Source organism: Engystomops pustulosus, chromosome 7, assembly GCF_040894005.1.
Source record: "Engystomops pustulosus chromosome 7, aEngPut4.maternal, whole genome shotgun sequence".
NCBI lineage: Eukaryota > Metazoa > Chordata > Amphibia > Anura > Leptodactylidae > Engystomops > Engystomops pustulosus.
The window spans coordinates 101,364,453-101,436,541 of record NC_092417.1 but is presented as its reverse complement, the minus strand read 5'-3'; the positions used below and the strand labels follow the sequence as shown (position 1 = coordinate 101,436,541).

At 40.2% G+C, this 72,089-nt stretch overlaps 1 protein-coding gene and 2 long non-coding RNA genes across 6 annotated transcripts; 2 read left to right on the top strand and 1 right to left on the bottom strand.

The window, feature by feature from the left end:
- The first annotated feature begins 14,435 nt into the window (after positions 1-14,435).
- On the top strand, positions 14,436-16,059 carry LOC140068913 (uncharacterized). Its single transcript, XR_011848623.1, has 5 exons — positions 14,436-14,768; positions 14,873-15,223; positions 15,328-15,676; positions 15,772-15,858; positions 15,989-16,059. It is a non-coding gene; the product is annotated as an uncharacterized lncRNA (long non-coding RNA).
- A 7,991-nt stretch (positions 16,060-24,050) lies between these two features.
- LOC140068912 (uncharacterized) lies at positions 24,051-25,082 on the top strand. The gene is made up of 4 exons (XR_011848622.1): positions 24,051-24,244; positions 24,349-24,697; positions 24,795-24,881; positions 25,012-25,082. It is a non-coding gene; the product is annotated as an uncharacterized lncRNA (long non-coding RNA).
- Positions 25,083-38,180: 13,098 nt separating this feature from the next.
- GALNS (galactosamine (N-acetyl)-6-sulfatase) lies at positions 38,181-63,907 on the bottom strand. 4 transcript variants are annotated; one of them, XM_072117461.1, is made up of 15 exons: positions 63,676-63,745; positions 58,114-58,270; positions 57,272-57,395; positions 55,523-55,597; positions 55,249-55,351; positions 53,484-53,627; positions 52,819-52,885; positions 51,786-51,913; positions 48,324-48,463; positions 48,127-48,230; positions 46,186-46,322; positions 45,254-45,356; positions 45,059-45,177; positions 43,405-43,522; positions 38,181-39,606 (listed from the first exon to the last, which is right to left on the bottom strand). In XM_072117461.1, exons 3-15 carry the CDS (start codon positions 57,393-57,395, stop codon positions 39,520-39,522), a joined length of 1,449 nt encoding a protein of 482 aa, XP_071973562.1. In that variant the 5' UTR covers positions 58,114-58,270; positions 63,676-63,745; the 3' UTR covers positions 38,181-39,519. The 4 variants fall into 4 exon arrangements, with proteins under 4 accessions (XP_071973562.1, XP_071973560.1, XP_071973561.1 ...); XM_072117459.1 differs by lacking the exon at positions 58,114-58,270 and having other exon boundaries at positions 63,676-63,907; XM_072117460.1 differs by lacking the exons at positions 58,114-58,270; positions 63,676-63,745 and adding an exon at positions 57,796-57,953.
- Between the last annotated feature and the right edge of the window lie 8,182 nt (positions 63,908-72,089).

The window sequence follows — 72,089 nt, the reverse complement described above, 5'->3', positions numbered from 1 at the left end:
AGACAGTGGCAAAAAAAATCTTGGCAGAAGTGGTGTGTCGATATGGGGTGCCTGAAGTTATTGAGAGTGATAGAGGGACCCATTTCACCTCTGAAATCTTACAGGAAATATTACAATCTCTGGGAATTGAGCAAGCTTTCCATACCCCTTACCATCCCCAGAGCAGTGGGAAGGTGGAAAGATTAAATGGTACATTGAAGTTAAAAATCCAGAAAGCCATGGCTGAAACGGGTAAACCTTGGACAGAATGTTTGCCATTAGCTTTACATACGGTCAGGACAACGCCAACTAGAAAAGCCCAATTAAGTCCCTATGAAATCTTATTTGGGGCTGCTCCAAGGACAGGTTTTTATTTTCCTCAACAGCTCCAGGCATTACATTCAGACATGACACAATATGTAAGTGCAGTACATAAGAATTTGCAACAAATTCACAATCGTGTTTTTAGTTCCATTCCAGATCCTTCCTCCATTGAAGGCACCCATCCACTGAAGCCCGGAGACTGGGTTACGGTTAAAAGACACGTGAGAAAGGCATTGGATCCACGTTTTGATGGTCCATTCCAAGTCCAGTTGACTACTCCCACATCAGTAAAACTGGAGGGGAAACCAACCTGGATTCACGCTTCCCATTGCAAAAAGTTGCTTAAATCATGAAATTAGGGAAGTATATCGTGTCTTATTTTCTTTATTTCCAAATTATTGTTTTAACTAAGGGAGAGATAAGTATGACGGAAAATAAGTTCATCAAGTATCATAAAATTGTGGCTGAAATGAGAAATCTCTCAGATTGCTGGATTTGCAGTCACTCACCTGTTTCTGCTAATTCTATGCCATATGCCGCCAACCCTTTACCGATAGAAGAGTTGTTACAAGTCCCCTGTCATGACTTGTTCCCCTTATGGTTAGATTCTCCACAACGGGATACCGCTATATCCTTACCTGTAATCGGGTGGGTAAAACAACCCTGGTGGCAAGTTAATATATCATCTAGAATTGGTACTTGGTACAAGTATGACCATAGGGAAGATGGGTGGAAAGGGAGGCCACAGGCATCCATAGAGGTTGGAGAAGTCCCTAACAGAAATCTCAAAATAAGTTTTGCTGGTGAAGAAAGGGATTATGCTAATGCTCAGAAGTACTATTTGACTAGAGTATTACATGATTTGCACTGGAATTACACCACACTTTTTCCCTCAGGTGACAAGGCTGAGTGTTTTAAATCAGGTGCCTTCTTTAGACCAAATTATCTAGGAGAAAATATTGATGAAGAAGTGGAAGGCATTAAGGGGGATGGAGCAGATGACATGAGTATTGATCCTAGGAAACGGGTACCTAGTCATCCAAAATGTGGCCCTCTTATGTTTTATCAAATTGTTACAAGTGATGACAACCCCGAACCGTGGTGTCTGTATGATGAAACTGTCATGTTAATCTCTATAGTAGATGCTTTGGTTCGAAGGTGGCAGTTTAAGTTACCCAATGATGTATATATAGTCTGTGAAAATCAGGCATTTAAATGGCTACCCCAGGGAGCAGGGGGGACTTGTACTCTAGCTAGGCTGGAGCCAGCTACTTGGGTTTGGGATTCTAAGGATATTCCCTTTGAACATTTACCAGCACATATGTTGTCAAAAAGGGAGACACCCCATTTTCCCAAAATGCCTGAAACACCACAATTCAACCATCCTACTAAGTTAATACATGCAAAACCTACTTGGGCTGAGAGAGTTGGTATGTATGCCCCAGTAATTAACAGTTACTTCTTATCAGAAGGAATTCTCAGAAATGCCAAGGAAATTGAGGATTTGGGGGAGCTGTTTGATAACATCACAGATTATCTTTTTGATGCAGTGGCTGTAACATCTATATATTTGAAACAGTTAATTATTGTTACTAATCAGCATGCAGTAGTATTGGATTATCTTACCGCAGCCCAGGGTGGTTTGTGTCAGATAGTAGGTTCGGCATGTTGTCATTTTATTGATCCCAATGGCACCTTTCAGATCACTCATGATTTGAATCGAGCAAACCAACTTAAAGAGGGGTTTAGGGGTACTCATCTAGCGCCACCCGAATTCACCTGGCCAGATTGGCTATCATGGCTTAACCCATTCAATTGGTTTAAAGGAATTGGAGGGTGGATATCGGGAATTTTCCATATGTTGATACAAGGTTGTTTCCTAATACTGATAATTTTTATTCTAGTGAAGATTTTCCTTTTAATATTGAAAAAGATCCTAAAGTCCAATTGTTTTGCAGGACAATCGAAATCAGCTAATTTGACTATCATCAAAGACTCCACATCCCCAGTAATGATGATGACCATACCTGCTCCACTCCCTCAAGTAGAGATACAGACTTCAGATATGGATGCATCAACCACAACAGCTCCAAGCCCAGCTTCACAGTTTAAGTGCACCTATTGTGGAAAACAAGCCGTGGAGAATCTCGCCAATTGCATTTATTGTGGAGTAGTGTTATAATGCTACTCCTATACATTCTTATTAATGGACTTATCTAATGGAAACATTATGACGACTCCTATTAATGGACTTATCTAGTGGAAACATTATGAAACATATTTCCTCTTCTTTTACTAGTTTATGTGAACTAAGAAAAGTTGAGATAGGGGAAGCAGTGGGGTTTTCTGGATGGATGCTGGACGTCCCATAATTTGTGAGGACTAGTGCTCTCACACATTGTGTAGGAAGGATGACCTTATGCACTGTTTCCCATGGAAATTGAGGCTAGGTAGAGAGGGATAGTTCATGTATCTAGTAAAGAATTGATAAAAAGGAGGGAATGTTAGAGTAGTTTAACTTGCTTGGTTAACTAATTTAGTTATCTGCTTCTTTACTTATGTTATCATGAACTTTGTACACACTAAGAATCTGGAATACAGAAATATAGTTTGTTTATGCACAACGGTTGCACAATAGTTGGCCTCTGACTTGGATGTTGGACGGATGCGGAGGACCACAAGGATATGTAGGGGTATAATCGGATTTTGATAAACAATGTTGTGAAATCTGTATAAATGTTAAATGGGAAACACATGTCTGTTTTTATCCTTTTTCCACATTTTTCTATATTTCATTAATCATGCTGTCATGAGTTACTTACGTAAATGATATAAAACACTCCTATTTTGAAAAGGTATAAAATAAACTGCGTGGGGATAATTTTTCAGATCTCCATGATACAGATATATCGTTGTCTGTGTCTATGTTATTTCGGCCGTTTTATTATTTTAATTAATTACTCTCTGCCTGATTGATATTGAACTCTTTATTACTTCAACAAACGTCTTCTGATAGAGATTGCATTTTTACTACTAACCATTTTTCAAAGTTTTTTTTTACTAAAGATCACACAAGAAGAGACAGAACACAGTTCTGGACCATCGCTTATTCTAGACTCTCCATCGTTGAAAATTCCAACCTATAGTCGATTCATTCGGACACAATGTTTGGACAGAGACAAAGTAAGTAGAAATCTATCTTTGTTTTTATTCACATTACTTTTTTCAATTGTGTGCCTATGAAAAATACTTGAACCAAAAAAAGTCTCTCTTTTCTTTTCTGAAGCACAGACAAGTCCACTTCATCAAGTACTGATTTGAGCTGTTGTCGAGGTAGAAGGTCGAAGTATACAGATGCCTTCCCTACAGCTGGTAAGAATGGTCCACCATTCTGTAAAATTGTGACCAATCTTTTAAGTAAGTTGAATGCAATCATCAAGTATCAGAGAGATGAACGTCTTTTGATAGAGATTGCATTTTTACTACTAACAATTTTTCTAAGTTTTTTTTACTTAAGTTCACACAAGAAGAGACAGAACACATTCCTGGACCATCACTTATCCTAGAATCTCCATCGTTGAAGATTCCAACTTATGGGCGATTCATTCGGACACAATGTTTGGACAGAGACAAAGTAAGTAGAAATCTATCTTTGTTTTTATTCACATTACCTTTTTCAATTGTGTGCCTATGAAAAAAACTTGAACTAACAAAACGTCTCTCTTTTCTTTTCTGAACCACATCAAGTCCACTTTATCAAGTACTGATTTGAGCTGTTGTTTAGATAGAAGGTCCAAGTATACCAATGCCGACCGTATGGCTGGTAAAAAAGGTCCACCATTCTGTAAAATTGTGACCAATTTTTTAAGTAAGTTTTATGCAATCATCAAGTATCAGAGAGATGAACGTCTTCTGATAGAGATTGCATTTTTACTACTAACCATTTTTCAAAGTTTTGTTTTACCTAAAGATCACACAAGAAGAGACAGAGCACAGTCCTGGTCCATCGCTTATCCTAGAATGTCCATAGTTGAAGATACCAACTTATGAGCGATTCATTCGGACACAATGTTTGGACAGAGACAAAGTAAGTATAAATCTATCTTTGTTTTTATTCACATTACTTTTTTCAATGGTGTGTCTATGAAAAAAACTTGAACTAACAAAATGTCTCTCTTTTCTTTTCTGAAGCACAGACAAGTCCACTTCATCAAGTACTGATTTGAGCTGCTGTCGAGGTAAAAGGTCGAAGTATAGAGATGCCGACTCTACGGCTGGTAAGAATGGTCCACCATACTGTAAAATTGTTACCAATCATTTCAGTAAGTTGAATGCAATCATCAAGTATCAGAGAGATGAACGTCTTCTGATAGAGATTGCATTTTTACTACTAACCGTTTTTCAAAGTTTTGTTTTACTAAGGATAACACAAGAAGAGACAGAACACAGTCCTGGACCATCGCTTATCCTAGAATCTCTGTCATTGAAGATGCTAACCTATGGCCACTTCATTCAAACAGATTGTTTGGACAGAGATAAAGTAAGTAGAAATGCATCTTTGGTTTTAATCATATAACATTTTTCAATTGTGTTCCTATTAATATTGAACTAACAAAACTCTCTTTTATTTTCTGTAGCTCGGACAAGTCCACTTCATCAAGTACCGATTTGATCTGTTGGCAAGCTAGAAGGTCCAAGTTTCAAGATGCGGACCCCTATGGCTGGTAAGAATGGTCCACCATTTTGTAAAATTGTAACCAATCTTTTAAGTAAGTTGAATGCAATCATCAATTACCAGAGAGATGAACGTCTTCTGATCGAGATTGCATTTTTACTACTAACCATTTTTCAAAGTTTTTTTTACTAAAGATCACACAAGAAGAGAGAGAACACAGTCATTGACCATCACTTATTCTAAAATCTCCATCGTTGAAGATTCCAACTTATGGCCGATTCATTCGGACACAATGTTTGGACAGAGACAAAGTAAGTAGAAATCTATCTTTGTTTTTAATCACATTACTTTTTTCAATTGTGTGCCTATGAAAAATACTTGAACTAACAAAACGTTTCGCTTTTCTTTTCTGAAGCACAGACAAGTCCATTCCATCACATACTGATTTGAGCTGTTGTTGAGGTAAAAGGTCGAAGTATACAGATGCCGACCCTACGGCTGGTAAGAATGGTCCACCATTCTGCCAAAAATTGTGACCAAACTTTTAAGTAAGTTGAATGCAATCATCAAGTATCAGAGATGAACTTCTTCTGATAGAGATTGCATTTTTACTACTAACCATTTTTCAAAGTTTTTTTTTACTAAAGATCACACAAGAAGAGACAGAACACAGTCCTGGACCATCGCTTATCCTAGAATCTCCATCGTTGAAAATTCCAACCTATAGTCGATTCATTCGGACAGAATGTTTGGACAGTGACAAAGTAAGTAGAAACGTATTTTTGCATTTAATCATATTACTTTTTTCAACTGTATGCCCATGAAAATACTTGAACTAACAAAACTTCTCTCTTTTGTTTTCCGCAGCTCGGACAAGTCCACTTCATCAAGTACCGATTTGAGCTGTTGATGAGATAGAAGGTCCAAGTATCAAGATGCCAACCTATGGTTGGTAAGAAAGGTTTACCATTCTGTAAAATTGTTACCAATCTTTTAAGTAAGTTGAATGCAATCATCAAGTATCAGAGAGATGAAAGTCTTCTGTTAGAGATTGCATTTTTACTACTAACCATTTTTCATAGTTTTGTTTTACCTAAAGATCACACAAGAAGAGACAGAACACAGTCCTGGTCCATCGCTTATCCTAGAATGTCCATAGTTGAAGATTCCAACTTATGGCCTATTCATTTGGACACAATGTTTGGACAGAGACAAAGTAAGTAGAAATCTATCTTTGTTTTTATTCACATTACTTTTTTCAATTGTGTGCCTATGAAAAAAACTTGAACTAACAAAACGTCTCTCTTTTCTTTTCTGAACCACATCAAGTCCACTTTATCAAGTACTGATTTGAGCTGTTGTTGAGATATAAGGTCCAAGTATACCAATGCCGACCGTATGGCTGGTAAAAAAGGTCCACCATTCTGTAAAATTGTGACCAATCTTTTAAGTAAGTTTTATGCAATCATCAAGTATCAGAGAGATGAAAGTCTTCTGATAGAGATTGCATTTTTACTACTAACCATTTTTCAAAGTTTTGTTTTACCTAAAGATCACACAATAAGAGAAAGAACACAGTCCTGGTCCATCGCTTATCCTAGAATGTCCATAGTTGAAGATTCCAACTTATGGGCGATTCATTCGGACACAATGTTTGGACAGAGACAAAGTAAGTATAAATCTATCTTTGTTTTTATTCACATTACTTTTTTCAATTGTGTCCCTATGAAAAATACTTGAACTAACAAAATGTCTCTCTTTTCTTTTCTGAAGCACAGACAAGTCCACTTCATCAAGTAATGATTTGAGCTGTTGTCAAGGTAAAAGGTCGAAGTATACAGATGCCGACCCTACGGCTGGTAAGAATGGTCCACCATTCTGTAAAATTGTGACCAATCTTTTAAGTAAGTTGAATGCAATCATCAAGTATCAGAGAGATGAACGTCTTCTGATAGAGATTGCATTTTTACTACTAACCATTTTTCAAAGTTTTGTTTTACTAAGGATGACACAAGAAGAGACAGAACACAGTGCTGGACCATCGCTTATCCTAGAATCTCCATCGTTGAAAATTCCAACCTATAGTCGATTCATTCGGAAACAATGTTTGGACAGAGACAAAGTAAGTAGAAATCTATCTTTGTTTTTATTCACATTACTTTTTTCACTTGTGTGCCTATGAAAATAACTTGAACTAACAAAACGTCTCTCTTTTCTTTTCTGAAGCACAGACAAGTCCACTTCATCAAGTACTGATTTGAGCGTTTGTCGAGGTAAAAGGTCGAAGTATACAGATGCCGACCCAATGGCTGGTAAAAAAGGTCCACCATTCTGTAAAATTGTTACTAATCATTTCAGTAAGTTGAATGCAATCATCAAGTATCAGAGAGATGAACGTCTTCTGATAGAGATTGCATTTTTACTACTAACCATTTTTCAAAGTTTCGTTTTACTAAAGATCACACAAGAAGAGAAAGAACACAGTCCTGGTCCATCGCTTATTGTAGAGTCTCCAACATTGAAAATTCCAACCTATGGCCGCTTCATTCCAACAGAATGTTTGGACAGAGACAAAGTAAGTAGAAATCTATCTTTGTTTTTATTCACATTACTTTTTTCAATTGTGTGCCTATGAAAATAACTTGAACTAACAAAACGTCTCTCTTTTCTTTTCTGAAGCACAGACAAGTCCACTTCATCAAGTACTGATTTGAGCTGTTGTCAAGGTAAAAGGTTGAAGTGTACAGATGCCGACCCTACGGCTGGTAAGAATGGTCCACCATTCTGCACAAAATTGTGACCAATCTTTTAAGTAAGTTGAATGCAATCATCAAGTATCAGAGAGATGAACGTCTTCTGATAGAGATTGCATTTTTACTACTAACCATTTTTCAAAGTTTTGTTTTACTAAAGATCACACAAGAAGAGAAAGAACACAGTCCTGGTCCATCGCTTATCCTAGAATCTCCATCATTGAAGATTCCAACTTATGGCCGATTTATTCGGAAACAATGTTTGGACAGAGACAAAGTAAGTAGAAATCTATCTTTGTTTTTATTCACATTACTTTTTTCAATTGTGTGCCTATGAAAAATACTTGAACTAACAAAACGTCTCTCTTTTCTTTTCTGAAGCACAGACAAGTCCACTTCATCAAGTACTGATTTGTTCTGTTGTCGAGGTAAAAGGTTGAGGTATACAGATGCCGACCCTACGGCTGGTAAGAATGGTTCACCATTCTGTAAAATTGTGACCAATCTTTTAAGTAAGTTGAATGCAATCATCAAGTATCAGAGATGAACGTCTTCTGATAGAGATTGCATTTTTACTACTAACCGTTTTTCAAAGTTTTGTTTTACTAAGGATAACACAAGAAGAGACAGAACACAGTACTGGACCATCGCTTATCCTAGAATCTCTGTCATTGAAGATGCTAACCTATGGCTACTTCATTCAAACAGATTGTTTGGACAGAGATAAAGTAAGTAGAAATGCATCTTTGGTTTTAATCATATAACATTTTTCAATTGTGTACCTATTAATATTGAACTAACAAAACTCTCTTTTATTTTCTGTAGCTCGGACAAGTCCACTTCATCAAGTACCGATTTGATCTGTTGGCAAGCTAGAAGGTCCAAGTTTCAAGATGCGGACCCCTATGGCTGGTAAGAATGGTCCACCATTCTGTAAATTTGTAACCAATCTTTTAAGTAAGTTGAATGCAATCATCAATTACCAGAGAGATGAAAGTCTTCTGATCGAGATTGCATTTTTACTATTAACTATTTTTCAAAGTTTTTTTTACTAAAGATCACACAAGAAGAGAGAGAACACAGTCATTGACCATCACTTATTCTAAAATCTCCATCGTTGAAGATTCCAACTTATGGCCGATTCATTCGGACACAATGTTTGGACAGAGACAAAGTAAGTAGAAATCTATCTTTGTTTTTATTCACATTACTTTTTTCAATTGTGTGCCTATGAAAAAAACTTGAACTAACAAAACGTCTCTCTTTTCTTTTCTGAACCACATCAAGTCCACTTTATCAAGTACTGATTTGAGCTGTTGTTGAGATAGAAGGTCCAAGTATACCAATGCCGACCGTATGGCTGGTAAAAAAGGTCCACCATTCTGTAAAATTGTGACCAATCTTTTAAGTAAGTTTTATGCAATCATCAAGTATCAGAGAGATGAAAGTCTTCTGATAGAGATTGCATTTTTACTACTAACCATTTTTCAAAGTTTTGTTTTACCTAAAGATCACACAATAAGAGAAAGAACACAGTCCTGGTCCATCGTTTATCCTAGAATGTCCATAGTTGAAGATTCCAACTTATGGGCGATTCATTCGGACACAATGTTTGGACAGAGACAAAGTAAGTATAAATCTATCTTTGTTTTTATTCACATTACTTTTTTCAATGGTGTGTCTATGAAAAAAACTTGAACTAACAAAATGTCTCTCTTTTCTTTTCTGAAGCACAGACAAGTCCACTTCATCAAGTACTGATTTGAGCTGCTGTCGAGGTAAAAGGTCGAAGTATAGAGATGCCGACTCTACGGCTGGTAAGAATGGTTCACCATTCTGTAAAATTGTTACCAATCATTTCAGTAAGTTGAATGCAATCATCAAGTATCAGAGAGATGAACGTCTTCTGATAGAGATTGCATTTTTACTACCAACCGTTTTTCAAAGTTTTGTTTTACTAAGGATAACACAAGAAGAGACAGAACACAGTCCTGGACCATCGCTTATCCTAGAATCTCTGTCATTGAAGATGCTAACCTATGGCCACTTCATTCAAACAGATTGTTTGGACAGAGATAAAGTAAGTAGAAATGCATCTTTGGTTTTAATCATATAACATTTTTCAATTGTGTACCTATTAATATTGAACTAACAAAACTCTCTTTTATTTTCTGTAGCTCGGACAAGTCCACTTCATCAAGTACCGATTTGATCTGTTGGCAAGCTAGAAGGTCCAAGTTTCAAGATGCGGACCCCTATGGCTGGTAAGAATGGTCCACCATTTTGTAAAATTGTAACCAATCTTTTAAGTAAGTTGAATGCAATCATCAATTACCAGAGAGATGAACGTCTTCTGATCGAGATTGCATTTTTACTACTAACCATTTTTCAAAGTTTTTTTTCACTAAAGATCACACAAGAAGAGAGAGAACACAGTCATTGACCATCACTTATTCTAAAATCTCCATCGTTGAAGATTCCAACTTATGGCCGATTCATTCGGACACAATGTTTGGACAGAGACAAAGTAAGTAGAAATCTATCTTTGTTTTTATTCACATTACTTTTTTCAATTGTGTGCCTATGAAAAATACTTGAACTAACAAAACGTTTCGCTTTTCTTTTCTGAAGCACAGACAAGTCCATTCCATCACATACTGATTTGAGCTGTTGTTGAGGTAAAAGGTCGAAGTGTACAGATGCCGACCCTACGGCTGGTAAGAATGGTCCACCATTCTGCCAAAAATTGTGACCAAACTTTTAAGTAAGTTGAATGCAATCATCAAGTATCAGAGATGAACTTCTTCTGATAGAGATTGCATTTTTACTACTAACCATTTTTCAAAGTTTTTTTTTACTAAAGATCACACAAGAAGAGACAGAACACAGTCCTGGACCATCGCTTATCCTAGAATCTCCATCGTTGAAAATTCCAACCTATAGTCGATTCATTCGGACAGAATGTTTGGACAGTGACAAAGTAAGTAGAAACGTATTTTTGCATTTAATCATATTACTTTTTTCAACTGTATGCCCATGAAAATACTTGAACTAACAAAACTTCTCTCTTTTGTTTTCCGCAGCTCGGACAAGTCCACTTCATCAAGTACCAATTTGAGCTGTTGATGAGATAGAAGGTCCAAGTATCAAGATGCCAACCTATGGTTGGTAAGAAAGGTTTACCATTCTGTAAAATTGTTACCAATCTTTTAAGTAAGTTGAATGCAATCATCAAGTATTAGAGAGATGAAAGTCTTCTGTTAGAGATTGCATTTTTACTACTAACCATTTTTCATAGTTTTGTTTTACCTAAAGATCACACAAGAAGAGACAGAACACAGTCCTGGTCCATCGCTTATCCTAGAATGTCCATAGTTGAAGATTCCAACTTATGGCCTATTCATTTGGACACAATGTTTGGACAGAGACAAAGTAAGTAGAAATCTATCTTTGTTTTCAATTGTGTGTCTATGAAAAAAACTTGAACTAACAAAATGTCTCTCTTTTCTTTTCTGAAGCACAGACAAGTCCACTTCATCAAGTAATGATTTGAGCTGTTGTCGAGGTAAAAGGTCGAAGTATACAGATGCCAACCCTACGGCTGGTAAGAATGGTCCACCATTCTGCAAAAAATTGTGACCAATCTTTTAAGTAAGTTGAATGCAATCATCAAGTATCAGAGAGATGAACGTCTTCTGATAGAGATTGCATTTTTACTACTAACCATTTTTCAAAGTTTTTTTTTACTAAAGATCACACAAGAAGAGACAGAACACAGTTCTGGACCATCGCTTATTCTAGACTCTCCATCGCTGAAAATTCCAACCTATAGTCGATTCATTCGGACACAATGTTTGGACAGAGACAAAGTAAGTATAAATCTATCTTTGTTTTTATTCACATTACTTTTTTCAATTGTGTGCCTATGAAAAATACTTGAACCAAAAAAAGTCTCTCTTTTCTTTTCTGAAGCACAGACAAGTCCACTTCATCAAGTACTGATTTGAGCTGTTGTCGAGGTAGAAGGTCGAAGTATACAGATGCCTTCCCTACAGCTGGTAAGAATGGTCGACCATTCTGTAAAATTGTGACCAATCTTTTAAGTAAGTTGAATGCAATCATCAAGTATGAGAGAGATGAACGTCTTTTGATAGAGATTGCATTTTTACTACTAACAATTTTTCTAAGTTTTTTTTACTTAAGATCAAACAAGAAGAGACAGAACACAGTCCTGGACCATCACTTATCCTAGAATCTCCATCGTTGAAGATTCCAACTTATGGGCGATTCATTCGGACACAATGTTTGGACAGAGACAAAGTAAGTAGAAATCTATCTTTGTTTTTATTCACATTACTTTTTTCAATTGTGTGCCTATGAAAAATACTTGAACCAAAAAAAGTCTCTCTTTTCTTTTCTGAAGCACAGACAAGTCCACTTCATCAAGTACTGATTTGAGCTGTTGTCGAGGTAGAAGGTCGAAGTATACAGATGCCTTCCCTACAGCTGGTAAGAATGGTCGACCATTCTGTAAAATTGTGACCAATCTTTTAAGTAAGTTGAATGCAATCATCAAGTATGAGAGAGATGAACGTCTTTTGATAGAGATTGCATTTTTACTACTAACAATTTTTCTAAGTTTTTTTTACTTAAGATCAAACAAGAAGAGACAGAACACAGTCCTGGACCATCACTTATCCTAGAATCTCCATCGTTGAAGATTCCAACTTATGGGCGATTCATTCGGACACAATGTTTGGACAGAGACAAAGTAAGTAGAAATCTATCTTTGTTTTTATTCACATTACCTTTTTTAATTGTGTGCATATGAAAAAAACTTGAACTAACAAAACGTCTCTCTTTTCTTTTCTGAACCACAGCAAGTCCACTTTATCAAGTACTGATTTGAGCTGTTGTCGAGATAGAAGGTCCAAGTATACCAATGCCGACCGTATGGCTGGTAAAAAAGGTCCACCATTGTGTAAAATTGTGACCAATCTTTTAAGTAAGTTGAATGCAATCATCAAGTATCAGAGAGATGAAAGTCTTCTGATAGAGATTGCATTTTTACTACTAACCATCTTTTAAAGTTTTGTTTTACCTAAAGATCACACAAGAAGAGACAGAACACAGTCCTGGTCCATCGCTTATCCTAGAATGTCCATCATTGAAGATTCCAACTTATGGCCAATTCATTCGGACACAATGTTTGGACAGAGACAAAGTAAGTAGAAATCTATCTTTGTTTTTATTCACATTACTTTTTTCAATGGTGTGTCTATGAAAAAAACTTGAACTAACAAAATGTCTCTCTTTTCTTTTCTGAAGCACAGACAAGTCCACTTCATCAAGTACTGATTTGAGCTGTTGTTGAGGTAAAAGGTCGAAGTATACAGATGCCGACCCTACGACTGGTAAGAATGGTCCACCATTCTGCAAAAAATTGTGACCAAACTTTTAAGTAAGTTGAATGCAATCATCAAGTATCAGAGAGATGAACGTCTTCTGATAGAGATTGCATTTTTACTACTAACCATTTTTCAAAGTTTTGTTTTACTAAGGATGACACAAGAAGAGACAGAACACAGTCCTGGACCATCGCTTATCCTAGAATCTCCATCGTTGAAAATTCCAACCTATAGTCGATTCATTTGGACACAATGTTTGGACAGTGACAAAGTAGGTAGAAACGTATTTTTGCATTTAATCATGTTACTTTTTTCAACTGTATGCCCATGGAAATACTTGAACTAACAAAACTTCTCTCTTTTGTTTTCTGCAGCTCGGACAAGTCCACTTCATCAAGTACCGATTTGAGCTGTTGATGAGATAGAAGGTCCAAGTATCAAGATGTCAACCTATGGTTGGTAAGAAAGGTTTACCATTCTGTAAAATTGTTACCAATCTTTTAAGTAAGTTGAATGCAATCATCAAGTATCAGAGAGATGAAAGTCTTCTGTTAGAGATTGCATTTTTACTACTAACCATTTTTCATAGTTTTGTTTTACCTAAAGATCACACAAGAAGAGACAGAACACAGTCCTGGACCATCGCTTATCCTATAATCTCTATCGTTGAAGAGTCCAACTTATGGCCGATTCATTCGGACAGAATGTTTGGACAGAGACAAAGTAAGTAGAAACGTATTTTTTGCATTTAATCATATTACTTTTTTCAATTGTATGCCCATGAAAATACTTGAACTAACAAAACTTCTCTCTTTTGTTTTCTGCAGCTCGGACAAGTCCACTTCATCAAGTACCGTTTTGAGCTGTTGATGAGATAGAAGGTCCAAGTATCAAGATGCCAACCTATGGTTGGTAAGAAAGGTCCACCATTCTGTAAAATTGTTACCAATCATTTCAGTAAGTTGAATGCAATCATCAAGTATCAGAGAGATGAACGTCTTCTGATAGAGATTGCATTTTTACTACTAACCATTTTTCAAAGTTTTGTTTTACCTAAAGATCACACAAGAAGAGACAGAACACAGTCCTGGTCCATCGCTTATCCTAGAATCTCCATCGTTGAAGATTCCAACTTATAGCCGATTCATTCGGACACAATGTTTGGACAGAGACAAAGTAAGTAGAAATCTATCTTTGTTTTTATTCACATTACTTTTTTCAATTGTGTGTCTATGAAAAATACTTGAACCAAAAAAAGTCTCTTTTTTCTTTTCTGAAGCACAGACAAGTCCACTTCATCAAGTACTGATTTGAGCTGTTGTCGAGGTAAAAGGTCGAAGAATACAGATGCTGATCCTACGGCTGGTAAGAATGGTCCACCATTCTGCACAAAATTGTGACCAATCTTTTAAGTAAGTTGAATGCAATCATCAAGTATCAGAGAGATGAAAGTCTTCTGATAGAGATTGCATTTTTACTACTAACCATTCTTCAAAGTTTTTTTCACTAAAGATCACACAAGAAGAGAGAGAACACAGTCCTGGACCATCGCTTATCCTAGAATCTCCATCATTGAAGATTCCAACTTATGGCCGATTCATTCGGACACAATGATTGGAAAGAGACAAAGTAAGTAGAAATCTATCTTTGTTTTTATTCACATTACTTTTTTCAATTGTGTGCCTATGAAAAATACTTGAACTAACAAAACGTCTCGCTTTTCTTTTCTGAAGCACAGACAAGTCCATTCCATCACATACTGATTTGAGCTGTTATTGAGGTAAAAGGTCGAAGTATACAGATGCCGACCCTACGGCTGGTAAGAACGGTCCACCATTCTGCAAAAAATTGTGACCAAACTTTTAAGTAAGTCTAATGCAATCATCAAGTATCGGAGAGATGAACGTCTTCTGATAGAGATTGCATTTTTACTACTAACCATTTTTCAAAGTTTTGTTTTACTAAGGATAACACAAGAAGAGACAGAACACAGTCCTGGACCATCGCCTATCCTAGAATCTTCATAGTTGAAGATTCCAACTTATGGCTGATTCGTTCGGCCACAATGTTTAGACAGAAACAAAGTAAGTAGAACTCTATCTTTGTTTTTATTCACATTACTTTTTTCAATTGTGTGCATATGAAAAAACCTTGAACTAACAAAACGTCTCTCTTTTCTTTTCTGAAGCACAAGCAAGTCCACTTCATCAAGTACTGATTTGAGCTGTTGTCGAGGTAAAAGGTCGAAGTATACAGATGCCGACTCTACGGCTGGTAAGAATGGTCCACCATACTGTAAAATTGTTACCAATCATTTCAGTAAGTTGAATGCAATCATCAAGTATCAGAGAGATGAACGTCTTCTGATAGAGATTGCATTTTTACTACTAACCGTTTTTCAAAGTTTTGTTTTACTAAGGATAACACAAGAAGAGACAGAACACAGTCCTGGACCATCGCTTATCCTAGAATCTCTGTCATTGAAGATGCTAACCTATGGCCACTTCATTCAAACAGATTGTTTGGACAGAGATAAAGTAAGTAGAAATGCATCTTTGGTTTTAATCATATAACATTTTTCAATTGTGTACCTATTAATATTGAACTAACAAAACTCTTTTATTTTCTGTAGCTCGGACAAGTCCACTTCATCAAGTACCGATTTGATCTGTTGGCAAGCTAGAAGGTCCAAGGTTCAAGATGCGGACCCCTATGGCTGGTAAGAATGGTCTACCATTCTGTAAAATTGTGACCAATCTTTTAAGTAAGTTGAATGCAATCATCAATTACCAGAGAGATGAAAGTCTTCTGATCGAGATTGCATTTTTACTATTAACTATTTTTCAAAGTTTTTTTTACTAAAGATCACACAAGAAGAGAGAGAACACAGTCATTGACCATCACTTATTCTAAAATCTCCATCGTTGAAGATTCCAACTTATGGCCGATTCATTCGGACACAATGTTTGGACAGAGACAAAGTAAGTAGAAATCTATCTTTGTTTTTATTCACATTACTTTTTTCAATTGTGTCCCTATGAAAAATACTTGAACTAACAAAATGTCTCTCTTTTCTTTTCTGAAGCACAGACAAGTCCACTTCATCAAGTAATGATTTGAGCTGTTGTCAAGGTAAAAGGTCGAAGTATACAGATGCCGACCCTACGGCTGGTAAGAATGGTCCACCATTCTGTAAAATTGTGACCAATCTTTTAAGTAAGTTGAATGCAATCATCAAGTATCAGAGAGATGAACGTCTTCTGATAGAGATTGCATTTTTACTACTAACCATTTTTCAAAGTTTTGTTTTACTAAGGATGACACAAGAAGAGACAGAACACAGTGCTGGACCATCGCTTATCCTAGAATCTCCATCGTTGAAAATTCCAACCTATAGTCGATTCATTCGGAAACAATGTTTGGACAGAGACAAAGTAAGTAGAAATCTATCTTTGTTTTTATTCACATTACTTTTTTCACTTGTGTGCCTATGAAAATAACTTGAACTAACAAAACGTCTCTCTTTTCTTTTCTGAAGCACAGACAAGTCCACTTCATCAAGTACTGATTTGAGCGTTTGTCGAGGTAAAAGGTCGAAGTATACAGATGCCGACCCAATGGCTGGTAAAAAAGGTCCACCATTCTGTAAAATTGTTACTAATCATTTCAGTAAGTTGAATGCAATCATCAAGTATCAGAGAGATGAACGTCTTCTGATAGAGATTGCATTTTTACTACTAACCATTTTTCAAAGTTTCGTTTTACTAAAGATCACACAAGAAGAGAAAGAACACAGTCCTGGTCCATCGCTTATTGTAGAGTCTCCAACATTGAAAATTCCAACCTATGGCCGCTTCATTCCAACAGAATGTTTGGACAGAGACAAAGTAAGTAGAAATCTATCTTTGTTTTTATTCACATTACTTTTTTCAATTGTGTGCCTATGAAAATAACTTGAACTAACAAAACGTCTCTCTTTTCTTTTCTGAAGCACAGACAAGTCCACTTCATCAAGTACTGATTTGAGCTGTTGTCAAGGTAAAAGGTTGAAGTGTACAGATGCCGACCCTACGGCTGGTAAGAATGGTCCACCATTCTGCACAAAATTGTGACCAATCTTTTAAGTAAGTTGAATGCAATCATCAAGTATCAGAGAGATGAACGTCTTCTGATAGAGATTGCATTTTTACTACTAACCATTTTTCAAAGTTTTGTTTTACTAAAGATCACACAAGAAGAGAAAGAACACAGTCCTGGTCCATCGCTTATCCTAGAATCTCCATCATTGAAGATTCCAACTTATGGCCGATTTATTCGGAAACAATGTTTGGACAGAGACAAAGTAAGTAGAAATCTATCTTTGTTTTTATTCACATTACTTTTTTCAATTGTGTGCCTATGAAAAATACTTGAACTAACAAAACGTCTCTCTTTTCTTTTCTGAAGCACAGACAAGTCCACTTCATCAAGTACTGATTTGTTCTGTTGTCGAGGTAAAAGGTTGAGGTATACAGATGCCGACCCTACGGCTGGTAAGAATGGTTCACCATTCTGTAAAATTGTGACCAATCTTTTAAGTAAGTTGAATGCAATCATCAAGTATCAGAGATGAACGTCTTCTGATAGAGATTGCATTTTTACTACTAACCGTTTTTCAAAGTTTTGTTTTACTAAGGATAACACAAGAAGAGACAGAACACAGTACTGGACCATCGCTTATCCTAGAATCTCTGTCATTGAAGATGCTAACCTATGGCTACTTCATTCAAACAGATTGTTTGGACAGAGATAAAGTAAGTAGAAATGCATCTTTGGTTTTAATCATATAACATTTTTCAATTGTGTACCTATTAATATTGAACTAACAAAACTCTCTTTTATTTTCTGTAGCTCGGACAAGTCCACTTCATCAAGTACCGATTTGATCTGTTGGCAAGCTAGAAGGTCCAAGTTTCAAGATGCGGACCCCTATGGCTGGTAAGAATGGTCCACCATTCTGTAAATTTGTAACCAATCTTTTAAGTAAGTTGAATGCAATCATCAATTACCAGAGAGATGAAAGTCTTCTGATCGAGATTGCATTTTTACTATTAACTATTTTTCAAAGTTTTTTTTACTAAAGATCACACAAGAAGAGAGAGAACACAGTCATTGACCATCACTTATTCTAAAATCTCCATCGTTGAAGATTCCAACTTATGGCCGATTCATTCGGACACAATGTTTGGACAGAGACAAAGTAAGTAGAAATCTATCTTTGTTTTTATTCACATTACTTTTTTCAATTGTGTGCCTATGAAAAAAACTTGAACTAACAAAACGTCTCTTTTTTCTTTTCTGAACCACATCAAGTCCACTTTATCAAGTACTGATTTGAGCTGTTGTTGAGATAGAAGGTCCAAGTATACCAATGCCGACCGTATGGCTGGTAAAAAAGGTCCACCATTCTGTAAAATTGTGACCAATCTTTTAAGTAAGTTTTATGCAATCATCAAGTATCAGAGAGATGAAAGTCTTCTGATAGAGATTGCATTTTTACTACTAACCATTTTTCAAAGTTTTGTTTTACCTAAAGATCACACAATAAGAGAAAGAACACAGTCCTGGTCCATCGCTTATCCTAGAATGTCCATAGTTGAAGATTCCAACTTATGGGCGATTCATTCGGACACAATGTTTGGACAGAGACAAAGTAAGTATAAATCTATCTTTGTTTTTATTCACATTACTTTTTTCAATGGTGTGTCTATGAAAAAACTTGAACTAACAAAATGTCTCTCTTTTCTTTTCTGAAGCACAGACAAGTCCACTTCATCAAGTACTGATTTGAGCTGCTGTCGAGGTAAAAGGTCGAAGTATAGAGATGCCGACTCTACGGCTGGTAAGAATGGTTCACCATTCTGTAAAATTGTTACCAATCATTTCAGTAAGTTGAATGCAATCATCAAGTATCAGAGAGATGAACGTCTTCTGATAGAGATTGCATTTTTACTACTAACCGTTTTTCAAAGTTTTGTTTTACTAAGGATAACACAAGAAGAGACAGAACACAGTCCTGGACCATCGCTTATCCTAGAATCTCTGTCATTGAAGATGCTAACCTATGGCCACTTCATTCAAACAGATTGTTTGGACAGAGATAAAGTAAGTAGAAATGCATCTTTGGTTTTAATCATATAACATTTTTCAATTGTGTACCTATTAATATTGAACTAACAAAACTCTCTTTTATTTTCTGTAGCTCGGACAAGTCCACTTCATCAAGTACCGATTTGATCTGTTGGCAAGCTAGAAGGTCCAAGTTTCAAGATGCGGACCCCTATGGCTGGTAAGAATGGTCCACCATTTTGTAAAATTGTAACCAATCTTTTAAGTAAGTTGAATGCAATCATCAATTACCAGAGAGATGAACGTCTTCTGATCGAGATTGCATTTTTACTACTAACCATTTTTCAAAGTTTTTTTTCACTAAAGATCACACAAGAAGAGAGAGAACACAGTCATTGACCATCACTTATTCTAAAATCTCCATCGTTGAAGATTCCAATTTATGGCCGATTCATTCGGACACAATGTTTGGACAGAGACAAAGTAAGTAGAAATCTATCTTTGTTTTTATTCACATTACTTTTTTCAATTGTGTGCCTATGAAAAATACTTGAACTAACAAAACGTTTCGCTTTTCTTTTCTGAAGCACAGACAAGTCCATTCCATCACATACTGATTTGAGCTGTTGTTGAGGTAAAAGGTCGAAGTGTACAGATGCCGACCCTACGGCTGGTAAGAATGGTCCACCATTCTGCCAAAAATTGTGACCAAACTTTTAAGTAAGTTGAATGCAATCATCAAGTATCAGAGATGAACTTCTTCTGATAGAGATTGCATTTTTACTACTAACCATTTTTCAAAGTTTTTTTTTTACTAAAGATCACACAAGAAGAGACAGAACACAGTCCTGGACCATCGCTTATCCTAGAATCTCCATCGTTGAAAATTCCAACCTATAGTCGATTCATTCGGACAGAATGTTTGGACAGTGACAAAGTAAGTAGAAACGTATTTTTGCATTTAATCATATTACTTTTTTCAACTGTATGCCCATGAAAATACTTGAACTAACAAAACTTCTCTCTTTTGTTTTCCGCAGCTCGGACAAGTCCACTTCATCAAGTACCAATTTGAGCTGTTGATGAGATAGAAGGTCCAAGTATCAAGATGCCAACCTATGGTTGGTAAGAAAGGTTTACCATTCTGTAAAATTGTTACCAATCTTTTAAGTAAGTTGAATGCAATCATCAAGTATTAGAGAGATGAAAGTCTTCTGTTAGAGATTGCATTTTTACTACTAACCATTTTTCATAGTTTTGTTTTACCTAAAGATCACACAAGAAGAGACAGAACACAGTCCTGGTCCATCGCTTATCCTAGAATGTCCATAGTTGAAGATTCCAACTTATGGCCTATTCATTTGGACACAATGTTTGGACAGAGACAAAGTAAGTAGAAATCTATCTTTGTTTTCAATTGTGTGTCTATGAAAAAAACTTGAACTAACAAAATGTCTCTGTTTCTTTTCTGAAGCACAGACAAGTCCACTTCATCAAGTAATGATTTGAGCTGTTGTCGAGGTAAAAGGTCGAAGTATACAGATGCCAACCCTACGGCTGGTAAGAATGGTCCACCATTCTGCAAAAAATTGTGACCAATCTTTTAAGTAAGTTGAATGCAATCATCAAGTATCAGAGAGATGAACGTCTTCTGATAGAGATTGCATTTTTACTACTAACCATTTTTCAAAGTTTTTTTTTACTAAAGATCACACAAGAAGAGACAGAACACAGTTCTGGACCATCGCTTATTCTAGACTCTCCATCGTTGAAAATTCCAACCTATAGTCGATTCATTCGGACACAATGTTTGGACAGAGACAAAGTAAGTAGAAATCTATCTTTGTTTTTATTCACATTACTTTTTTCAATTGTGTGCCTATGAAAAATACTTGAACCAAAAAAAGTCTCTCTTTTCTTTTCTGAAGCACAGACAAGTCCACTTCATCAAGTACTGATTTGAGCTGTTGTCGAGGTAGAAGGTCGAAGTATACAGATGCCTTCCCTACAGCTGGTAAGAATGGTCGACCATTCTGTAAAATTGTGACCAATCTTTTAAGTAAGTTGAATGCAATCATCAAGTATGAGAGAGATGAACGTCTTTTGATAGAGATTGCATTTTTACTACTAACAATTTTTCTAAGTTTTTTTTACTTAAGATCAAACAAGAAGAGACAGAACACAGTCCTGGACCATCACTTATCCTAGAATCTCCATCGTTGAAGATTCCAACTTATGGGCGATTCATTCGGACACAATGTTTGGACAGAGACAAAGTAAGTAGAAATCTATCTTTGTTTTTATTCACATTACCTTTTTCAATTGTGTGCATATGAAAAAAACTTGAACTAACAAAACGTCTCTCTTTTCTTTTCTGAACCACAGCAAGTCCACTTTATCAAGTACTGATTTGAGCTGTTGTCGAGATAGAAGGTCCAAGTATACCAATGCCGACCGTATGGCTGGTAAAAAAGGTCCACCATTGTGTAAAATTGTGACCAATCTTTTAAGTAAGTTGAATGCAATCATCAAGTATCAGAGAGATGAAAGTCTTCTGATAGAGATTGCATTTTTACTACTAACCATCTTTTAAAGTTTTGTTTTACCTAAAGATCACACAAGAAGAGACAGAACACAGTCCTGGTCCATCGCTTATCCTAGAATGTCCATAGTTGAAGATTCCAACTTATGGCCAATTCATTCGGACACAATGTTTGGACAGAGACAAAGTAAGTAGAAATCTATCTTTGTTTTTATTCACATTACTTTTTTCAATGGTGTGTCTATGAAAAAAACTTGAACTAACAAAATGTCTCTCTTTTCTTTTCTGAAGCACAGACAAGTCCACTTCATCAAGTACTGATTTGAGCTGTTGTTGAGGTAAAAGGTCGAAGTATACAGATGCCGACCCTACGACTGGTAAGAATGGTCCACCATTCTGCAAAAAATTGTGACCAAACTTTTAAGTAAGTTGAATGCAATCATCAAGTATCAGAGAGATGAACGTCTTCTGATAGAGATTGCATTTTTACTACTAACCATTTTTCAAAGTTTTGTTTTACTAAGGATGACACAAGAAGAGACAGAACACAGTCCTGGACCATCGCTTATCCTAGAATCTCCATCGTTGAAAATTCCAACCTATAGTCGATTCATTCGGACACAATGTTTGGACAGTGACAAAGTAGGTAGAAACGTATTTTTGCATTTAATCATATTACTTTTTTCAACTGTATGCCCATGGAAATACTTGAACTAACAAAACTTCTCTCTTTTGTTTTCTGCAGCTCGGACAAGTCCACTTCATCAAGTACCGATTTGAGCTGTTGATGAGATAGAAGGTCCAAGTATCAAGATGTCAACCTATGGTTGGTAAGAAAGGTTTACCATTCTGTAAAATTGTTACCAATCTTTTAAGTAAGTTGAATGCAATCATCAAGTATCAGAGAGATGAAAGTCTTCTGTTAGAGATTGCATTTTTACTACTAACCATTTTTCATAGTTTTGTTTTACCTAAAGATCACACAAGAAGAGACAGAACACAGTCCTGGACCATCGCTTATCCTATAATCTCTATCGTTGAAGAGTCCAACTTATGGCCGATTCATTCGGACAGAATGTTTGGACAGAGACAAAGTAAGTAGAAACGTATTTTTTGCATTTAATCATATTACTTTTTTCAATTGTATGCCCATGAAAATACTTGAACTAACAAAACTTCTCTCTTTTGTTTTCTGCAGCTCGGACAAGTCCACTTCATCAAGTACCGTTTTGAGCTGTTGATGAGATAGAAGGTCCAAGTATCAAGATGCCAACCTATGGTTGGTAAGAAAGGTCCACCATTCTGTAAAATTGTTACCAATCATTTCAGTAAGTTGAATGCAATCATCAAGTATCAGAGAGATGAACGTCTTCTGATAGAGATTGCATTTTTACTACTAACCATTTTTCAAAGTTTTGTTTTACCTAAAGATCACACAAGAAGAGACAGAACACAGTCCTGGTCCATCGCTTATCCTAGAATCTCCATCGTTGAAGATTCCAACTTATAGCCGATTCATTCGGACACAATGTTTGGACAGAGACAAAGTAAGTAGAAATCTATCTTTGTTTTTATTCACATTACTTTTTTCAATTGTGTGTCTATGAAAAATACTTGAACCAAAAAAAGTCTCTTTTTTCTTTTCTGAAGCACAGACAAGTCCACTTCATCAAGTACTGATTTGAGCTGTTGTCGAGGTAAAAGGTCGAAGAATACAGATGCTGATCCTACGGCTGGTAAGAATGGTCCACCATTCTGCACAAAATTGTGACCAATCTTTTAAGTAAGTTGAATGCAATCATCAAGTATCAGAGAGATGAAAGTCTTCTGATAGAGATTGCATTTTTACTACTAACCATTCTTCAAAGTTTTTTTCACTAAAGATCACACAAGAAGAGAGAGAACACAGTCCTGGACCATCGCTTATCCTAGAATCTCCATCATTGAAGATTCCAACTTATGGCCGATTCATTCGGACACAATGATTGGAAAGAGACAAAGTAAGTAGAAATCTATCTTTGTTTTTATTCACATTACTTTTTTCAATTGTGTGCCTATGAAAAATACTTGAACTAACAAAACGTCTCGCTTTTCTTTTCTGAAGCACAGACAAGTCCATTCCATCACATACTGATTTGAGCTGTTATTGAGGTAAAAGGTCGAAGTATACAGATGCCGACGCTACGGCTGGTAAGAACGGTCCACCATTCTGCAAAAAATTGTGACCAAACTTTTAAGTAAGTCTAATGCAATCATCAAGTATCGGAGAGATGAACGTCTTCTGATAGAGATTGCATTTTTACTACTAACCATTTTTCAAAGTTTTGTTTTACTAAGGATAACACAAGAAGAGACAGAACACAGTCCTGGACCATCGCCTATCCTAGAATCTTCATAGTTGAAGATTCCAACTTATGGCTGATTCGTTCGGCCACAATGTTTAGACAGAAACAAAGTAAGTAGAACTCTATCTTTGTTTTTATTCACATTACTTTTTTCAATTGTGTGCATATGAAAAAACCTTGAACTAACAAAACGTCTCTCTTTTCTTTTCTGAAGCACAAGCAAGTCCACTTCATCAAGTACTGATTTGAGCTGTTGTCGAGGTAAAAGGTCGAAGTATACAGATGCCGACTCTACGGCTGGTAAGAATGGTCCACCATACTGTAAAATTGTTACCAATCATTTCAGTAAGTTGAATGCAATCATCAAGTATCAGAGAGATGAACGTCTTCTGATAGAGATTGCATTTTTACTACTAACCGTTTTTCAAAGTTTTGTTTTACTAAGGATAACACAAGAAGAGACAGAACACAGTCCTGGACCATCGCTTATCCTAGAATCTCTGTCATTGAAGATGCTAACCTATGGCCACTTCATTCAAACAGATTGTTTGGACAGAGATAAAGTAAGTAGAAATGCATCTTTGGTTTTAATCATATAACATTTTTCAATTGTGTACCTATTAATATTGAACTAACAAAACTCTCTTTTATTTTCTGTAGCTCGGACAAGTCCACTTCATCAAGTACCGATTTGATCTGTTGGCAAGCTAGAAGGTCCAAGGTTCAAGATGCGGACCCCTATGGCTGGTAAGAATGGTCTACCATTCTGTAAAATTGTGACCAATCTTTTAAGTAAGTTGAATGCAATCATCAATTACCAGAGAGATGAAAGTCTTCTGATCGAGATTGCATTTTTACTATTAACTATTTTTCAAAGTTTTTTTTACTAAAGATCACACAAGAAGAGAGAGAACACAGTCATTGACCATCACTTATTCTAAAATCTCCATCGTTGAAGATTCCAACTTATGGCCGATTCATTCGGACACAATGTTTGGACAGAGACAAAGTAAGTAGAAATCTATCTTTGTTTTTATTCACATTACTTTTTTCAATTGTGTCCCTATGAAAAATACTTGAACTAACAAAATGTCTCTCTTTTCTTTTCTGAAGCACAGACAAGTCCACTTCATCAAGTAATGATTTGAGCTGTTGTCAAGGTAAAAGGTCGAAGTATACAGATGCCGACCCTACGGCTGGTAAGAATGGTCCACCATTCTGTAAAATTGTGACCAATCTTTTAAGTAAGTTGAATGCAATCATCAAGTATCAGAGAGATGAACGTCTTCTGATAGAGATTGCATTTTTACTACTAACCATTTTTCAAAGTTTTGTTTTACTAAGGATGACACAAGAAGAGACAGAACACAGTGCTGGACCATCGCTTATCCTAGAATCTCCATCGTTGAAAATTCCAACCTATAGTCGATTCATTTGGACACAATGTTTGGACAGAGACAAAGTAAGTAGAAATCTATCTTTGTTTTTATTTACATTACTTTTTTCAATTGTGTGCCTATGAAAAATACTTGAACTAACAAAATGTCTCTCTTTTCTTTTCTGAAGCACAGACAAGTCCACTTCATCAAGTAATGATTTGAGCTGTTGTCAAGGTAAAAGGTCGAAGTATACAGATGCCGACCCTACGGCTGGTAAGAATGGTCCACCATTCTGCAAAAAATTGTGACCAAACTTTTAAGTAAGTTGAATGCAATCATCAAGTATCAGAGAGATGAACGTCTTCTGATAGAGATTGCATTTTTACTACTAACCATTTTTCAAAGTTTTGTTTTTCTAAAGATCACACAAGAAGAGACAGAACACAGTCCTGGACCATCGCTTATACTAGAATCTCCATCATTGAAGATTCCAACTTATGGCCGATTTATTCGGAAACAATGTTTGGACAGAGACAAAGTAAGTAGAAATCTATCTTTGTTTTTATTCACATTACTTTTTTCACTTGTGTGCCTATGAAAATAACTTGAACTAACAAAACGTCTCTCTTTTCTTTTCTGAAGCACAGACAAGTCCACTTCAGCAAGTACTGATTTGAGCGTTTGTCGAGGTAAAAGGTCGAAGTATACAGATGCCGACCCAATGGCTGGTAAAAAAGGTCCACCATTCTGTAAAATTGTTACCAATCATTTCAGTAAGTTGAATGCAATCATCAAGTATCAGAGAGATGAACGTCTTCTGATAGAGATTGCATTTTTACTACTAACCATTTTTCAAAGTTTTGTTTTACCTAAAGATCACACAAGAAGAGAAAGAACCCAGTCCAGGTCCATCGCTTATTGTAGAGTCTCCAACATTGAAAATTCCAACCTATGGCCGCTTCATTCCAACAGAATGTTTGGACAGAGACAAAGTAAGTAGAAATCTATCTTTGTTTTTATTCACATTACTTTTTTCAATTGTGTGCCTATGAAAATAACTTGAACTAACAAAACGTCTCTCTTTTCTTTTCTGAAGCACAGACAAGTCCACTTCATCAAGTACTGATTTGGTCTGTTGTCGAGGTAAAAGGTTGAGGTATATAGATGCCGACCCTACGGCTGGTAAGAAAGGTCCACCATTCTGTAAAATTGTGACCAATCTTTTAAGTAAGTTGAATGCAATCATCAAGTATCAGAGATGAACGTCTTCTGATAGAGATTGCATTTTTACTACTAACCATTTTTCAAAGTTTTTTTTTACTAAAGATCACACAAGAAGAGACAGAACACAGTCCTGGACCATCGCTTATCCTAGAATCTCCATCGTTAAAAATTCCAACCTATAGTCGATTCATTCGGACACAATGTTTGCACAGTGACAAAGTAAGTAGAAACGTATTTTTGCATTTAATCATATTACTTTTTTCAACTGTATGCCCATGAAAATACTTGAACTAACAAAACTTCTCTCTTTTGTTTTCTGCAGCTCGGACAAGTCCACTTCATCAAGTACCGATTTGAGCTGTTGATGAGATAGAAGGTCCAACTATCAAGATGCCAACCTATGGTTGGTAAGAAAGTTTTACCATTCTGTAAAATTGTTACCAATCTTTTAAGTAAGTTGAATGCAATCATCAAGTATCAGAGAGATGAAAGTCTTCTGTTAGAGATTGCATTTTTACTACTGACCATTTTTCATAGTTTTGTTTTACCTAAAGATCACACAAGAAGAGACAGAACACAGTCCTGGACCATCGGTTATCGTAGAATGTCCATAGTTGAAGATTCAAACTTATGGCCTATTCATTCGGACACAATGTTTGGACAGAGACAAAGTAAGTAGAAATCTATCTTTGTTTTTAATCACATTACTTTTTTCAATTGTGTGTCTATGAAAAAAACTTGAACTAACAAAATGTCTCTCTTTTCTTTTCTGAAGCACAGACAAGTCCACTTCATCAAGTACTGATTTGAGCTGTTGTCAAGGTAAAAGGTTGAAGTATACAGATGCCGACCCTACGGCTGGTAAGAATGGTCCACCATTCTGCACAAAATTGTGACCAATCTTTTAAGTAAGTTGAATGCAATCATCAAGTATCAGAGAGATGAACGTCTTCTGATAGAGATTGCATTTTTACTACTAACCATTTTTCAAAGTTTTGTTTTACTAAAGATCACACAAGAAGAGAAAGAACACAGTCCTGGTCCATCGCTTATCCTAGAATCTCCATCATTGAAGATTCCAACTTATGGCCGATTTATTCGGAAACAATGTTTGGACAGAGACAAAGTAAGTAGAAATCTATCTTTGTTTTTATTCACATTACTTTTTTCAATTGTGTGCCTATGAAAAATACTTGAACTAACAAAACGTCTCTCTTTTCTTTTCTGAAGCACAGACAAGTCCACTTCATCAAGTACTGATTTGATCTGTTGTCGAGGTAAAAGGTTGAGGTATACAGATGCCGACCCTACGGCTGGTAAGAATGGTTCACCATTCTGTAAAATTGTGACCAATCTTTTAAGTAAGTTGAATGCAATCATCAAGTATCAGAGATGAACGTCTTCTGATAGAGATTGCATTTTTACTACTAACCATTTTTCAAAGTTTTTTTTTACTAAAGATCACACAAGAAGAGACAGAACACAGTCCTGGACCATCGCTTATCCTAGAATCTCCATCGTTAAAAATTCCAACCTATAGTCGATTCATTCGGACACAATGTTTGCACAGTGACAAAGTAAGTAGAAACGTATTTTTGCATTTAATCATATTACTTTTTTCAACTGTATGCCCATGAAAATACTTGAACTAACAAAACTTCTCTCTTTTGTTTTCTGCAGCTCGGACAAGTCCACTTCATCAAGTACCGATTTGAGCTGTTGATGAGATAGAAGGTCCAAGTATCAAGATGCCAACCTATGGTTGGTAAGAAAGTTTTACCATTCTGTAAAATTGTTACCAATCTTTTAAGTAAGTTGAATGCAATCATCAAGTATCAGAGAGATGAAAGTCTTCTGTTAGAGATTGCATTTTTACTACTAACCATTTTTCATAGTTTTGTTTTACCTAAAGATCACACAAGAAGAGACAGAACACAGTCCTGGTCCATCGCTTATCCTAGAATGTCCATAGTTGAAGATTCCAACTTATGGCCAATTCATTCGGACACAATGTTTGGACAGAGACAAAGTAAGTAGAAATCTATCTTTGTTTTTATTCACATTACTTTTTTCAATTGTGTGTCTATGAAAAAAACTTGAACTAACAAAATGTCTCTCTTTTCTTTTCTGAAGCACAGACAAGTCCACTTCATCAAGTACTGATTTGAGCTTTTGTCGAGGTAAAAGGTCGAAGTATACAGATGCCAACCCTACGGCTGGTAAGAATGGTCCACCATTCTGTAAAATTGTGACCAATCTTTTAAGTAAGTTGAATGCAATCATCAAGTATCAGAGAGATGAACGTCTTCTGATAGAGATTGCATTTTTACTACTAACCGTTTTTCAAAGTTTTGTTTTACTACGGATAACACAAGAAGAGACAGAACACAGTCCTGGACCATCGCTTATCCTAGAATCTCTGTCATTGAAGATGCTAACCTATGGCCACTTCATTCAAACAGATTGTTTGGACAGAGATTAAGTAAGTAGAAATGCATCTTTGGTTTTAATCATATAACATTTTTCAATTGTGTACCTATTAATATTGAACTAACAAAACTCTCTTTTATTTTCTGTAGCTCGGACAAGTCCACTTCATCAAGTACCGATTTGATCTGTTGGCAAGCTAGAAGGTCCAAGTTTCAAGATGCGGACCCCTATGGCTGGTAAGAATGGTCCACCATTTTGTAAAATTGTAACCAATCTTTTAAGTAAGTTGAATGCAATCATCAATTACCAGAGAGATGAACGTCTTCTGATCGAGATTGCATTTTTACTACTAACCATTTTTCAAAGTTTTTTTTTTACTAAAGATCACACAAGAAGAGAGAGAACACAGTCATTGACCATCACTTATTCTAAAATCTCCATCGTTGAAGATTCCAATTTATGGCCGATTCATTCGGACACAATGTTTGGACAGAGACAAAGCAAGTAGAAATCTATCTTTGTTTTTATTCATGTTACCTTTTTCCAATTGTGTGCCTATGAAAAATACTTGAACTAACAAAATGTCTCTCTTTTCTTTTCTGAAGCACAGACAAGTCCACTTCATCAAGTACTGATTTGAGCTGTTGTCGAGATAGAAGGTCAATGTATACAGATGCCAACCCTACGGCTGGTAAGAATGGTCCACCATTCTGTAAAATTGTGACCAATCTTTTCAGTAAGTTGAATGCAATCATCAAGTATCAGAGAGATGAACGTCTTCTGATATAGATTGCATTTTTACTACTAAACATTTTTCAAAGTTTTGTTTTACTAAGGATAACACAAGAAGAGACAGAACACAGTGCTGGACCATCGCTTATCCTAGAATCTCCATCGTTGAAGATTCCAACTTATGGCCGATTCATTCAGACACAATGTTTGGACAGAGACAAAGTAAGTAGAAATCTATCTTTGTTTTTATACACATTACTTTTTTCAATTGTGTGCTTATGAAAAATACTTGAACTAACAAAACATCTCTCTTTTCTTTTCTGAAGCACAGACAAGGTCCAAGTATCAAGATGCGAACCCCTATGGCTGGTACGAAAGGTCCACTATTCTGTAAAATTGTAACTAATCATTTAAGTAAGTTAAAGGGGTTTTCTCATTCTGGGTATTCACAATCAGTTTGATAAATCTTCCATATGTAAACATTTCTTCCATTAGATGTTATTAAAAAAAATGTTCCCGTGTGAAGATAATTTCTCATAAATATAGTCATGTTGTCCCTTAGAAACGAGAAAGCTTCCCCGGATACGACCACCTCTGCTGGATGGATTTCCCAAATAAACAAAAAGTTTTTGTATATGAAATGTTCGGGAGTTACTACATGTCCCACAGCCGTCCTGTAGTAATGATTGCTTAATCCAGGAGGTCAGGCAGGGCTCAATAGCGCATGTCTGGCCACCGCTGCCAGAGTGTGACGTGGTCGTAACCGAGGAAGCTATCTCATTTCTAAGGGACAACATGACTACATTTATGAGAAATTATCTTCACACAGGAACATTTTTTTTAATAACATCCAATTGAAGAAATGTTTATATATGGAAGATTAGTGAAACTGAATGTGAATGCCGAGACGAGAATACCCCTTTAAATGCAATCATAAAGTATAAGAGGGATCAAAGTCTTCTGATAGAGATTGCATTTTTACTACTAACCATTTTTCAAAGTTTTGTTTTTGCTAAGGATCACACAAGAAGAGACAAAACACAGTCTTCCACCATCGCTTATCCTATAATCTCTATCGTTGAAGAGTCCAACTTATGGCCGATTCATTCGGACCGAATGTTTGGACAGAGAGAAAGTAACTAGAAATCTATCTTTGAATTTAATTATATTACTTTTTTCAATTGTGTGCCCATGAAAATGCTTGAACTAACAAAACTTCTCTCTTTTATTTTCTGCAGCCCAGTCAAGTCCACTTCATCAAGTATAAATTTGAGCTGTTGACAAGATAGAAGGTCCAAGTATCAAAATGTGGACCCTATGGCTGGTAAGAAAGGTTCACTATTCTGTAAAATTGTTAGCAATCTTTTAAGCAATTTGAATGCAATCATCAAGTATCAGAGAGATGAAAGTCTTCTGATAGATATTGCATTTTTACTACTAACCGTTTTTCAAAGTTTTGTTTTTGCTGAAGATCACACATGAGGAAACATTACACAATCCTGGGCCATCGCTTATCGTAGAATCTACAATGTTGAAGATTGCAACCTATGGCCGCTTCATTCAGGCAGTAGTTTAGCAAGTCCGATCTTTATGTCTCTGTTAATATTCTACGTTCTTTTCACAATAATATTTTGAGTGAATTCTCTGGTTAAAGAGTAGACTTTTCATTGTGAAATAATGGCCATTTACAGATGGAAAGGAATTGTGTGTGAATTGCATTGGCCATGGTGGAGTTCAAGCATTTTTTCTAAAAGATTTCTTAATCTGATTTTCCATGTTTTTCTAATAAGCTTCATCAACTTTTTCTGATACTGAACAAATTTTCGTACCTTCAAGCAAAATGGGACTTCAAAACAAGCCAGATCAAGCTGAGTTATGGTCCATAGTCATGGACAATGACAAAGTAAGTAGAAATGTATCTTTGCTTTGAAGCATTTTCCTTATTTGTTTGTGTTCCTACTTCGCCATTTTATTTTGTGCAGTCTAATATAGTCCACTTTTTCAAGTACCGGATTTAGCAGTCAACTGGATGGTGTCACAGAGTGCACTTGTAGGGACAATTGTGTAAGGTAAAAATCTCTTTGGGAAGATTCTGTGGACCCTCTAGACCACCACGGTAGATGATGATGGTACTAGCCGCAACCCGGGACCGGAGTCCAAGTGGTACCTGGTCTTTGCCAGCGCCCGCCGCAAAGCGGGATGGTCTTGCTGCGGCGGGGTGCCACTTGGTCGTTCCACGGGTGCAACTAGGCCCACAGTGGCAAAGGAAGGATGCAGGACACAGTAGCGTAGGGGCGCTGGAGACACCAGTGGAGCGTAGGAACACTGAAGAAACCGCTGGACTGGAAACCTAGAAGGTACAGCAGGAGGCACGAAGGCAGACTGAAGACACAGGAGCCTATGGGAAAGCTGGAGACAGGAATACGGAGGAACACTGGTAATGCTGGAGACAGGAACACAGAGGAACACTGGAGACAGGAACACTGGAGACACAGGAGCATATGGGAATGCTTGAGACAGGACCACAGGAGCGTATGGGAACGCTGGAGACAGGAACACAGGAGCGTATGGGAACGCTGGAGACAGGAACACAGGAGCGTATGGGAATGGTGGAGCATACGTAAACGCTGGATGGCTTTCTCTTCCACAGGAATGGCTTAGGGAAGCCTGGCATGGAAACCAAAGAAGATCCTAGGAGAATATCCGGAGGGGAGTGAAGTGAGGTGTCAGATAATAAGGGCGCAGCCGGATTAGCCTACTAGGAGGACGCTGGCCCTTTAAGGCAGGACGAACCGGCGCAAGCGTGCCCTAGCAGCGGGAGTGTGCGGCCTAGTCGGGGAAGCCGGCGTGCGGCCTGGACGGGACCGAGGCAGCATCAGGAGCCAGGAGAGGTGAGTCCGGGCTGAGGGACGGGGACACCGTGCCACATAGGAGGGCACGGATGTATCCGCGATCCGTACCAGGGATCGCAGGTATGGCCGTGACAGATGGGAGGTCCAAGTATCAAGATGCAAATCCCTATAGCTGGTAAGAAAGATCCACCATTCTGTTCAATTGTAACCAATCTTTTAATGAAGTTGAATGCAATCATCAAGTATTAGAGACATAAAAGTTTTCTGATTCATGAAGCAGCATCCGGCAGTAATAAGATGCCCCATGCAGCAGTCTCCCCCAGTAATTTAATGCACCACGCAACAGCCTTCCCTGCTAATGAAATCCCCCATGCAGCAGCCTCCGCAATATGACAATACAAGTCACCAAAGAGTTGTGCAGATCATCAGGGAGCATCGGAAGTTGAGTATATAAGATATTTTTATGTACAGGCTGTCTTCTACTTAAGAACACTCGACTTACATACAACCCCTAGTTACAAACGGACCTCTGGATATTGGCAATTTATTGTACTTTAGTCCTAGGCTACAATGATCAGCTGTAACAGTTGTCAAATGTGTCTGCAATGAAGCTTTAGTGTTAATATTCATTCTTATGACAGCCCAACATTTTTAAAATCCAATTGTTGCAGAGACCAAAAAAGTTCTGGCTGGGATTACAATGATAAAATATACAGTTCCAACTTACATACAAATTCAACTTAAGAACAAACCTACAGACCCTATCTTGTATGTAACCCTGGGACTGCCTGTATTCATGTACTTGCCTTGGGCTTTTACAGCTCATTTTTTGTGTGCTGAAGAACTCAACTTATACACAAGCATATACAGTAAATGCTCTGGATAAAGAGTAGATTTTACTGTATTTACAGAGGGAAATGATTTGTGTTTGAATTTCAAAGCCCACAGTGGAGTTCATACATCTTCTCCAAAACAGCATCAAAGCTGATTCTCCATGTTTTTCTCATCAGCATCATCTCTTTTGCAGATCTTGAAGAATATTCTGGACCTTCAAGCAAGATATGATTCCAAAGAAGCCAGATGAAGCAGAGTTACATCACACTATGTTATGTGAGTCAGTGATTGGTTAAGCTCAGATACAAATTGGGAAGAACACTTGTATTAATGTCTAATAATAAAGCACTTATGCTTTATTTATTTTAAACAGTGGGTACGGAAAATATTAAGACCCCACAGGTAAGATCAAGAAAGTTCTGAATTTTTTCTGTCAAGATGGGTGCAGTGTGTAAATTAATGAGCAAAAAATAAGAATTGTAGATGTATTTGCTAATTTATTAAACATGAAAAACTGACATATCACACGGTCATAAGTATTCAGACCTTTTGCTGAGACACTTATATTTAACTCACACTGTTCATTTCCTTTTGATCCTCCTTGAGATAGTTCTACTGCTTCATTGCAGTTTAACTGTGTTCAATTAAAATGATTAGACTTCAATAGGAAAGGCACACACCTGTATATATAAAACCTCACAGTTCATAGTGCATGTCAGAGCACAAAAGAATCATGAGGTCTAAGGAACTGCCAAGGGAGCTCGAATTTCAGCTAAAGGGACATGACGGTTGCAGTTGACGGAAAGATGAATGCGGCCAAGTACACAGATATCCTGGATGAAAACCTCTGGACCTCAGACTGGGCTGCAGGCTCACCTTCCAACAAGACAATGACCCTAAGCACACAGCTAAAGTAACAAAACAGTGGCTTCAGAAAAACTCTGATTATTTTTGACTGGCCCAGCAAGAGTACTGACCTAAACCCAAAAGAGCTTCGCCCGAGAGACTTGAAAATGGATTCCACCAATATTCAACATCCAACCTGAGGGAACTGGAGAGGATCTGCAATGAAGAATGGCAGAGGATCCCCAAATCCAGGTGTAAAAAACGTGTTGCATCATTTCCATGAAGACTCATGATTGTACTAGCTCGAAGAGTGCTTCTACTTAGTACTGAGCAAAGGGGATGAATACTTATGACCATGTGATATTTCAGATTTTATTGTTTAATAAATTACCAAAAATATCTACATTTGTTTTTTTTCTGTCAAGATGGGGTGCAGAGAGTAAAAAATCAACTTGCCAAAGCCTCTTAGTATATCAGGTGTAGCTGGGGTAATGTTAAGAGCTCTTGATAAGTCTAGTTTCTCTGTACCCTGTAATTTAAAGGGGTTGTCCGAGTTTAAAAAAAAAACTATATGTGGCTGGGAGCGGGCTGCCTAAAACAATAAAGATGTACTTACCTCCCGGTGCCCTCCCGTATCCAGCGCTGCTGTCGCTCCGGTCCGGCCGCCATGTAAACAAACATGGCCGCCGGAGCAGCGCTGGACTCAGTTCCGGCCGGACCCGACAACCTTCCGGCCCCCATACACAATGCTGTGTATAGGGACGGATAGGCGTACCCGGCCACGGTCGGCCGGAAGCTGAGTCCAGCGCTGGATACCGGAGGGCACCGGAGGTATGTACATCTTTATTATTTTAGGCAGCCTGCTCCCGGCCACATATATTTTATTTTTTTTTAAACTCGGACAACCTCTTTAATTATCAAATTAGTGTCCTTCATTTTGGATGCTGTCAGGACGCAGCCTGTTTGTACATTAAGGCTCAGTCCTTTTTTTTTATAAATTTGACCAGTGTCTCTTCCTGTGGTAATAACTTTTCAACACTAACATAATTTTGAGAATATTTTCTCGTGAGACATTGTAGTTTATGTTAGTCATATAATTTTGCTGATAAGTTACTTTTTTTTGGGGGGGGAGGCGGTGTTAAAAATACAATAATTCAGGAACGATGAAAAAAAATGTAAATTTTCAAAGTTTCAAATATTCTACTTTTTAGACAAAACAGCAAATTTTTTTTAGAAACCTTTTGCCATTCGTCTTCTTTATATTTCCATAACAGTAGAAACCCCTAAGTCAGTGATGGCGAACCTTTTAGCGACCGAGTACCCAAATCCCCTTCATTTATCGTGAGGTGCCAACCAAAATTAGAACAGTATCTTATTGCTCCCTGTTCATCAACACCATTCAATCTTACTGGCCTCCTGAGGACACCAAAACAGTAGAAAGAAAGGAGGGAAAATTTGCATCATTTTAGCTCCTTTCCAGTTTCCCTCTGTACACAGAGAATCATTATCTCCTTCAAAGATAATTAGGCCCTGTCTGCACATTCTCCCTCTTCGTACAGTCCCAAGTAGCCAAGTAAGTTACTTAAAAGATGCTGCTTTCAGTGATATTTTAAAGTTGCTTGGAACTACAGGAAAATCCCTTGAGTCCTGTCTGGTGTGCTGGGGCGATGGCCCGGGTGCCCACAGAAAGAGCTTGGAGTGCCGCCTCTGGCACCCGTGCCATAGGTTCGCCACCACTGCCCTAAGTACTGAACCTATTTTGAAAACTAGACCCCTCCATGAATTAACCCAGGGGTGATATCCATTATGTCATATTGTACCCAGCTCCTGCCACACAGAGTTAGGCCACTGAAGGGTTAAGGGGGGACGGCATTTTAATTTTCGCCTCAGGCAGCAAATTTTGCTAGAATCGGCCCTGCTGCTTCAATAAAACTCCCCGGAAGTGCTCCTCCAGTAAAATTCTACCAACAGTGCCCCCTAACAAAGAAAACACTTACCTCCAGCGCTCCTCTTCACCCCGTGGCTCTGATTTCTTGGCAGTGCCAGCAGAGGCACATCTACACTCACCGGCCACTTTATTAGGTACACCTGTCCAACTGCTCGTTAACACTTAATTTCTAATCAGCCAATTACATGGCGGCAACTCAGTGCATTTAGGCATGTAGACATGGTCAAGACAATCTCCTGCAGTTCAAACCGAGCATCAGTATGGGGAAGAAAGGGGATTTGAGTGCCTTTGAACGTGGCATGGTTGTTGGTGCCAGAAGGCCTGCTCTGAGTATTTCAGAAACTGCTGATCTACTGGGATTTTCATGCACAACCATCTCTAGGGTTTACAGAGAATGGTCCGAAAAAGAAAAAACATCCAGTGAGCGGCAGTTCTGTGGGCGGAAATGCCTTGTTGATGCCAGAGGTCAGAGGAGAATGGGCAGACTGGTTCAAGCTGATAGAAAGGCAACAGTGACTCAAATCGCCACCCGTTACAACCAAGGTAGGCAGAAGAGCATCTCTGAACGCACAGTATGTCGAACTTTGAGGCAGATGGGCTACAGCAGCAGAAGACCACACCGGGTGCCACTCCTTTCAGCCAAGAACAGGAAACTGAGGCTACAATTTGCACAAGCTCATCGAAATTGGAGAGTAGAAGATTGGAAAAACATTGCCTGGTTTGATGAGTCTCGATTTCTGCTGCCACATTTGGATGGTAGGGTCAGAATTTGGCGTCAACAACATGAAAGCATGGATCCATCCTGCCTTGTATCAACGGTTCAGGCTGGTGGTGGTGGTGTCATGGTGTGGGGAATATTTTCTTGGCACTCTTTGGGCCCCTGGGTACCAATTGAGCATCGTTGCAACACCACAGCCTACCTGAGTATTGTTTCTGACCATGTCTATCCCTTTATAACCACAATGTACCCAACATTTGATGGCTACTTTCAGCAGGATAATGCGCCATGTCATAAAGCTGGAATCATCTCAGACTGGTTTCTTGAACATGACAATGAGTTCACTGTACTCAAATGGCCTCCACAGTCACCAGATCTCAATCCAATAGAGCATCTTTGGGATGTGGTGGAAAGGGAGATTCGCATCATGGATGTGCAGCCGACAAATCTGCGGCAACTGTGTGATGCCATCATGTCAATATGGACCAAAATCTCTGAGGAATGCTTCCAGCACCTTGTTGAATCTATGCCACGAAGAATTGAGGCAGTTCTGAAGGCAAAAGGGGGTCCAACCCGTTACTAGCATGGTGTACCTAATAAAGTGGCCGGTGAGTGTATGCTCTGGTATTACATGGCCCTATTGCTCGCTGATGACCTCATAGCCGGTGCGAGCGGCAGAGAGCTTAGACGTGCCTCTGCCTGCACTAAGCGCAGAGCCGCAGGGTGAAGAGGAGTGCGAGTACTGATTTTTTTTCTCCAAGATTCATATACCAGCAGTATTCAGCCACCAGACCATGACCCAGGACCGGCCTGAGGGTTGGAGGCTGCTGCCCCACATCATGCATTTTCTATGTGTTTTTACACAACAATCTGGCTTGCAAGGACAGCTATAGTTTACCCCCAACCCCCCCGAAAATGAGAGCCATTGATTTTCTATTATCTTCTTTTCCAAGTTGATCCTCTGTCTGCTCTTTGGACATAACTTTTTCATAAAGTTCCCATAAAATTGATTTTGAATTTGATGGTGCTACATAAATAAAGATTAGTATTATTATTATTAAAATTCTAAAACACAAAAAGGTGTCAGGGCAGCTAGAAGCTTTTATTATATATTATTTGCACAATCTGTACACTTTAATCCAAGATTGTTGTGTGGAATTGTGTTGACAAAGTAATCATTTCATCATTCTCCCAGTAATTCATACAGAGCTCCTGCCAGCAGGTCTACAGTCCATCATACAGAAGGCACATTGGTCAAAGCATCCTTGAGTCAAATCATGTACACAAGGAATAAAAAACCCATAGCAGTGTATTAGCATAAAAGAGTAATAAACATGTAAAATGTAACAAATTTACACAAATTGAATTGCTAACCTGAAATTCACATTGCCTGAGAAATGTAAAAACTAAATAGTTATGGTGCTGAAAAATTTTCAATGAACATGAAAACAGACCATACATAGTTCTTTGGTTTGCTCCAAAATGCTGAGTACATGGTAAGGATCCAGTGATTATGACTTATGGGTGGTGAAGCTGCAGTCACACCTAGGATATAATGCTCCTGAGGGCCTAAACACTGCAATATAGGATGAGATGAACAACATAATAGCAGTAGGGATTTAGTACAGATTTTGCATCAGGTGTGGCAGGCTATAAGTCTCTATAGGTGGCTTGTGCTGTAAACTACCCCTCCCTTTGCATTGGTGGTCCTTAAGGTCTCCATTCGGTTTCTAAACCCCATTTTAATTTAAAAAGATCAATTAATAGCGAAACAATATATAAATATTCAACAACATACAAATGGACCCAGTTTCAGCCTTAGTTACTAGTGAAGTTGTCTGAACATTTTCCACCATGCTAGATTAAAATGTTGTGCAGCATTGAGCTTTTTTCATCTTACCCCCAACATAGCTTCTCACACTACTGATATTGTCAGATATACCCTAGAAGGGTGTTCCTGGATTGGTTGAGACTACCCCAGGGAGTAGCCCCAAATTGTATCAACAAAACTTAGTAACTATTTCCTATTGAGGTATGCAACTGGTCAATGTGTAGTTATAAACTAACATAGCCATGTTCATAAGTCCTAGTACTGTATTACCTGTTTTTATGGACATCTATTTAATAGCTAAAGGGTTAGTACACCATGTAATACATTTTTATGGATCTTCTTGTGGAGACGTGTCCCTTATAGTATTCTAATGGCGGCTTCTACAGACTCACAATTCATAATGGGAATGCAGCATTTTATGGAGGGCTAAGGCAAAGCAATAAGAATAAAAACAAAATGCATCTGGAAGGAGGTGCATGCACTTTTGATTTTTTTTCTTTGATCTAAGTGACATGTTGACTAAACATTTTTCACATGGAAAAAACACTTGATCAACAATGTAAGCAGATTTCCCTGTGCGGTTTTGGTGCATCAGTGGGGCCAGGCACATTTCCACGGTTTTGACTCTGGGGGTGTCAGACATTTTCCAAGCTTCTCACATCCGGGGGGTGACCAGTTCTGCGGGACAAAAAAGGTTTTCAGCTTTGTTAAATATTAATCTAAGTTTAATGCAATTACATTGTTAAGCATAGAAAATGTAATTTAGGCTAAGTTCACACCATCGCTCGTGGTATCCTTTATACTATTCCATTATGAAAAAAACTCACGGTACACAAAAGACCTTCCCATTGACTTGCATGTAAGCAGGTTTTCTTCCGTTATGCTTCTGTATGTAATGGTAAAATTTGCGTTGCAGCAAGCATTAGTTTTGCTGTTAAAGGTTTAAGTGATAGACCAGTAATGGTGGTGTGAAATGAGCCTAATTCACAAAGTTAATCCCTTTTCAGATAGAAGCCACTGCAATGATTGTTTGATTCATACCCTGGTAAGCTGGTAGACAGGGGTGGTCCTGGGTCACCGTTAATAGGTCCAGGACGTTTTAAGCACCGGGCAAGACTTGCAACCACCTGATGCACCAGAAAAGTGGGGTCACCAGCAGAGCCTCTGCTGTACAGCCTGCCTGCTCTACTTCTCTCTTTTCACTAGAGGAGTCAGAGTCAGTGAGAAGAGAGGAGCGGGCGAAGCCTATCAGGAGACAGGGGCGTAACTTGAGGGGGTGCAGAGGTTGCGATCGCACCTGGGCCCAATAGGTTTAGGGGGCCCTTATGGTGTCACTTTCCCATATGAGAAGACTAGTACTATAAACCATACAATATAGTCGGGGGCCCGGCACAGACTTTGCACTGGGGCCCATCAGCTTCTAGTTACGCCACTGACAGGAGATAATGCAGGACTCAAAGTGTACATGAAGAGGAAGGCGTTTTACCCTTAATCTGCCCCAATAAAGCTCTATGCAACCTGGATTGCCTTCCTGCATGCATGACAGACTTCATTGGGGGTAAATATGTGGGAGATAAGTGTGTGTGAATAACTGAACATAAAGTGCTTGCCTGAGTGTGTGAGAAAAGAGAAATGGACCTGAAATATATAACACGGTGGAGTGTGTGCATATTTCTGCATGTACATATATGTATGTATATTTATTAATGGATGTGTATTTCTCTGTATGTATGATAATGTTATTTTGAAGTTTAGGTCATATATGGACATTATTTATCAGAGATGTACATAATGGTAGTTATATGTGTAAGGCCCAGTTCACCTCTCCATCAGCGACTCCTCCATCCTCCTGTTCCAATGTTTGTAAATAAATAAAATGTGTAAATAAAATTTAATGCAAACATGTTAGAAGGTGCCTTCTGTACATGTACCAGCATGGGGAATAGAAGGAATGGAAGACCTTTTATAAGTGAATAATCTAAACTATAAAAGAGAAGAGCATAACAGGAAAGAGCTGCAGTCTGAACTTAGTTGCCATCATGTCCTTCCATTATTTAAAGTAGAAAAATAGCACTTCAGCCAATTTTTCTGCTATAAACAAGAATGACAGAAGGAAGCCCCAAACATGTAACATAATGGGGAAAGGAGGGAGGATGGAGACCTTCAATACAGCTTCTGTTATTCTCTTTTATAGCAAAAGGAGATATCAGAAATAATTATTTGACATGTATAAGAACACGGTCTATCCACACTGGACTGAAATGCTTCAGAATTTCCACAAAAAGTTTCTGCAACGTGTTACAGCATTTATAAGAGTGAAATCTGTCATAAATCCAGGTGTGTATTCCAAAGTTCTGCAGCAGCAGCTGAGGTGTATAATATGAGGTTCTGCAAGCAACTGAGGTGTGTATAATAAGGTTCTGTGGCAGTTGAGGTGTGTATAATAGGGTTATGCGGCAACTGAAGTATGCATAATGAGGTTCTGCAAGCAACTGAGGTATGTATGATGAGGTTCTGCAAGCAACTGAAGTATGTATAATGAGGTTCTGCGGCAACTGAGGTGTGTATAATAAGGTTCTGCGGCAACTGAGGTGTGTATAATAAGGTTCTGCAAGCAACTGAGGTGTGTATAATGAGGTTCTGCAGTAACTGAGGTGTGTATAATGAGGTTCTGCAGTAACTGAGGTGTGTATAATGAGGTTATACAGTAACTGAGGTGTGTATAATGAGGTTCTACAGTAACTGAGGTGTGTATAATGAGGTTATACAGTAACTGAGGTGTGTATAATGAGGTTCTGCAGTAACTGAGGTGTGTATAATAAGGTTCTGCAAGCAACTGAGGTGTGTATAATGAGGTTCTGCAGTAACTGAGGTGTGTATAATAAGGTTCTGCGGCAACTGAGGTGTGTATAATAAGGTTCTGCGGCAACTGAGGTGTGTATAATAAGGTTCTGCAAGCAACTGAGGTGTGTATAATGAGGTTCTGGAGTAACTGAGGTGTGTATAATGAGGTTCTGCAGTAACTGAGGTGTGTATAATGAGGTTCTGCAGTAACTGAGGTGTGTATAATGAGGTTCTACAGTAACTGAGGTGTGTATAATGAGGTTATACAGTAACTGAGGTGTGTATAATGAGGTTCTGCAGTAACTGAGGTGTGTATAATAAGGTTCTGCAAGCAACTGAGGTGTGTATAATGAGGTTCTGCAGTAACTGAGGTGTGTATAATGAGGTTATACAGTAACTGAGGTGTGTATAATGAGGTTATACAGTAACTGAGGTGTGTATAATGAGGTTCTACAGTAACTGAGGTGTGTATAATAAGGTTCTGTGGCAGCGGAGGTGTATATAATGAGGTTCTGCAGTAACTTAGGTGTGTATAATGAGGTTCTACAGTAACTGAGGTGTGTATAATAAGGTTCTGTGGCAGCTGAGGTGTGTATAATGAGGTTCTGCAGTAACTGAGGTGTGTATAATGAGGTTCTACAGTAACTGAGGTGTGTATAATGAGGTTCTACAGTAACCGAGGTGTGTATAATGAGGTTCTACAGTAACTGAGGTGTGTATAATGAGGTTCTACAGTAACCGAGGTGTGTATAATGAGGTTCTGCAGTAACTGAGGTGTGTATAATAAGGTTCTGCAAGCAACTGAGGTGTGTATAATGAGGTTCTGCAGTAACTGAGGTGTGTATAATGAGGTTATACAGTAACTGAGGTGTGTATAATGAGGTTCTACAGTAACTGAGGTGTGTATAATAAGGTTCTGTGGCAGCGGAGGTGTATATAATGAGGTTCTGCAGTAACTTAGGTGTGTATAATGAGGTTCTACAGTAACTGAGGTGTGTATAATAAGGTTCTGTGGCAGCTGAGGTGTGTATAATGAGGTTCTGCAGTAACTGAGGTGTGTATAATGAGGTTCTACAGTAACTGAGGTGTGTATAATGAGGTTATACAGTAACCGAGGTGTGTATAATGAGGTTCTACAGTAACTGAGGTGTGTATAATGAGGTTCTACAGTAACTGAGGTGTGTATAATGAGGTTCTGCAGTAACTGAGGTGTGTATAATGAGGTTCTGCAGTAACTGAGGTGTGTATAATGAGGTTCTGACACCATGACAAAAGGGAGATGCACAAAAAAATTGTGCAAATGTGCCAGAATTCTTCTGGTATCTTTCTGCTGTAACCTAAGCCAACAAAATATGAGGTGCAAGGCAAAGCTAGACTTGACATTCTTAAACTACACAAGTCATCAGACACTTTGATAAATCTGGTCCCGCATAAAACTGTCTAATCTCACCTTGCACTGTCTAACGATTTGACAATTTTTATAAATCTGCCCCAGAGATCATGTACTAAAGATTCATGTATGCAATGCTTCGGCCACTAGAGGGCACTTGCAGTTTATAAACTGAGCAACATAGAAATGTATCACAAGAGCAAATTTATGGGAATACACACCAAATTATTACTCAGACTTACCATAGCAGCCAGGTCACACACGTTGAGTTGAGGTTCCCCTGGTATCATGGAGTCCTTGTGCTGACGAACCACTGGGGAAATTCCTAACATCACAGTCTGGTACTCAATACTTGATATTCTGTGAAATAAAGCATAGGTCCCAAATGAGCACTCTGGCCTCGTCAAAAGGACATATATCCCCTGAATTTACACTGTATATTATATCTGGCTGCAGGTCTGGTCCTCATGATTCTGTTCTATTATCTGGAGCAGGTGCAGATTTAAGATTAACCCCCTTCTTCTACCTAAGAGCTTTCACAATGTAATGGGGCGTCCCCTGGGACAGGAGCACAGGTGTGCAGTGCACTTGCTTCATTTACTATAATTGACCCTTCAGCTATGTGCTGGGTTGTCTGGTGTTGGGAGCAGCTGTGCAGCAAGACACTAGGGTCACATTCCTCATATGGTGAGGATCTGCATAACCCTACACGAGACATGGTATGCAAAGATATCAACTCCGATCTGTCTTACCTCCTTAACCATATCAGGAACCTAGTGAACATAAAGTGGCTTAATGTGCTTGGCAAAACTCTACCAACCACAATGATCTTAAGCCAGAGGACTAGGGTGCCCAGAGGTCATTGCCCCATCTATATCACTCTCATTATGGTCTCCAGTAGATCTTGCAATAAACTGATTTTTTGCTGTTAATATTGATTCCCTGATATTTATCTACTGTGTTTTTCCATACAAGCTGTGCAATAGCTCCTTCTCAGTTATAGTTAATAAAGAAACAGTAGCAAGTACTTAAAATTATGTGTCAAGGAAGAGTAGACACTGTGGGGGAAATTTATCATAGGCTGGCACTAGTGCACCAGCGTATCATAAAAGCCATGGCCCTCTAGAGGCTTAGGCCGGGCGGTGCAGTTGCCGGGCAAAAGTACAACATGTCCGACCTGGTGTAGATCTGCGTAAAAACCTGTGAACAGAGTTTGCAGGTTTTTAAAAAGCATGCAGGCATGAGCAGGAGTGCCCTGTGCCCGCCCACTCCACCGGCCTCCATGCCCCCTCCTCATCCATATGATGTGTAGTGGCGTGGGCCCGATAACAATCACAAATTCTTGCAATGTGCAAGAATTTGCCATTATTTTAGTGCTTTTATGCAACCAAACTGGCATAGAAGCACGGATAAATCTCCCCCTATATTTCTGTGTTAAAATTATTTAGGTTCAGTAGCCAGCACACTTCCCCGAGTATTTCTATACTCATACATATGACTATGGTTTTCATGGCTCTGTTTATCTGGCGACTACCAGAACCGCAAAACTCAGAGCAGGGCCTACTCCTGCCCAAGTTTGTAGCTTGAGCAGTCCTTTCCTACGGTCATCAGTGCGTGAACAGTCAAACCAAAGACACATGGGCTGTAAACAACATGTGCCATGTTTTGCGGTAGGAATTGCTGCAGGAAACATAGGGGGAGATTCATCCAGACCAGTGCTGACCAGTCTAAATTTATAGAGATGCTCACGCCTCACCATAAATTAAAGAAATTAAAGGCATAGGCTTTAGTGGCTCATGCCACTTTTCTAGTATAAATCTGCCAAAAGTGAGTATACTATATTCTTTTTTTCCAAGGCACTTCAAGGTTTTTACAATGAGCATTTTATTATGTTACCTCATGGGGTACTTTTCTCCAGGGTCCCTTCCCAAGTGGAACAACAGCGGCTTGACGTACTCTACTTGGTCATGTGTTGTTACACCAGTAATATTTTGTCCTGGACAGAAATTTATACCCTGTAACAAACATTTACATTGGATTGGACTGGTGGCAGGATCTTGGGCAGAACTGACTGGCTGCACAACTGCTTACCTGGGAAAGTTCCTCCCATGAGTTACTCCAGGTCCAGTAATGCGCTTTGTATTGCCCCAGCCGGACTGCCATAAGCTCATTGCCACGATAATAAAATATTGGTCTGTTGAATATAGCACAAGAAATGGATATACAAAGACATAGGTGCCCTGTAAATGTACATAAAAATTGACAAATGGATTTATTTCTTCACTTTGTCAATAGCTCTTACACATTGTACCACCCTGCTGCATTGTAAATAACCATACATATTTGCTGTCAAACTGCAAAATCATAAAGCCATTAATGAGTAGCCACATAATGGGGAATGGTATATTGTGCAGCTGTTCCGTGTGTCCTTACCCCGAGACCATCAAATTATAGAGAAACCCACTCTACTGACAAAGGGAGGGATAAAATCCATTTGAACTATAATTGAAACACTTCTAGATCAAATATCAGAGGAACGGCATGACATAGTATGCAGGTGTTGCTGCAAGTAACTATGCAGCTCCCTCACCCGACTACAACTAGGAAAACCAACGGGCAACCCTGGCAAATTTAATTCTTGGAATGTGATGACATGATATTTTTTTGGAAAACTATTTTCATCAAATTCATGAAGTGTACTACTCACCTGTAGAATAAAGTTATCATATTATTTATACCACATAGTGGATATGTATATTAAAATTATTTTAAAAAGCCAGAATTGCATATTTTCCAAATTTCCCCAAATTAATGGTTAGTATTTTGATCAATAAATTCTACGTATATCAAAATGGTTTCATTAGAAAAATTAAACTCTCAAAAAACAATGACTATGATGACAGAAAATGTCATAAGTTGAAAAATGATAATGAAAAAAAAACAATAACATTTTTTAAAAAGCAGGCTGTCGTATTGGGTAACACATTAGTTATTTGCAATAAAAAACTGTGTGCAAGCCTAACCTCTCAATTTCTTTGCCATCCAGAATGACAGGAGTTAGATCAATGCCATCTATTTCTCTGTCTACAGGAGGGTCCAGTCCTGCCAGGACCAGACTTGTTGTAAACAGATCCATGACATTTGCTATCTGGTAGCTCACCTTTAGGAAATAAATAGGAAATAGGAAAGCAAAAAGGAAAATGTTAAGGGGTTTGTTAGACTTCAATAGAATTGACATAGGAAAACTTATTAAAAAACATTGCCCTTATTCCTAAATGCCTCCTTTCCATGGCTGCAACTTTAAAAAATATGTTTTTAAACTTATATGCAACTCACCTGATGCGAGTTAAATGATATTATTGGGGTCCTGCATATTACATTTTACTTGCATTTCCCTTCCTACTTTTTCCTGATTGTCACTCTGCTGCGACATGCAGCTATATGGAACTAGGACTTATTGACTGTCTGCCAAAATTTAACTACACTAATACACAGCTTTCCTTACTTCCCCTGCTGGGACTGTAGGAAAGATAGGTAGGAAGTTGTACACAATCCCTTGCTCAAACATTCAGAGAGAGAGACACACACACACACACACACACAGACAGGGGCTGTGTGTGACTCAGCACTGCTACGTCATTAACCACTCCCTCAGAAAGGTGGTGGCTGAGAGGGACCTGGCTATGTGAAGAAAAATCAATCCCATGCTGCCCTCCAGAAGGGTCTTCAGAGAGTCACATGTCTATCTCATTCAGCAGTGTCACCCCAGTGAGGAGGTGGTGTATAAAGTAGGTATACTGCAGCTCTCCACCTCCATTAATGGAACAAAGAACATCAATAAAAATATCTTTTAGAGCAGTGATGGCTAAACTATGGCACTGGTGCCAGAGGTGGCACTCAGAGCCCTTTCTGTGGGCGCTCAGGCCATCACCAGAGATGACTCCAGGTATCTTCCTGCAGTCCGAGACATCCCAGGACTTGCTGTGCACAGAGCTATTTTAAAGTGACAGCTGTACCTGGGACTATTTTCTGCTTTATTGGTGTCCTCAGAGTGCTGGTATCAATGAAAACTGACAGAGAAGAGTATAAATCATAAATTAAATTTCTGTATTGGCACTTAAAAAAGCGATAAATAAGCGAGTCTTTGTTGTAGTTTGGGCACTCGGTCTCTAAAAGGTTTGCCATCACTGTTTTAGAGGAATGGTGGCTCTAATCCCATGGATAGAGGCATCAGTGGAACATGTATAAAGACATCTAGAAGGTACTATAAGTGGAGGGAGGTTGCAGGTGACAGGTTCTCTTTAAGTAAATGGGACCGAACTTTTATACCAATAAGTAAGGAGCTGTGTCTAGAAAAAAAAAGCTGTCCAGTTGCTTTATGGTAGAAGGGCTTCACTTCTCAACATTAACAATGTATTCACAATATTGGTCTGAAATTTTCTACTTGTCCCGGTTATTGATTGAAAATTCCAAATCTTGAAAAATCTGGCAGGAGTCCCAGGGCAGTGGTAGGAAGATGCATATTAGAGGTAATCAATATATCAGTAAATAAGGTAATATATTGTCAAATTAATAGCAATGATCTGGAATGTCAAATGTCTAAATCTGTTAGCCAAATTTTTCGGAATAGCCCTTTATTATTCATCACAATTTCTTAAACTAGTAAGAAAGTCCAGAATCAAAGAAAAACTTGCTTGCAGTTTTCTAATGAAGTAAAGAATGAATGGCCACATACTGTTATCTGTAAGAAACATACATGTGGTCACTTTCCTTCTGCATTGTATTTCCTGACAGTTAAATTTGTCATTTGAGACCTTAGAAAAGCTAATAACAAGCAATCCAAATAATAGTTTGTCACTACAATCTAGTAGCCTAATGGATACCATCAAGATAGTAAATATTCTTCTGTGATTTAGGTGCTGCTCTTTTATTAAGTTCTGCACTTATCTTTCACAACAACTCACCCGACCAGCGGCCAAATGTCCAGGCCACCAAGCAATGCCAGGCACCCTCATACCACCCTCAAATGTTGTCTGCTTCCCACAAAGGAAAGGGGAGTTACTACCGCCTGGAATATAATAAAAAAAAGACATACAGAAAAAAGAGAAGTTATATAGGAAGCTGAATTATTTTGTATTCAAGAAAATCTTAAGTATAGTACCTTGGTTTGGAGCAGAGATGAGTGCAGCTCCATTGTCAGATGTGAAGAACACAAAGGTATCCTTGGCGATTCCTGTGGTCTTTAGAACGTCCAAAATCTTTCCTATGCTAAAGTCAATTTCACGGACTGCATCTCCATACCTAGGGTAGGTTAAGTCATAAAGCTACAATGGGTTCAGGCCCCTTTACATTTTTCACTCTATGTTTCATTGCAGCCCATTGGTAAGATAAAAAAAGTTCCTATTTTGCTCATTAATGTACACTCTGCACTCCTTTTTGAAAGAAAAAAAAAATTACATGGTCATGTGTTCAGCCCCCTTGCTGTGACAGTCATATTTAACTCACATACTGTTCTATTCCTTCTAATCCTCCTTGAGATGGTTGTACTCCTTCATTGGACTCCAACTTTGTTTAATTAAACTGATTGGACTTGATTTGGAAAGGCATATACCTGTCTATACAAGACCTCACAGCTCATAGAGCATGTAGGACATGAGAATCATAAGGTCTAAGGAACTCCCCAAGGAGCTCAGAGACAGGATTGTGACAAGGCACATATCTGGCCAAGGTTACAAAAGTTATGCAGCACTAAAGGTTCCTAAGATCACAGGGGCCTCCATAATCCTTAAATGGAAGATGTTTGTGATGACTCTTCCTCAACCCGGCCTTGGTGAGAGAGGTAAAGAAGAACCCCAGAAGAGCTCCAGAGATTCAGTAGGGAGATGGGAGAAAGTTACTCAAAGTTAACCATCAGTGAAGCTCTCCATCAGAGCTATTGCAGAGTGTTCTGACCGAAGCCTCCTCTCCTGATGAAGGACACGCAGACTATGAGAAATAAGATTATCTGGTCTGATTAAACGAAAATGTGACTTTTTGGTGTTGATTCTAAGCGTTATGTGTGGAGAAAACGAGGCACTGTTTATCACCTGCCAAATACAATCCCAACTGTGAAACATGGTGGCGTCAGCATCATGCTACAGGGATGTTTTTCAATTGCACAAACTGGACAACTGGTTGAAGTTGAAGGAAAGATAAACTGGAGGTACAGAGATATCCTGGATGAAAACCTCTTCCAGAGTGTTCTGGACCTCAGACTGGGCCCAGGGTTCACTTTCTAAGAAGACAATGACCCTAAGCACACAGCTAAAATAACAAAGCAGTGGCTTCAGAACAACTCTGTGACCTTTCTTGACTGGCCCAGCCAGAGCCCTGACCTAAATCCAATTCAGCATCTCTGGAGAGACTTGAAAATGGCTTCCACCAGTGGTCACCATCCAACCTTAGGGAACTGGACAGGATCTGCAAGGATGAATCGCAAAAGATCCCCAAATCCTGGTGTCAAAAACGTGTCGCATCATTCCCAAGAAGACTCATACTAGCTCAAAAGGTGCTTCTCCTCAATACTGAGCAGATTTTTGACCATGTGATATTTTAGTTTTTCTTGTTTAATAAATGTGCAAAAATATCTACATTTCAATTATTTTTTTTCTGTCAAGATGTGGTGCAGAGTGTACATTAAAGAGCAAAAAAATTGACCTTACCAATTGGCTGCAATGAAACAATGAGTGAAACATTTAAAGGGAGCCGAATACTTTCCGTACCTATATATCACTGTATATCAGCTATGTAACATCCAATAGTCTGTGTCGCTACTTAAAGGGCTTGGTCACTTTACCTCATGTTTTTGTAATGTGTGCAAGTGTGGGGGGCAGGATATTAGGTAACTTACCAATATACATTTATTAAAAGTTCTGCTCTGCTTTCTTGATATGCAAAGTAAAGCCTCCTTTCTTTTACCTCATCAACCAGACATTTCTGTCCATAAAATGGCCGCATAGGGAAGGGGGAGAGTCATTTCATCTCTCTCATTCCTAGAACAACTGCTCTTGAATACTATCATAAGGTACTGGCAGGGCAATTGTTCAGAGATATGACAGAGATGACATGACCCACCATCTGCGCCATTTTATGGACAGGAATGTCTGGCTGATGAGTTAAACAGGAGGCTTCACTTTACATATCAAGAAAGCGTCAAAACTTCTTTATAAATTACTGATCAATTAAATACTTTAAGCAGAACTCCTCAAACAATGTGTTTTTTATTCCACCAGTGTTCACACAGGCAATGTTTTACTTTCTCAATGAGGAGTGCTGCTTCATCATATTTTATTGATCTGGATAAAACCTTCAGAAGGCCTGCACCCATTGCTTGGTGCAAGTGCTTCTCCAAATTATTCGGTTTTTTGTATTGATAAATTACCTAACATGCTATCCCCACACTTACACACATTAAAATAAAAAAAAACCTGAGGTAAAGTGGCCAACCCCTTTAAGATTAAGAATATAGAAAAATGTGTTTTCTTCTATCCATTCAATCAAGGCCGGAATAGGGGGAGGCAAACTGGGCATTTGCCCATGCCCCCCTGTCCTAAAGGGGCCCCTTGCATGTAGACTTTTGTGGGCAGAGGATGTATTGCTCTTTTAATACCCCTTAGTTAAATTCCAGGGTGAAATTCCTTATCATCTCCTGTCTATCTATCTATTTATCTATGTCCTATAATTTGTCTATTTCATATCTGTATACCAGTATAACTTTTTGTTTATCTATATATCTTCTATCTACATGCTATCTATTATCTATCAACCGATATATATTATATATATATATATATAAATATATATATACAGTACCTTTCATATCTATCTTGCTATCTATATATAATCTACTTTATATTTATACATCTATAAATCTATCATCTTTCATATTTATCTATCAACAATCTACCTATCATCTCCTATACCAGTGATGGCGAACCTTTTAGAGAACGAGTGCCCAAACTGCAACTAAGACCCACTTATTTATCGCAAAGTGCCAACACAGAAATGTAATTTGTGATTTATGCTCCATGCTCTGTTACAACTTCCATTTATATCAGCACCCTGAGGACACCAAAAAGAAGAAATTATGAGAGATTTGGATGATCTTTGTAGCTTCCCTCCAGGGTCCCCTACAATGATAATCCAGATCTGTCCACACCTTCCCACTCCTCCAGTAATCCCAGATAGCACTGTCACTTTAAAATACCTCTGTGCACAGCAAGTCTGAGACTGCAGGAAGATAGTCCTTTGTGGTGATGTCCTGGGTGCCCACAGGAAGGGATCTGAGTGCCACCTATGGGATCCGTACCATAGGTTCTCCACCACTGTCCTATAAAATTCTCCTCTAGTCCCATATTACAGATTGCCTTACCGTGCTACTGTTTGTAAGCTACAAAGTGTTATTATTGTGCCTCTAAAGGAGCCTCTTACTGACTGTGACTGTTCATAAAATAGCCTTCAATTATACATTAAAATAGTGCTACAGAAGAAAACTGTAACATTACAATGGGCAAAGTCCATGTATGGCTATGGCAGAAAAAGTCACTCATAATATAGAGTTTTATCACATGGGCACATAACTTACAGTCCTCGACGACTTGTTCCAAGGAAGCTGCTGGAAGCGTAGACAGGCGCATGAGTGGCATCAATGGCCCAGTACATAAAGAATGGCTGGCCAGAATTCCCATACTTGTTAATAAATTTTATGGCTTCCTGATGGTAAGATGAAAGTCAACCAATTAGAAGGAATACAAAGTAAAAAAAAAAATCATAATTCAGTGAGTGTTATAGACATGCGTTATGTGTCTGGAATCTACAATCAGGCACATGGTGAACACATCTTTGCACCAGAATCTGCAACAAATTCCAGGTGAAAACCTGCAGTTAACCCTTCATTGACATCATTTGATGCACCACAGATTTTGATTTAGATTTGGCAAATATAATGACAAAGGAGAAGTTTATTGTGGTGTGGATTGTAAAACATCACTTTCCAAGATTTCAAAAATCTGAACATGCCAGTACTCTATTAGGGTATGTTCATATTGTTTTCTTTGGGCGCGTGGACTTATAAAATCATGCACCTTACATCAGACTCGCTGTCCGACACCTTATTCTGAAGACCATCTCCAACCGCACCTACATATTTGTATACCCAAATCAAAGTTGATGTGAGCCACTTTCAGAATTTGTATTTATAACCAAGACAACAGACATCACTGTTAGCCTAGATTCAGACACCGTCTATGGGGATGTATTTGTAGCCACATATATGTCCCTATATCAGGCAATGGTGGCCTGGCGGCAGTACGGAGCCTGCTCTATCTTTCCGCAAGTGTGCGGATGTGCGCCGCTGTTTCCTATGGAGGGGGGAGGAATCACCTCCTCTCCAGCGCATGGCGCGGCATACCGCTGTGTGAATTCACCCTTAGTAATAGATGTACCCTGAGTATAATATTTATTGAACATCTACATCCCTCAACATTACAGAGAAAAGCCACAGTTGCACCTGTGTATTCCATGACAATAATATCTCAAGCGATAAACACTAGAAATCCCCCAGACCTATAAAACCTAAACATTCAATCTTAATATGTACTAAGGTCTTAGATTAGTACCTGTAAGTATATCTGAGTTAAATTTGACTCCCCAGTCTTGTGATTAATATATATGTCTTCATAATATCTAGACGGAAAGGGAAAACAATGGAAATGAGTATGAAAAAGGGAAAACTAGCTAAAAATACAAAATACCGTTATCTTTTCAACTTTAATAATCTTTATGATTGAGTCATTTTTAAGAGGTTGTCTAGATTTTTTAGTGTAATACCAGCTTCAAATGTCCTGTTGCTGCAGCCCTTGCCAGCCCTGTAGCAATGATGTCACATGCATTATTCAGGTGAACCCCAGCACCAGTCATTGGCCATGCTCTTCATATGCTGTATCTGATGGTATAATCATAATCAGGTCAGTGATGGGCTGCAGCAGTCATGTAAATGATATATGTGATGTCAGAACTAGCAGATGCTGGAGTAGAGGAACATTTAAAGAGATCTCCATCAATAACCTGTAACCTGGAGGGAATAGGGGAGCAATTGTAACACTGCTAAATAAAGTATTACACCATTTTGAATTGTCCATGTGATGTGCCAATTCCTCCAGTCTTCTAGACTTGTATCTGCTCTGACTAATAGATGACACTAGTTGTTTGGAACATGGTGCAGTGTTCACATTAAACAATCACATTAAAAGGGTTAATTCTTACAGTGGAGTTGATATGTTACCTTCCAATCATCTCCCAGTCCTTGTACACTGGTATATTTGGACGTTCAACATTATCATAAGGTCCAAAATGACAGTTTGGAGAACCGAACCATTCATCAAAACCATGGCTCAGAGGGTGATATTTTCTTCTGTGCCCCAAATGCCTGCAAGTTTAGATTTCAATATAAGAAAAGAAACAGAGCTAATAAAGGGGTATTCCCATTAGGGCATTCACATTTAATTTAATTCATTTTCCATATGTCGACATTTCTTCAATTCGATGTTATTACTATTGATGCTGCCTGACCACATGGATTCAGCAATCACTAACACAGGACGGCTATGGGACCTGCAGTAACTCCCAGACATTTTATATACAAAAACCTTTTGTTTCTTTGTTCAATCCCTCCAGAGGTGGCCATATCCAAAGACACAAGCTTGTTTCTAAGGGATAATATTACTACATTTATGATAAATTATCTTCTCACAGGTACATTTTTTTTAATAGCATCTAATTGCAGAAATGTATATATATGGCAGATTAATGAAATTTAATGTGAATGCCAAGACGAGAATACCACTTTAAGAACTGCATATTTTATTACATTACTTTATAGTGAGTTTCACTGAATATTTAGGTTACAAATCCTTTTCAATTTCTCTGCTAAGCCATCTTAGCAGACATTCACAAAGGATGATACTTTTATTCTTTTTTTCAAGAACACAATATTACCAGCCTTTCTAGATCAATATCAGATCGGCAGAATGGAGAGAGGACTCGCCGATGGGCGATTGCCTACCAGAGCCTGGGGCAGGGTAGTAGGAGCCAGTGCAGCAGCAGTGCAGGTCTCTATTAGGAGTGAAGCAGCCATGCTGAACCCTCGGCCTGCGATAACATAGGTGCAACCTCAGATAGCACAGAACATGCAGGAAAACCGATGGAGAAGACCGTGAGTGACTTCTGTGTAGGCTATTTTAGTATATGCTTACTACTTGCACCACCCACATTACTAGCCCGGCCCCCGAAGTATGTAGCCCTCACAGACAGTTGTGGCCCAACTAATAAATGGGCCACAAATTTTTATTGTATCCCGACTACTAGCCACCTTTGAGCTGTCATTAGCCAGACAGCTATACACCTGAGGGCCATCAACACTTGTTGTTTCCCGATACTATTTTGGTTACCAACTTCAAAACCCCTTCATGGATGTGGTTTGTAATTTCTGATTACAGTATGAAAAATATCACTCCAAAAAAACACTAAAGTTGGGCATCAAAAACTGACTTAGCACCATATATCAATAAATTCCCCCCCATTAAGTCTTCTAATTTTTTACCGACTGTGCAGGGAGCAAGCACCATTTAAGAGGAACCTGTCAGCAGGTTTAGGCCCCTTTAACAGTCAGCATGCCTTCATGTAGCTGGGGTTTAGCTTAGTTCCAGAGCTTCCATATGGTAAAAGAGTCAGGGGTCTGGTGACTTTTTTGGATCTGTGAGTAAGCGTCCCTGGTTCATTCTTATGATAGATTTGCTTTAAAGTGCCCAGGTTTTGGACCCTAAACTCCTGCTGCATGAAGGCATGCTTGAGGCTTAGGGGCTCCAAACCTACTGACAGTTTCCTGTTAAGTTATGCAGGATGAACTGCAAATTCTTGCACATCACTTGGCTGGGACACCGGCCTAAACCAGACCTTTGGTCTCTCGACTCTCAGGATAGCCCCCGCTGATCATAAAGAAAGGGTATATGTCCGCAATTCTATATGCTATGTATAACCTAGAATGTTACCATTTGCCGATAATTTTGTTGATGTATCCAGCCTTCTTCAACAGTTCCGGTAGCAGCACCTCAGAATCAGGTATCCCACCCAGGATCTCTTGTGGTGTGTAAGCTGTGAACAGGAGGACTCACATTCACATATTTCCACTTTGATAACTTGTAATTAATGAAAATCTTAATTACTGCATCTCTGAATATTTACATGAATTAATGAATAAAAATAAAACTTCTAATTAATAAATTAACTTATAGATTTACAGCAGCGGAACCAATCTGTTCTTACCATTCCTGGCATGGTCATTTGTGGTATAAAAACCATTTCGGATGGGAAGACGTCCGGTTAATAAAGAGGCTCTGGCTACACAATAACAGAAAAATAACATTGTGAAGGAACAAACGTTTACATTTCTTTACAAAATATAAGATGATACTAGGTACAGAGGAAAATCCATAAAGATAAATAAACTTCCCCTGAGGAATATGCCTCACAAAGTATTATGCCTGCCACACATTTCAAATAGCTTTGGTCCGCAACTGCTTTCTTGGCAAATTCCAATTTCTATACGCAGGGAATATTGCCACTATATTCACACAACTATGCAGTTTCTCGGCCAGGAGTACCAAGCATTTTTTATTCATTTGCTATGGCCAATTTGCAACCGTGTGACATATGTTTTGTTTCAATATGTCCGTTTTTCATGGCCAAGTTGCATCCTTGTTGCTTTTATTTGTTTTTATTTTTCCCATAAGGCTTTGCAGTGAACTTTCTGGTGCCCTAGAATGTATCTTAGCAACCATCAAAGTGCCATCCGTTTTGTTTTTCCACAAACCTCTTCTGCACAAATTGTTCATTGAAAATGGATATGCCTACTCTTTAATGGAACAGGAAAACATAAAATAAAAAAAAAAAACATCTGCTTGAGTTGAACCATTTAAGTATCATATTTAGTGTAGCCGTGGTGTGAATAAGCCAGTATATAATTTCCTAGTGAACACAAGGGTCAGGCAAGGTGTTCCATATCTGTTGTAGCAGAGAGTCTGGAAGACCTCATATACATTGATTGGTCCGATAAATATTTAAGGTTATAACCAGCTTTGAATGTAACATTGTGATTCCCTTATCTACTCTGGGCTGACTATTACAATGCAAACTTATAAACTGGCTACATCATCACAATTATAAGTATTTGGGTGCATACCGCATACCACACTCGCAGAGAGATATAGCAGGCTCTAACTTTTCCTGGTGTACGGTGCGGAACGGTGTACCCTTATTTACTATAACTGATATGCATTTATTATAAAACCTGTATAACTAATTTCTAGTAAGGGTTATATTGGGTTGTGCATTGTCCCTTGTAGCTATATTTTTATATGGAGCAACACCACAACCTTATCATGGGAAGGTGGATATTTATAAAGGACATGGAACCCAATATTTGGGGAAGCAGCCATCTTCAAAAATGCAATATCACTTCAACCAGAATTGGAGGGCAAACAGAGTTATTTAATGCATGCAAATAAAGACAAAAGATAGCAGCACTCACCCAGGAATCTTCTTTATTCTGTTTTTTGCATGTGACAGGGAGGTGCAGCACAAGAAAAACTTCGGCGACGGGCCGTTTCGCGCACTCCTGCGCTTCTTCAAGCCGGCTTGACGAAGCGCAGGAGTGCGCGAAACGGCCCGTCGCCGAAGTTTTTCTTGTGCTGCACCTCCCTGTCACATGCAAAAAACAGAATAAAGAAGATTCCTGGGTGAGTGCTGCTATCTTTTGTCTTTATTTGCATGGACTATTTACCTGGCGTTTACAGCAGTGCACCACCAAAATAGTCTTCTCTACCCGGTCCCAAGTATTGTGTGCTGTCCGCACCTCATTAATTGACTTGGTCTGGCAGTGCCGACATTTCAGTCGGGTGACTTGGCGGTCCCCGACATTCCACTCTTACAATCAAGAGTTATTTAATGCTAAGGAAATCCATCACTTACAATGTACGTGCTTATTACATCTCACATAATAGTTGACACACTTACATGGAGAGCAGAGAGGATTGGCTGTGTAAAAATCTGGGAACAGGATGCCTTCTGATGCCATCTGATCAATATTAGGGGTCTCTTTGGAGGGTTCTCCGAACACACCGATATCTCCCCATCCCATCTGTAGGGCACACAAAGTTTTAACAAATTACTATTGTTTATATAGTGTTATTATTGGATAGAAAAACTTTTCACAGGAATAATCACGGACCTCAAATCTTTCAGGGGCAATTCAGCCCAATTGTAACTCCACAACTACTCTGTTCCCAAACAAAGAGACACAGAGGGTAAGACACATAGGATACCTAGCCTAAATCATGAAAACATACAAGCCAGAGCAGTTGTTACTTCCCCCTATTAGAAAACTGCTGGTGCTTTATGGCTATAAGAGAAGTCACAATATCAGCTAAGATAAGTGCACTGCAGTTTGGAAAGTTCTGCTCCTCGCAGAGCAAACCCTCAACTTTTATAAATGATTGAATAACGTAAAAAGTGTGACCCCAGCCCGCCTGTGCTCTCACGTCGTCCATCAGTAGCAGGATAATGTTAGGTCGGGTCCCATTTGTTGCCAGGACTGTTCCCAAAAAGCATAAAACCACCAGGGAGAATGCAGGAAACATGATTGCCGTTGAAAAGAAAGCAGCTGCTGGGGCCTAGGGGGTTAAAGAGACACATGATAATTTAGAAATCATGTGACAGGAGTGGGAGGTGTAAGGGTATGTGGTTTGCTGCTGCTGCTGGAAGTAGTTGTTAACCATTTAGGGACCAGACACACTTCCTAAATGCAGTAGAAACTATAGAATTACATTCCTGTATCCTTTGGCTTTCCAGCTACTTGCCTGACGCCGCCAATGCTTGCTGGGAGTTGTAGTTTCACAGTAGACTGAGGTTGAGGAGCTCTGAAATAAACTTTTATTTTCTCAGAACCCGTAAATACATTAAGTAGTGGAGCAGGCGTTTCAGAGAAGGCTGTCATTAAATACTGTAAGCTTCATCCTATTATGAAATAATGGATAACTTCAAACAATAGATGAGGATATTGCATGGCATGGCTAATGTAGATATGATATGCATGACTACTAGTGATGTAATCTAGAGCTCTGCTTATCATTATAACCAGCCATAACATATGTGCCAGGTGCTGGTTAGTTTCTACAGCAAAATTACCAGAACATAACACACTTAATCTGTGACCCCCTGTTATCAAGTGGGGGATATAATGAATTATAATTATTGGTAATAGTTTATTCCACTACTTTTTCCTAGGTGTTTCTTTTCCCATTATATTGATGTACATAGAGTATTAATTATGCACTTATTATTGGGGAGATGTATTAATGTGTTCTTTTTAAGAACAGTGTTGAGTGAATTAGACAGTTATCTGTTGCCCAATTTAATCCCTGTATCTGATGCTGGGTGATTAATCTGGTGCAGTATAAGACTGGTGAGTCCTACTTTGCACATCCTATTAGTTGGTCTTGTTTGCTATACCACAATATTGAATTTTCTGGTACATAGGCTATTTTCTGTCTAGGCATGTCCTCTTTTTAATGAAGCCACAGCCTAAGGCCGGGAGCACACGTGTCATTTTGAATCCGTTTTTGGGCTGTTTTAACCGGTTTTACCAATTATCTTATTTAAAACGGGTCAGAAACAGATGCATTTTCAAAAACCGCATGCGTTTTTAACGGACTGCTTAAAAACGGCCCAAAAACGGGTTCAAAATGCCATGTGTGCTGCCGGCCTAAAAATGGTCTAAAACCTTCAATACATGTGGCACATTTAAGTTGCCAATTACACCAAAATTCTGCCATAGACAGATTGATACATCTTCACTATCGAGGGAATGTATTATGTGTGGCACATTGTTCATATTGTGGCAAATTTAAAGGGCAGTCTTTATCATTGAAATCAATATTGTGGCACACAACCATTTTTGTGGCACAGCACTAAGAAAGAACCCTAAAAACTAAATTTATAAAAGAGTGTGGAAGTTTTTGCTTTTGCCTGGCCTAACTGTGCACCAAACAATTTGCCAAATAATATAAATAGATGAGGTGACCTGTCGTCAAACAAAAGCCTTCACCACATTAGGAACCAAAAATGATGAGGGTCTGGAAAACAACCTTATTGTGACATAGCAGGTGCAAACCAAAAAAACTTGGAATTAACTGACAAAAAAAAAAATTTGGCACAAGCATCAATACATTTCCCCCATTCAAATTTATCAATCTGTGCTACAATTCTGTCATACTGTCACAGTCTATGGGAATAGTCCCTTGGGACTAAAGTCAGTGGACTCCCTGGACCACTGCGGGGAATAACGATGCTAGCCGCAACCCGGGAGTGGAGTCTAAGTGGACTCCTGGTCTTCACCAGAGCCCGCCGCAAAGCGGGATGGTCTTGCTGTGACGGGGAGCCACCAGGTCGCTCCACAGGTGCGACTAGGCCTGCGATAACAGCCAAGGTAGGGACACGGGTAGGCAGGACCACGGGTAGGCAGGACCAGGGGTAAGCAGGACCACGGGTAGGTAGGACCACAGGAAGGCAGGACCACGGGAAGGCAGGACCTCTGAAGGACGGCTGGCAGGACCTCGGAAGTCCACAGGATAACCAGACCACCACAGGATAACCGGACCACCACAGGATAACCGGACCACCACAGGATTACAGGACCGCCACAGGATTACAGGACCTTTACAGGACCGCCACAGGATTACAGGACCGCCACAGGAACACGGGAACACCACAGGAACACCACAGAAACACAGGAACACCACAGGAAAACGGAAACACCACAGGAACGCGGAGGCATCTGGAAATGCTCAGGAAACTCGGAGGCATCTGGAAACGCTCAGGAAACTCGGAGGCGTCTGGAAACGCTCAGGAAACTCGGAGGCGTCTGGAAACGCTCAGGAAACTCGGATCAGTCTGGAAACGCTCAGGAAACTCGGAGGTGTCTGGAAACGCTCAGGAAACTCGGAGGCGTCTGGAAACGCTCAGGAAACTCGGATCAGTCTGGAAACGCTCAGGAAACTCGGAGGTGTCTGGAAACGCTCAGGAAACACGGAGGCGTCTGGAAACGCTCAGGAAACTCGGAAGCGTCTGGAAACACTCGGAGGCTTTCTCTTCAGCAGAATGACCTGAAGATCCGGAAGGGGATTCTGGGAGTCACCAGGCTATATAGCAGAGCTGGGAATGCTAGCGCCAATAAGGAGGACGCTGGCCCTTTAAATTGTTAGAGAGTAGGCGCGCGCGCGCCCTAGCAGCGGAAGCGCGAGGCCTAGTCAGAAGGCAGACCTGCAGCCTGGATGGGACCACGACGGAGCCAACAGGAGCCGGGAAGGGTAAGTAGCGATCTGGAGCCGGGCAGCAGCAGGCACGTGGTGGAGCACGGGTGTACCCGCGATCCGAGACCTGGATCACGGGGTCACCTGTGATACATAGTTTGTGGCAAAAAACTGTCTGAAATGCCTTGTGCCACATTCAATAATGCTTTTTCTGACAAAAGGTATGTGTTTTTGATTAAAAAAAAAGTCAGTGCAGCAAAGATTATGCAATTGCACCAGGCCCGCGATAACAGCCAAGGTAGGGACACGGGTAGGCAGGACCACGGGTAGGCAGGACCAGGGGTAAGCAGGACCACGGGTAGGTAGGACCACAGGAAGGCAGGACCACGGGAAGGCAGGACCTCTGAAGGACGGCTGGCAGGACCTCGGAAGTCCACAGGATAACCAGACCACCACAGGATAACCGGACCACCACAGGATAACCGGACCACCACAGGATTACAGGACCTTCACAGGATTACAGGACCTTCACAGGATTACAGGACCGCCACAGGAACACGGAAACACCACAGGAACACCACAGAAACACAGGAACACCACAGGAAAACGGGAACACCACAGGAACACGGAGGCATCTGGAAATGCTCAGGAAACTCGGAGGCATCTGGAAACGCTCAGGAAACTCGGAGTCGTCTGGAAACGCTCAGGAAACTCGGAGGCGTCTGGAAACGCTCAGGAAACTCGGAGGCGTCTGGAAACGCTCAGGAAACTCGGAGGCGTCTGGAAACGCTCAGGAAACTCGGAGGCGCCTGGAAACGTTCAGGAAACTCGGATCAGTCTGGAAATGCTCAGGAAACTCTGAGGCGCCTGGAAACGCTCAGGAAACTCGGATCAGTCTGGAAACGCTCAGGAAACTCGGAGGTGTCTGGAAACGCTCAGGAAACACGGAGGCGTCTGGAAACGCTCAGGAAACTCAGAAGCGTCTGGAAACACTCGGAGGCTTTCTCTTCAGCAGAATGACCTGAAGATCCGGAAGGGGATTCTGGGAGTCACCAGGCTATATAGCAGAGCTGGGAATGCTAGCGCCAATAAGGAGGACGCTGGCCCTTTAAATTGTTAGAGAGTAGGCGCGCGCGCGCCCTAGCAGCGGGAGCGCGAGGCCTAGTCAGAAGGCAGACCTGCAGCCTGGATGGGACCACGACGGAGCCAACAGGAGCCGGGAAGGGTAAGTAGCGATCTGGAGCCGGGCAGCAGCAGGCACGTGGTGGAGCACGGGTGTACCCGCGATCCGAGACCTGGATCACGGGGTCACCTGTGATACATAGTTTGTGGCAAAAAACTGTCTGAAATGCCTTGTGCCACATTCAATAATGCTTTTTCTGACAAAAGGTATGTGTTTTTGATTAAAAAAAAGTCAGTGCAGCAAAGATTATGCAATTGCACCAAACCTTTGGCACAGTTTTCTGGATTAACGTAGACCAACTACACAGTCTTATACTATGCCAAATTTATCATCCAGGGAATATATATTTACTTAGTTATACAGTTATCCCCTTCCATGTAAGGCATTGTGAATCCAAGGAAGCACAAGTTGTGCAAAATGGTCTGCCATTCATGTATGTTGGGCATGCTGTTTGCTCTTTGTGTAATTATGCATAGTTTCCTCTTATATACACTGGTCTCACTCCTGGGAATCTAGCTCATTCAAGTAAACCACATATCACATATATTGACACATGCCAAGGGATAGTGCCAGTCCTAAATCAACTCTTTTTTTATATACTATAGTAATAAAGTTTTAATATAATATTATAAATTTCCACTTCCAGTGGATAGAAACTGGTTCATGGTCATGTGATGTCACACAGTTCCTCGGCTCTTTGGTATGACAAAGAGTAATCACAACTGTGTTTTATAACCATATGGCCATGGATTGGTGTTTATCCACAGAAAGTAAAACAATGAAGCTTCCAAAAGAATTACCACAAGCAGAGATCTAGAAAACAGTAAGGCATTTATACAGAAAATATATTGAAACATTTTATACATTTTCATTATAAAAACAATAGCAATTAGTTGCTGAAAGTGGACAACCCCTTTAAGTTACTGTTTACATGCCAAATGTAACAATAACTTGTGAAAAAAAATATGATTGGGTAAATCATACCCTTGCGCTAGATGGCAATAATAACCCCATCCAACATCCTGAAGCTTACTAATGGAGTGTAAAAGGTTAAGCAACAATTGTACTCTCTACTGATACGGAGTGAGGTTGCAAGCCCTGCCAGTACTCTAGATCAGGATCTTTGTATGACATATTTACAGCACTAAAGCATTATTTAAGTCTTGTGTAATTCTAATGGCAATATTACATGGAATTTTCCTTATTTGGGTCATACACAACCCTGGTGGATCTACCAGCCATTCACCATGACAGCCAGGTCAAACATACACTGACATAGTCAACCACCAGAGATTAAAGAATCCCAGTGCCAGATCACAAAGGAAATCCTCTACCTGTCAACAAAGTAGAACAGAAGGGAATTAGGGAAAACTCCACAGCAGCATGACAACATGGTGAAGCTTAAAGGGCACCTGCTGTTGTGCATCCCGCCAAGCCTGCTGTAATGAATTATATAAGAGATATGCTAAATAACTAACAACAGTTGCCTTTCCCACTGATGGTATAGATGTAAATGCTCCCAAAATTATGCAATTTTTAAATAGATGTCAACAAATCCTTAGGTTATATTCTGGACCGCATACATAGTGCAGCAGACCCTGCTATTCCTGCTGTCAATATACTAGTACCGCTGGAGAAAAAAATTAAAGTGCCATAGTGGGGTCCTATGTTAGTACTATACAAGTAGAAGGGCATCAAGAAGTCCAAGCTAACAAGTCCTAAAAAATAAGGTACTAATGTCCAGAAATAAAGGCCAAGGACAGGCATAGCTATCACAAAATCATTGACCCATCAGACACACAAGTACATAAAAATCGTACTGCCCCTTTTTTATCTCCCCCCCAAGTTTACTGAATCTGTAGAGTACTATGCATGAGAAACCCAAACTACAGAGGGTTAATTAAGAAGTATATGGTGCCTGGTAATACCTGGCTTGGTCCCATTGGTACTGCAGCGCAGGTGAAAGTCAGGATTAACCCTTCTACTGTCACAAGAGACAATCTAATGAGAGTAAAGTTGGTAACAGAGCAATGTGTTTTAGGTTCCATTATGCCCAGACTTGCTGCATAGATTGCTGTGGAAATCTCATTCTGATGGATGACACCCCCTCCTTTCTTTCCAAGACCTGCCTGTCTGGTCCCCGGGGCCCCGAGCACAGGTGTGCGGTGTTCTCACTTCATTTATTATAATTGCCCCTCTGGTGCTGGACTGGAGCTTCCGGTGTGGGGAGCAGCTGCATATCAAGACACCAAGGTCACATTCCTGATGCTGAAGAGACCTGTGGGACCCCAGGTCTGGTTGCGTGTCATTCGCCGTGGACTGTCTGTATAATGTAAGAGAAAAACAAAGCACACATTGTCACTGCCAATAATAGACTGAATGCTTTTCTCTATGAAACTGCCATCAGAATAAGGCTATTTCAATAAAGACATGTAGGCTACACATGATTGGTATAATATATTATTCTAAGGCTCAGAACACATTTTCTTTATGGGTTTTCCTCCAGGTGTTCAGACTACTATACTTGATGTAAAAATAACAGAACACATGGCGATACCTGATGGACCTCAATATAACTTAAAACGATGATCTGTCAAGATCCATTGATATCATTCATCATGGGTTTAAAGATGTTAGACCATAAGTGAGATTACTGATTTAGCGGGAAATCATTGTGATAGACAGACGCCAGACAAAATACTACTCCTATAAAAATGCCACAAGATGAAAACCCCAGAAACCAAATGAAAATATTAATCTACTTTATTGAAAACATCCAGAATTAGTCAATATTCATCCACAAAGTTTAAAAACGGACACAAAAGGCAGCTATAAATGTATGTAGATGCGACATAGTACATACGTATACAATATGCAGTATGGTACTGCAGGAAAAGATAGGCTGGCTGAGTATTTTTCCATAATCTGGGTATTTGGTAGATAGAAAAATATGACTAATCTGTAAAATGCTCAATAGATATTACATAACAACATAAGAAAACTATTGCCTAGTATCCACCCAACACATGTTTCCGTTACACTAAACTTCATAAAGGAATTCAACTTTCAAGTACAGGCAGTCCTCGGGTTACATACAAGATAGGGTCTGTAGGTTTGTTCTTAAGTTGAATTTGTATGTAAGTCGGAACTGTAATCCCAGCCAGAACTTTTGTAATCCCAGCCAGAACTTTTTGGTCTCTGTGACAATTGGATTTTAAAAATGTTGGGTTGTCATAAGAACCAGGACTAACACTAAAGCTTCATTACAGACATCTTTGATAACTGTTACAGCTGATCATTGTAGCCTAGGGCTAAAGTACAATAAATTACCAATATCCAGTGGTCCGTTTGTAACTTGGGGTTGTCGAGTGTTCTTAAGTAGGGGACTGCCTGTATCCAGAAAACATAATGGGGCGATTTACTTACCCGGTCCATTTGTGATCCAGCGGCGCGTTCTCTGCGGTGGATTCGGGTCTTCCGTCAATTCACTAAGGCAGTTCCTCCGACGTTCACCAGGTGTCGCTGCGCTGAATGCACTGAAGTACACCAAGCCAGGCCGAGTGGAGGTAAGCGCGTGTCCAGCGACACTTTTTTTAAAAAATGCGGCGGTTTTTCCGTATCCGTCGGGTTTTCGTACGGCCACGCCCCCAATTTCCGTCGCGTGCATGCTGGCGCCGATGCAACACAATCTGATCGCGTGCGCCAAAATCCCAGGGCAATACAGGGAAAATCGGCTCAAAACGGAAAAATTTGGGTAACCCGCCGTAAAAACGTGAATCGGGCCTTTAATAAATGACCCCCAATGTCATGGCACATTAAATATCTTGAGTTTCAGAGAGGAGATCTCAATGAGGCGCTAAAAATGACCCATGGAAATAAATCGCTTCATTGATTCTTTGTCATGCAGAGATTTATCTTTGATGATTGTAGCTTTTCCCCTTCGGCATTTTACCATTTACTAAATAGCCTTGATCAGATGGCTGTATCTCTGGACACATTGATATTTTCTTCCTGCTTTATCAATTCTGTCATTCCTTATTGTCAAATATAATAGGAGCTGTAAACATATTATAGTAATTTCTCATCTTTCAACAACCAAAACAAGAATATTTTTGGATATAACATGCTTTATATAATTTTGACTGAACTTGTTTTATATTTTTAGCTTCTTCTCAAGTCAAATAAAAATGTTATCTCCCAGCTCCCTATGATCAGCTGGAACACTACAAAGCAAAAAAATACTTAAAGGAAACCTACCACTTGAAGTGGCAGGTTTCAGATGGAAATACCGAGCACCAGCTCAGGGTGAGCTGGTGCCGGAGCTTATTTTTGTTAGTGTTTTGTAGTGCTGTATTGCGGTTTAAAACACTTTTTAAACTTTATAGCTGGCGCAGGGAGGTACGCGCTTGGCGCTTACCATGCGCGCGGCTACATAGGAAGTGAAGGAGAGCCGCGCGCATGGTAAGTGCCGGGCGCGTACCTCCCTGCGCCGGCTATAAAGTTTAAAAAGTTTTTTAAACTGCAATACAGCGGTTTAAAACACTAACAAAAATAAGCTCCGGCACCAGCTCACCCTGAGCTGGTGCTCGGTATTTCCATCTGAAACCTGCCACTTCAAGTGGTAGGTTTCCTTTAAACCTTCATCAACCTTCTGCACCAGAATAGTCAGATAATAAAGGGGTTGTCCACTATCAGCAAATAATTTAATATTGTTTGTATATGGAAAAGTTATACAATTTTCTAATATACTTTGTGTATCAGTCTATCACAGTTTACTAGATCTTTCCCTGCTATAGGAAGATTTGTTGTCCCTGCTATTGTTGTTTACTTCCAGTAGATAAACACCAGTCCCTGGTCATGTGATGTCACACAGGAGCATACTTTCTCATTAGTATCACAGAAAGTAATCAGAGCTATAAAGAGACATGCACCTATGTGACATCACATAATCATGAACTTGTCACCAGGAACCTCATTTTCACTATAAACTTGTTGCAGAAGCCCTTCACATCTGCATTGCAAATATGCCTTCCTGCTGTCTCTAAGCATTTGTAATACAATATAATTGTGTGTTACCTTGCACCCTGACAAAATCCTCTGTGTAGTCCCAGGGGTTGGGCATTGGTTTGGATGCATTTCAAAAAACACCAAGTCAGCTCCCACCTTTGTGCTCCTGTACAGCTCCTCCCTCTCCCACTGATGTCAGCTCACCAGACTGTGACTTCTGTGAAGGAGCAGGAGGGAGGATCTGTACAGGAGCTTAGCACAGGAAGTAAGCAATGTGTCACGGGTGGTCCCGCGACTCATATCGCGGGTCGCGGGCTCACCCGTGCTCCCCGGGGCTCGCAGGCGCAGCGCCGGCGCAGCTCACCTCTCCCCGGTCCTGTGTCTCCGTCTGGCTCCGTGCGCGCGCGTCCCCGTCTCCTAGGGCGCGCGCGCGGCACCTTCAGAAGATTTAAAGGGCCAGCGCACCGCTGATTGGTGCACTGGCTGAACACTTCACCTTTAAAAGGCAAGTACCTCCCTTACTACCTTGCCGGATCTTTGTGCCTTACAGCCTAAGAGAAAGCTCTGTTGCGATTTGCCTGCGTTCCTGTGTTCCCTGCATTCTAGTGTCTCCTGTGTCTCCTGCGTTCCTGAGTCCTTCCGTGTTCCAGTGTCTACCCGAATCCCTCCGTGCTGCTGTCCTGTGTACCAGTGTTCCTCCGTGCTGTTGTTCGTGTGCCGTATTCCCGTACCCTTCTGCTTGGACCTCCTGTTGCTGACCCCGGATTTGACCCTGACGTTGCACCTCTGCTGCCTGCCCTGACCTTTTGCCTGGACCCGACCTAGAGACTGTTTGCCGTTTCTGTACCTCGACCTTGGCCGCCACTGCAGACAAGTCACTCCTGTGGAACGACCTGGTGGTACCACGCCGCAGCTTGTCTAACCCGCTTTGCGGCGGGCTCTGGTGAAAACCGGGTACCACTTAGACTCCGGTCCCAGGAAGTGGCTTGTGTCATCGTCTGCAGTGGTCCAGAGGATCCACTTTCCTCCAGCCTGACAGTCCAGCCTGACAGTAAGATCCGGCCATGGATCCCGCCGAGGTCCCGCCTCACAGCAAGCCTGATCTTGCCACAATTGTGATCCACCAATCCCGGCAGATTGCTGCACAGCGTGATCAACTGGAGCAAGTCACCGCCATGCTGCAACAACTGCTAGCTAACCAGCAACAGGATCCTGAGGCTGCTATTGCGACTCCTTCTGCTCCGTCTGGTCTACCTGCTGTTGAACCCAGAATGCGGCTGTCCATGCCCACCAAGTATGATGGCGATTCCAAGATGTGCAGGAGCTTTATAACTCAGTGCTCTCTGCACATAGAATTTATGCCGAGCCAATTTATCACGGAACGTGCCAAGGTGGCATTTATAATCAGCCTTCTTTCTGGGAAAGCCCTGGCCTGGGCTACCCCCCTTTGGGACCGGAACGACCCAGTCACGACTTCCCTTGCGGCCTTTCTGTTTGAATTCCGGTCTGTATTCGAGGAACCGGCTCGGGCCTCCTCCGCTGAGTCTGCCTTGCTGAATTTACGTCAGGGGAATTCCTCCGTCGGAGAGTATGCCGTCCAGTTCCGCACCTTGGCGTCAGAACTCTCCTGGAACGACGCGGCTTTGTCGGCAGCTTTTAAGAAGGGTCTATCTTCGCAGGTTAAGGACGCACTGGCCGCTCGTGATCTGCCATCCTCTTTGAGTGACCTCATCTCTCTGGCCACTCGAATTGATGTGCGGTTCAGAGAACGTGCTGAAGAGTCACGTTTTGAGCAACTTCCACTCCGTCCACGACGCCTCCCTCGCCTAGCTCCTACCTTCCAAAGACCATTCCAGCCTCCGGTCGCACCACCTGCAGAGGAGTCTATGGAAGTGGACAGAGCCAAATTGACACCGCAGGAGCGTACCAGAAGACGCCAAGGAAACCTCTGCCTCTACTGCGCTAGTCCTGAGCATTTCCTTGGGTCTTGTCCTGTCCGACCCCAACGTCCGGGAAATGCCAGCACCTAGGGTTCTTGGGAGAAGCGTCCCTAGGTGTGAGCAGTGCTTCTCCACGCTTGTTGATTCCGGTGCTTCTCAGCGTTGGTGCCGGCAATCAGACCCAAGTTTCTGCCTTCCTGGACTCCGGCTCCGCGGGGAACTTCATGGATGCCGCACTGGTTTCCCGGTATCACTTTCCAGTGGTCCTACTTGACAAGCCACTGGTTATTTCCTCAGTTAGCGGACAAGTCCTCTCTGATCCGGTGCGATATCGCACTAAGCCTCTAACTATGCAAGTCGGTGCTCTACACAAGGAGAAGTTGTCCTTCCTGGTGCTACCTCGCTCTACTTCGTCTCTTCTGCTAGGCCTTCCATGGTTGCAGAGCCACGCACCAGTCCTTGATTGGAGGACGGGAGAAGTTCTTCGTTGGGGTCCGGATTGTCGGTCTCGTTGCTTAGACGTCCCTCACCCTGTACCTGTCTTGCCAACTACCATGGGCGACAAGCCTCTGAAAAACCTTCCAGCGTGCTACCGAGACTATGCCGACGTTTTTTCTGAGAAACAAGCGGAGGTCCTGCCTCCACACCGTTCCTATGACTGTTCCATCGACTTGCTATCGGGTACATCTCCTCCTCGAGGACGAGTATACCCGTTATCAGTGCCTGAGACCGAAGCCATGTCTGCCTATATAAAGGAAAATTTGGAGAAAGGATTCATCCGGAAGTCTTCTTCCCCCGCTGGAGCTGGCTTCTTCTTTGTATCCAAGAAGGATGTTTCACTCCGTCCGTGCATAGATTACCGTGGCCTCAATAAAGTCACGATAAAGAACCGCTATCCCTTGCCTCTCATCACCGAACTCTTTGACCGTCTACGGGGTGCCAAGGTTTTCACCAAGCTGGATCTGCGTGGGGCATACAACCTCATTCGTATTCGGGAAGGCGACGAGTGGAAGACAGCTTTCAATACCCGTGACGGCCATTTTGAGTATTTGGTGATGCCCTTTGGACTTTGCAATGCTCCAGCGGTTTTTCAAGAATTTGTTAACGATATTTTCAGAGACTTGCTCTACTCTTGTGTCATAGTCTACTTGGACGACATTTTGGTGTTTTCCCCAGATCTACAGTCTCACCAGACCCACGTCCGACAGGTTCTTAGGCGCTTAAGGACCAACCGTTTATATGCCAAACTCGAGAAATGCCTATTTCACCAGAGTAGGCTTCCGTTTCTGGGGTACGTCATTTCTGATAAAGGACTTCAGATGGACCCTTCCAAGTTGGCAGCCGTACTTCAGTGGCCTCGTCCAGTCGGGTTACGTGCCATACAAAGATTTCTGGGCTTCGCCAATTATTATCGACAATTTATTCCTCACTTCTCCTCCCTTGTGGCTCCCATCGTGGCATTGACTAAGAAGGATGCCAACCCGAGACTATGGCCTCCGGCTGCTGAAGAAGCCTTCACTGGGTTGAACTCTGCCTTTGCTACTGCGCCAGTACTCACAAGGCCTGACACGGAGAGGTCTTTCCAATTAGAGGTTGACGCCTCATCCGTGGGTGCTGGGGCCGTCCTCACTCAGAAGGGGCCCAAGGGTCGTACCCTCACCTGCGGTTTTTTCTCAAAGACTTTCACACCTGCCGAAAGAAATTATTCCATTGGTGATCGGGAACTCTTAGCCATAAAGTTAGCTTTGGAGGAATGGCGCTATCTACTGGAGGGAGCTCGTCATCCGGTTCATATTCATACCGACCACAAGAACCTCCTGTATCTCCAGACCGCTCAGCGTCTTAATCCTCGACAGGCTCGTTGGTCTCTATTCTTCTCCCGATTTGATTATTTAATACATTTCCGCCCTGCAGAGAAGAACGTTAAGGCCGATGCCCTCTCTCGTGCTTCAGATGTGGTTGGAGAAGATTCCGTTCCTAGTCATATTGTTCCTCCGGAACGACTGGTTCAGGCTGCTCCAGTGGATCTCCGGCAGCTTCCACCAGGCAAGACGTATGTCCGACCTGCTCTTCGGAAGAGAATTTTAACTTGGGGACATTGCTCTCGTGTGGCTGGGCACCCTGGGGTGCAGCGTTCTATAGCCCTCATTTCCCGCTACTATTGGTGGCCAGAACTGGCCAAGGATGTGCGGGATTTTGTGGGTTCCTGCATTTCCTGTGCTCGTAATAAGCCATCTCGCCTTAAACCTGCTGGTCTCCTGATGCCGTTGCCGATACCCAGCCACCCGTGGACGCACATGGCCATGGACTTCATCACAGACCTTCCATTGTCCTCTGGGAATACTGTCATCTGGGTGGTAACTGACCGGTTCTCTAAAATGTCCCATTTTATTCCGTTGCCTGGACTGCCGTCTGCTCCACGCCTAGCCAACCTATTCTTCAGTCACATCTTTCGACTGCATGGATTTCCGTTGCACATTGTTTCGGATCGAGGGGTTCAGTTTGTCTCCCGCTTCTGGCGATCTCTATGTAGCCAATTACAGGTGAAACTGGACTTTTCCTCTGCATACCATCCACAGTCTAATGGACAAGTAGAGAGAGTCAACCAAACTCTGGGCTGTTATCTTCGCCATTTCGTCTCGGCCCGCCAGGACGACTGGTCCGCCTTGTTGCCATGGGCGGAGTTCTCATACAATTCCTTGAACTCTGAGACTTCTGGTTCTTCTCCCTTCTTCATCGTGTATGGACAACATCCACGTCCTCCTCTTCCTCTACCTGTGCCCACTGATGTTCCTGCTGTTGATGTGTTGATACGAGATCTGAAGACCATCTGGGAGCAAACTCGCCTTTCTTTGCTGCAGGCCTCTGCTCGCACCAAACTCCAGGCCGACAAAAGACCCAGGCCTGCTCCAGTCTTCGCTCCTGGTGACAAGGTCTGGTTATCCGCTAGATACATCCGGTTGAAGATTCCTGGGTACAAACTTGGTCCACGATTCTTGGGTCCCTTCATGGTTCTTTCCCGCATAAATCCAGTCTCCTACAAACTGCGCCTTCCCTCCACCATGCGCATCCCGAACTCCTTCCATGTCTCCCGACTCAAGCCTGTCATCCTGAACCGTTTCTCCCGGCAAGTACCTACTCCTGCCCCGGTGGCTGACTCCTCGGACGTTTATGAGGTGAAGGAGATCCTCGACATGAAGATGGTGAGAGGGAGGCGGTTCTTCTTGGTTGACTGGAAGGGGTTCGGGCCAGAAGAGAGATCCTGGGAGCCTGAAGACAACATCCTGGACCATGACCTCCTACAAAGGTTTCTACAGCCCAAGAGGAGGGGGAGACCGAAGGGGGGGGGGTACTGTCACGGGTGGTCCCGCGACTCATATCGCGGGTCGCGGGCT

Coding starts and splice junctions, on each gene's coding strand:
- GALNS (XM_072117459.1), bottom strand. CDS start 63,795: ATGGAACCTAAAACACATTGCTCTGTTACCAACTTTACTCTCATTAGA. Junction 53,628..55,248: donor AACAAAATTATCGGCAAATG/GTAACATTCTAG, acceptor CTAAACTTGCAG/GCATTTGGGGCACAGAAGAA. Junction 43,523..45,058: donor GGAGAAAAGTACCCCATGAG/GTAACATAATAA, acceptor TTTATTTCACAG/AATATCAAGTATTGAGTACC.